The sequence below is a fragment of the Coenobita brevimanus genome, chromosome 21, assembly GCF_032717465.1.
Source record: "Coenobita brevimanus isolate Jiangsu-jjx chromosome 21, ASM3271746v2, whole genome shotgun sequence".
In the NCBI taxonomy this organism is placed as follows: Eukaryota; Metazoa; Arthropoda; class Malacostraca; order Decapoda; family Coenobitidae; genus Coenobita; species Coenobita brevimanus.
The window spans coordinates 30,459,469-30,531,557 of record NC_136974.1 but is presented as its reverse complement, the minus strand read 5'-3'; the positions used below and the strand labels follow the sequence as shown (position 1 = coordinate 30,531,557).

At 42.1% G+C, this 72,089-nt stretch overlaps 2 protein-coding genes across 2 annotated transcripts in view; both read right to left on the bottom strand.

Annotated features, from left to right (window-relative positions):
- LOC145392249 (CD63 antigen-like) overlaps nucleotides 1–9,412 on the bottom strand; it is a 21,048-nt gene extending 11,636 nt beyond the window's left edge. The window contains exons 1-3 of the mRNA XM_080266713.1: nucleotides 9,255–9,412; nucleotides 5,449–5,637; nucleotides 4,064–4,243 (exon numbers count right to left, since the gene is read on the bottom strand). Coding sequence (XP_080122839.1) covers nucleotides 4,064–4,243; nucleotides 5,449–5,637; nucleotides 9,255–9,329 — 444 coding nt within the window. The 5' untranslated portion in view covers nucleotides 9,330–9,412. The remainder of the gene's footprint in view (nucleotides 1–4,063; nucleotides 4,244–5,448; nucleotides 5,638–9,254) is intronic.
- A 30,470-nt stretch (nucleotides 9,413–39,882) lies between these two features.
- On the bottom strand, nucleotides 39,883–65,997 carry LOC145392250 (oxaloacetate tautomerase FAHD1, mitochondrial-like). Its single transcript, XM_080266714.1, has 5 exons — nucleotides 65,918–65,997; nucleotides 52,384–52,483; nucleotides 51,029–51,130; nucleotides 47,908–48,081; nucleotides 39,883–42,565 (listed from the first exon to the last, which is right to left on the bottom strand). The coding sequence occupies exons 1-5, from the start codon at nucleotides 65,995–65,997 to the stop codon at nucleotides 42,347–42,349; spliced, it is 675 nt and encodes a 224-aa protein (XP_080122840.1). The 3' UTR covers nucleotides 39,883–42,346.
- Nucleotides 65,998–72,089: the final 6,092 nt, after the last annotated feature.

The following is a 72,089-nucleotide window of genomic DNA, read 5'->3' as shown; positions in this document are numbered from 1 at the left end:
AGAGAAAAGGGAAATGTGAATAGAAAAGCCGGGAGTCGGAAGTAGACAAAAGGGGAGACAGCTGAGAGAAAATGGGAATAGTGCAAACATAGAAATAGGGATAACGAAAGAAGACAGTGGGAAAGACAGCTACGGAACGGAATACTGAGAACGATAATGAGAATAATTAGAAAAGGAGGCAAGGTAACAGGAAGGAGGAAGAAAGTGTGTTATTCTGGCAAGGACGCAGGGAAAGAAGTAAGCAGGATAAGACGAAAGCATTGAGGCTGAGTAGAACGAATGACATTCAGGTAAAAAGGGAGGGAGAGAAACAGAGAAATTGGAGAAATCTGCGGAGAGTAAGTAGAGATTAAGGGTGGGAAGAAAATAGGTTAATTTTTAGGGCAAGAAAGAGGAGGGGAACCTTAAGAAGGGAAGGGGAGGGAGAGGGAGGGAGGGAAAGACAGTGGGAAGAGCGGAAGGAAAAAAGAGATTTCGGGTGACAGGGAGAGACGGAGAGAGAAAAAGAGCATGCTGTTATTACTGGGGGAAGAAAGCAGCGAAGGAAATGGATTTAGTACAAGTAAAGAAATAAGGAGAGAGTAATGGAGAAAAAAAGGTAACACATGTGACAGATGAAAAAAGTAAGACAAAGTTGTGACACAGGGAGGGAGAAGGAAGAGTGAGGTAATGTGGGAGTGACAGATGGGGAGAGAGACGAAGGAAAGGAAAGAGAGAGGGCGGAAGGTAGGGACTGAGAAGATAGCTATAAAGAAAGGGGAAGGAGGGAAAAGGAAACTGGGGATGAGACAAAGGATCCAGAGAGAGAGAAGGGGGGGGGGGAAGTGCACAGACAGGCACAGACAGATAGGTCGACAAATATTCAGGTGTGTGTGTGTGTGTGTGTGTGTGTGTGTGTGTGTGTGTGTGTGTGTGTGTGTGTGTGTGTGTGTGTGTGTGTGTGTGTGTGTGTGTGTGTGTGTGTGTGCGTGCGTGCGTGCGTGTGTGTGTAATTCACCGGGTCGGTCAGGATCACTTGATGGTCGTGATCGTCAGCTTTTACCCTCCCGGAAGGGAGCTGAGAGCTCATATAGTCCGATCTAAGGGCAAGGCTGTGACCTTCACACACGCACACACCCGTCCCCTTGCTCAAGGGGGACAGTAACCGCCCACTTCATCAGTGAAACTTTTCGCAACCTGAGCGAGGCGCGAACTCCCGTCTGCCAGATGGCAAGCAAGAACGCTACCACTGAGCCAGCGAGCGGTGTGTGTGTGTGTGTGTGTGTGTGTGTGTGTGTGTGTGTGTGTGTGTGTGTGTGTGTGTGTGCGTGCGTGCTTCTGTCCCTGTGTCACCCCTATAACATTATTCCATTTTTTCACCTGCGTGTTTACCTCTTCTCTGCTTCACTCTCTCCTCCCACTCACTTTTTTTTTCAGTATTTCTCCTGATTGTTCTTACCATTACAAGTCTCTCTCTCTCTCTCTTTCTCTGGGAATAAAGAAACTGTTCTCACAGTCTATATCTCCTTAATACTGCCACTTCCTGAGTTGCCGTGGAATTTTGGTAGCTTGAAAAAGACATACGTCGACTTAAAAAGAGTTCAGGAGACTAAGATATCAGGTTCGCCTGAGGGCCGTGGGACTTTTTTAGTAGAAACTCGTAGACTACGAGGTCAGCTCATTAAAGTGTTTAAAATCTGAATGGGTTTCACAATCATTACATAGAAAGTTGCTTACTCTTAACACGGACTCGGCACACAACCATGGCTGGAAGCTGTAAATGAAAAAAATTACCAGCTTAATTAAGTGACAACCTTTTCACGTGCAAGATCTGCTTCACATGCAACCGACTCAACATTGACGTTGTTAACACTACAGTAAAGAAGTTAAAGGGATTTATCGACTAGATCTTACACTAGAATAAATGTGAATTGGATATGCATTCCCAGGCAAACAAGAAGTATCTCCACGGTATGGACTGCATAGTCATTAAGATCCTAACTTTTCCTTGTAACTCCTCTGTGTGTGTGTGTGTGTGTGTGTGTGTGTGTGTGTGTGTGTGTGTGTGTGCATGTAAAAGAGGAGTCTACCACCGCAACATTTAATCACAGCAGATTTATTCTGTGTGTGTGTGTGTGTGTGTAAAAGAGGTGTCTACTACCGCAGCATTTAATCACAACAGATTTATTGTGTGTGTGTGTGTGTGTGTGTGTGCGTAAAAGAGGTGTCTGCTACCGCAACATTTAATCACAACAGATTTATTCTCTCTCTCTCTCTCCTGCTGCTCAGCTCTGGTGGGTTGGAGGCGGAGGGAAGGGGAAGGGCACACTCTCCCCACGCGGTTAAAGACCGAGCCATGCATGCCTGCACTGCACCGAGGGGCGGAGCTCGCGTGCCACCGGACCGACCTCGTGATGCCTGTCTCTGCTACAAGGCCTCCTCCTTCGCTTCTGCTCAGCTCTGAATGGTTGGAGGCAGAGGGAAGGGCTTGGGCACACACTGTTCTCTCTCTCTCTCTCTCTCTCACACACACACACACACACACACACACACACACACACACACACACACACACACACACAGTGTAGTAAACCTTTTCCTAACTTGGTTTATGATATATACTGCACTATCCCTTTATTAGCTGTTCTGACTACAGTTAGAGAGGTGCTTGAAGAACAGAAACCTTTAGCTGGCTGTGAACAAGAGTATGAAGGGTACCGGGTGGGGTTATGGGGTCGGAGAGAAAAGTGGGGGGGTTTGGGTGGGAGTGTGGGACTATGAGGAAGGGAGAGGGAGGGGATACCTCTCTATCGAGCAGTGTTACAAACACGGAAAAGGAAACGAACTTATTCCGACGTCTGTACATCACTTTCCTCCTTGACATATTACAGTACATCAAAGACAGTCATCTAGGGGCAAAGAGTCAGCAAACCACCAGACGGAAGTAAAATGTAGTCAATCTAAATATTAGGTGAAATTTTGTACCTGGGTGTCTTTTTTTTTTTTTTAATATATACTTACTGCTACCTCCAGATATATTGAAACTTTTATTAAAATACACCTGTCAATATGATGGTAGAAAACAATACAGACACACAGTTCCTGCTCACCCTATACCCCACCCCAAATGAACAACCAGTCATGGCCAAACGTTCCTTAGTCTGGTAATACTTTGAACTACCACATTTCCACTGGACAACAGGTATTCATTAAGCACGAAACTCTTTCTATGACTTTGCTCCACCCAAGGGTAGGGGTACAGGGTGGGTAAAAACCACTACTGTACTTTATACTGTTTCCCCAACCATAATATTCAGCTTGGGGGGAAAGAGAGGAAAACATTAGAAACATTATGCAACAACCCCTTCAGCATCATCATATAATTTTTCCTGCTACTGTCATTAACCCTGCTCAGCAGGAGACTTCACGTACCATAATAAATTTTACGTTAAGTACAGTAATACAGCAAAACACATAGGCTGCTATTGTAAATTCTCTGTACAAGTCACCTATTTTACCATGGTTTCTAGATATTAAGTTCAAAGTTAGTTAAAGAAAATTCTCTATTAACCCCTAAACCCCCAACATAATTTCTGTTTTTTGCTCATCTTTAACTAGTTTTCTTTCAGGGATGGTACTGTATTTTTTTTTTAGCTAGTTTTCTAAGATGGAAGGGAATTTAAAAAAAAAAAAAAAAAAAAAAAAAAAATCTTTGCAAGCAAATGCAACCTGTGTCTCATGTCATGGCAGCTACTTTCTGCCTGTCTGGGTGCTAGTTTGTCAAACATTCTCTAATGGACCAATAACAAGTCTTTAACTCATCCCTATGCATGAAGAATTTTTTTTTAATAATGTACCTGTATATATATGCTGTATTAAGTATTTCTATGAAAGTTCCTGAAGTGAAATAGGTTACCATGTCTCAAATTTATCACACCATGGATGTCCCATCTGACAGGCATGCTACCGTTAACGGGTTCATCATATCATCCACGCTTCACTGCTGGGTAGTGTACGGGCAGCAACAGCTCACCTACAGTTAACCTACCAATTAGTCAATCAAGCAATCTCTCTCATATCTTACCCTTTTCTGCATATCATCCCAGGTCTTTGTGACAAGGTTGTCATTCGGTTGTTGGCCATAGTTAGTCATGCTCTCATTCATGTTATGCTCAATCAACTTCTTCAGCTGTGGCTTCATGACAGCAACTGTGATGGCAGCGGCAAATTCCAGTAGTAGAATCACAATCATCAAGAAGGAGAACTATTGGGAAAAAATGAAAAAACATTACAGCCCATATTATCATCCAAAAATGGTATTAGATAGGTTCCAAAAAAAAAAAAAAAACAGGAACAGAAAGAATATATAGTATGTGGATGAATTATAAATGCCATGTCCTGTTAAATGCACTGCCTGATCATTCAAGCATCTGGGATCCTGACCCCAACTAAGCATAATCTGCATTTTTTTCTTTTATACATACTATCTGGTTACATATGTAGGGTGGTGACATTCCACCCTCAACATTACCAAGTACAGTACTGTACTGTACAGTGGGAAGCTGCCCAACTGTCACCTGATGGGCCAGGTTTGATCCCCCAGCACAGTGCAACAAAACCTAGATTATTTTTGTTGGAACTATAGGTTTTGCTGGTAGGTGGTGGTGACCATCATTCACTCACCACGTAGTGCTGCCTACTCCTTCCTTTACCTTTATCATTCTTTTTTTTGTGTCTGCCCTGCTCTCTTCCTATTTCTCCCATATTTCCTGTCACTTTTTATTACTCTTCTTTCCTTTTCAGGTGGCTTTACATTAAATGACAATCCTAATGGTCTCCTTTAAGTCAGGAAACCATTTACAATGCTGGGTGGTAACCATACTGCCAACCCATACGTGTCATGCAAGTGGGTTGACGAAGAGTTAGTGCCCCTCCCCTTAAAACAACTAACTCAAAATCTAATGGCTGCCCCTTATGGGAAAAAGGCATCTGGCTATAGATAGGTAGATAGACAGGCTAAAGGTTTCTTAAATCACAATGGCTCTACCTGACATATTTAGAGGTTAACTGCTATATGGCCAAGTCTTGGGGGATGCCTAAACCTTTATGGCCAACAGTGGGGGCAGGTTATTGCCTAGTTGTCATCTGGATAATACAGGGTTCAACCCCTGGTACTGTACAAGTAGAGAAGATAAAACATATTTTTCCTGTGGCACTAAAATTTCTTGAAATACTTACAAAACTTACTTTAACCACTAAGTTATTTGGAAGAAAAATATTGCAATCATCCTAGAACTTTATTTAATATGAACTATAAGCAATACAATTACAGCTAACCTGAAAGTAAAACAGCCATGGTATATATATTACAGTACAACCAAATGAAAATCAGAATCTGGACCACAGACAATATTCAAGGATAATCAAGATGAAAGGGAGCATCATAACCGAAACTGAAGCCATACTCACAATCCTGAGCATAAAGACATTCTCTCGCTTGGCACCACAGCAGCCGAAAAATGAAATGAATACGATGATGGAGCCAAGAATGATGATGCCAATGGCTGGGGTCTCATACTTGTCACTGAAGAACTGTAGGTAGGAACGGAAGAAGCCCTGGGCAACACCTCCAACAGCTATCAACACGAGGCCAGACAGCTGAGAACAAATAATTACTGTAACATTGTTGACAGTTCTGGCAATTAAGTTTTCTTTATACTGTATCTCCTTCTCTGACATTCTTTCTGACTCCTATGACTCACTCACAGCTGAATAAAATTTGATATTATATATCTGAAACTTAATACTGTAAAAGAATTGTTTTGACCACAAGAGTTAATTGTACCGTACTAGTGCCAGCATTTCTTGCTCCTATAACTCACTCTCAGCAGAATACAATCATCCAGGTGTAGATGGAAGAGATTACTAAAGCTCTACCAAACATGAGCAGGCTAAGTACCAGGTAATTACAGATAAAATTACTACGGTATTCAAGGTTCCACTGTTACTTGTAAATCTGAAATACCAATGTGCCCAAAGTTACAGTACCATTTGCATGGAAAAAGTTTTGATATTACTTTGCTTATTCCTGACTGATGACAAGAAATGAGTACACAGTAATGTACTGTACTGGTTATAATACTGTGGTATGAACTAAAAGCATTGTTAGTTGCATACTATAGATTTATAGAAGTCAGTAATGCCTAGTACCATATATATCTTACTGTACTTTACCCTGAAACGATGCTAACTTACTACTGTTAACTGACAGATGATAAGTACATTAGTAGCAACAGGAGAAGCACCAATATGATAAAGTATTTCTTGCTGTTCTTGCCCTAGGTTCATCTAGACATTAACCCAGTGACCTGCAGGAAACCAGCTGCCTCAGCTGAGTACGGTATTCTTCACTTTGTTATTTTTAAAGAGTCTATGTCACGAAAGTGAGATGTATTAGGTGGGTATGTGTGCTTTGGTGCGAGGGGTTGCTGAGGTGAGTAAATCTGTTTTGGTGTGCGGGGTTGCATTTTGGTAAGAGGATAGTGGACTATTCCTGAGTTGCTTTTCACACAGGTAATGAAGCAGGAAAGGGTGACTGGGACTTAAATTGTAGTCTGACTAGGCTGACTGCTGCATTGTAATATAAGGTCTACTCAGAAAGTATCCAACATTAGCTAACCTCTTGAGATAGGACACTAATCTCCCACACGTATTGCAGCTCAGGGGTGAGTGAGGCTGGTCACTCTCATCTTAAATGTCATGACCAACTTCCCAAGCCCTGGGCTCGTACACTCCTCATAGGGCAACACAGGAATAGATGATGAATGGATGAATGAGTGAAATAAAGGGAATAAACTACAGTATGTTATGTTTTTCAAAACCACCCCTTTCAAAAATCATGCACATGGCCCTGATATGTATAGGCTACTGTAGCTATATGTATACAGTACCTAAAAGTGCCAAAGGCAGACAGACACCATCTTGTGTGTGAAGACAGAGGACACCATCTTAGAATGCCATTTTTGAACAAAATTACCCTTAACAGTGCCAATTTATCCATATCTAACAAATCTGCATTGCTTAACCTAACCTTATTTATCCTAATCTGTTTTATGCTATATTAACCAAACTTAGCCCAACCTAAACTATCCCTTATGTAATCATACTTGTTTATTAATGGTGGTAGGTGCTGGCAATCATCATCCACTCATCTCATGTACCGTACAGTACTGTGGTGCTGCCTACCTCTTTCTTCATCTTTGTCAGTCTTTTTCTATGTCTGCTATCCTCTCTTCATGTTTCTTCCACCTTTCCTGTCACTTTTTATTACCCTCCTTTCCTTTTCAGGAGGCTTTACATTGAGTGACAAGCCTAATGGTTTCCTGCAAGCCAGGAAACCATTTACAATGCTGGGAGATAACCATATAACCAATCCATATGTGTTCCCTACGTGTCAACAAGTTGGAAGGGCACACACCAAGAGAGAGAGCAGTGGAAATGAATTATCTGAGAGAAGCATGTGGAGTTACATGGAGACACAGACTGACAAATGAGGAGGTCGAGAGTTGTGCTGTGGATATGGATGTGATAGAAAGTGGTAGGAGAAATACTCTGAGGTGGTTTGGCCATGTGGAGAGGATGGAGAGTGAGAGATTAATGAGGAGAGTGTACTGTACATGAGTGAGGTGGAGGGGGGGGGGTGAGGGAAGGGGAGGCCAAGGGTGAGATGGAGTGGAGAGGTATATGAGAGACGGGAGCGTGAGCTGGGGAGGAGGGCAGTAAAATGGCGGGGGACTGGGCAATATGGAGGCAATTTGTTTGTGGCCGTCCCTTACAGGATTAAGGCATCTGGCAATAGGTGGAAAGATACAGATAACAAATGAAGCTGGTGAATCTTCCCATCCTTACTATGTACTATACAGTACATTTGCAGCAGCTAAGTCATAGAAGCTTAATCCCAGTTTAAGAACAACTTTAAAAGAAACATATTTTAAAATCACACCTGAATTTGTGCTAAAACTGCACTAAAACTGATGCCATTATATTAAAATGCAACTTTTAAAAACTATAGATAAATAAGGTGTACTGGTAATTGGTAAATGTATGGTTTACTTGAGGCAGTAGAAGGACCTTACCAATTCGTTTTCTGTATTTTCTGGCTATTTTTGGGGTGGTAAACTACCTTTTCCTGCTGTAAAACTTCCCACTTTTTATCATTATGTTCCTTAAGCCATACCTACAGTTGTTTGTTTCTGGCATAAATGGAAGAATCCTACTCAACATACTCAAAGGTGAAGTTTGTTTCCCAACTGGATGCTAGGTTATGTTAGGTTAGATTAAATTATTAGGTAGTTAATCTATGTTAGGTTAAGTTTAGTTGAACACTTAGGACAGTCCCTTCTGCCACTATGCTGATGAATCAAAGGAGATGACACTGCAGAACATAGCGAAAAACAAAGGGAAAACAGAGTTTGCATGAAATGTTTATATACTACCGTACCCCAGATATAATCAGAAAAATATAACAGACTATTTGGACGAACTGATTTGGTACGGTGCTCCTACTGCCTCAAATAAAGCATCTGGTAATCCATTTTATCCATACTTCCAATTTTTTTTTTTTTTTTTTCGATATCAGTCCACCAATATGCACAGTCTAATAAATCCAAATTATTGTGATTTTTCCTGGATAATTCGCCTACATTCATTTAGTCCATTCGGTTCCATCAGTGTAATCTCCAAGATTATACATGATACATGCACATATACCCAAGTATCTGCAATTATGGTGCAAGCTTCAGTACGTGTCACCGGAGCATACACCTTTCAATTACGGTACGGTACATCAAAAGGAATTATCCAAACATAAACCGGCAAATAACAATTATAGAAGCCATAACAAGGGTATTTAGGCATTATGGTGGTGAATAAGGGTTTGGAACACTCTCTTCAACCCTGATATCTTGCCTTTGTTGTTAACAATACCCATAAACAGTGACACCAGCATAAAATTATGTAAATGGATCATGCATTACGGTAGGAAACTACTGCGACCCCGGATCACGTGATAATCAATACACTTCCAATCCATGCACTGTTTCTTTATTCCGTATGGCAGATTAGCCTATACCAAGTCCATATCATCACTAAATTTATAAAATGATGATTCGGACTAAAACCCTCTGAAGAACTGGGCGACTTAATGCACAGTACATATGACGTCACAGGTTGTCGCTAAGGTGGCACGTCAAAGGTTTCAGCACTTGCATACTTACGAAGAATACGAAATTGGAGATAAACACGAGGTATTTAACCGTAAGAGGCCCACATCCTAGATTACTATTCGCCATTTTGTATTATATTATAATCTGTCCAGCAACAACCCACACTCGAAGATCGCAGATGACTGGGGCGCCACGCCACAGGCAAATGCAAGATCGTCCGCATTTATCCTCTTACACTGTTGTACATACAGTATAGAAAGCCGCCTGTTTATACTTTCAATCAACGACTAAAATCTTTAATTAATACATATTAGCTGGTCAGAGGAAGGGTTCAGGAATGATTATACAAAAGTACAGTGTTGGTTTGAGAACACTGTTCGTACGTCTGGCAAGGGATTCTCACCAGGATACTCATAGTCACATGATCGTCACATTGCGTGACGAGACAAAACCTAAATGTGGTATTTCTGTCCCCAGTGCTTGCAGCAAACACGGATATATTTGTATATGTTGTGATTGTGAGTATATTAAGTACCCTACTAATAGTATCACAAATAATCATAAACAAGAGGCAACCTACTGGCAAGTACAGGGTTGTTGGTTCATTTTATGGCATTAGAACCCCGCTGACCCTAATGCAATGTCGAAAAAAAGACAAATTCAATCTAATACGCCAATGGTGGGGGGAGGGATGCATCTGGAGTGGAAGGAAGTAATAATGAAGAACTAGCACCAAGCGATAATATGGCTATATATCACCAAGGCAGAAAGAAGTGGGGGAAATAACATTACTAAATGTATAATGTGAAGAGCAGTAACTCTATCTGTCTATTGCCAGACGCCTTAATCCCGTAAGGGGTGGCCACAAACAAATCGCCTCCATGTCGCCCTGTCCCCCGCCATTTCACTGCCCTGCTCCCAGCTCACCCCCCCCCCCCCTCATACTCGTATACCTCCTCACTCCATCCCTCCAGCTCATCCTCTGCCCCCCCTCCACCTTACTCATATACACTCTTCTCATCAGTCTCACACTCTCCATCCTCTCCACATGGCTAAACCACCTCAGTGTGTTTCTCCTAACGTTTCCTAGCACATCCACATCCACACCACAACGCTCCTTCGCTTCCTCCTTTTTCAGTCTGTCTCTCCATGTGACTCCACATGCTCCCCTCTATTTCCACTGCTCTCTTGACTTCTGTCCCTCCAGCAAGGTCCAAGCTCCATTTTCATATGTTAGAGCTGGTATCACAATACTGTCATGTAGTAACTTTTTCACTTCCATGCTCACTTCCCTGTTTCTTATCACTGCTTTCAAGGAACAAGCAACTTTTCTTCCCAGTTGTCCCCTTTCAAGCACTTCACCATCTAAACTTCCATCCTTACTCATCACATTACCCAAGTACTTAAACACACTCACATTTTCCATTTCCTCCTCATCCAGCCTCACTGTACATTCACTGACTTCCCTTCTCTTGAACACCATAACTTTACTCTTCCCTACATTCACCTTTAGATTCCGTCTCTTACACACTCTCCCAAACTCTTCCATCAAGCCTCGCAGCTCCCCTTCGTCTTCACTTAACAACACAGTATCATCTGCAAACAGCAGTACAAGGAGTTTCCAAACACTGCCCTCTCTCATTAGGTCCACTCCCACATCCACTGCCCTACCTTGTATCTCTTTTATAGCCCCATCCATGTACAGATTGAACAACCATGGAGACATGACACATCCCTGGTTCAATCCAACATTCAAGTAGAAAAATTCACTCAGTTCGCTATCCATACGCACTGCAGCCTTAGCACGCTCATACACACTCTTCACAGCATTCAACAACTTCCCATCTACTCCATAATTTTCTTAATACTTTTCACAATCCTTGTCTATCCGTCCTGTCATATGCTTTCTCCAAATTCATGAAGGCAGCATACAACTTCTTTCCCTTCTTTAGAAACTTTTCCATTAAAGATCTAAGAATGAATATCTGATCTACACAGCCTCTTCCCTTCCTAAAACCTCCCTGTTCTTCTCCAACTAATTCCTCTGTTATTTCCCTAACTCTGTCATTAAGTATCCTACCATATACTTTTCCTATTACATTAAGAGGATAAATGCCCCTATGACTACCACACACTTCTTTTTCCCCTTTTCCTTTGTACAGGGGAACAATTATACATGACTTCCAATCCTCCGGGACTCTTCCTTCCTCCTAGGCCAATCTGCACATCATCCACATCCATTCTACTACTATCTCTCCTCCGTGCTTCAGCATTTCACCACACACTCCATCAATTCTTGGGGCTTTCCCCATTTTGACTTTCTTGATTGCTTCCACAACTTCCATCCTACTGATTTCTTCCTCTCTTCTTACATCCCTCTTTCTCCCAGCCGTTCCACAGCCATTTATACTCGCATTACTTTCATTTTGTATGTTCAACAATTTCTTACAGTGTTCTCTCCATCTGCTCACTTTTTCTCCCTTCTCCACTAGTAAGCTACCATTTTTATCTTTTACTTCCCGACTAACTTCTTTGACACCCTGTCTAACTCTCTTTACCTCTTTCTAGAACATTTTCTTACATTCTCCGTACTTTATACTCAAACTTTTTCCCAATTCCTCATCCACTCTCTTCTTACTTTCTCTTACTAATATTTTCACCTCTCTCTTCCTCTCTACCTATAACACTTCTGTTTCTCAACTTCTTCCACGCCCCTGTTTCTCATCCACTCAATATATGCTCTCTTTTGTGCCACAACCTGTCTCACCTCTTCATTCCACCATGCTGTTCCTTGCACCCCCTTTCGTCTTCTCTTCACCCCACACACCACCTCACATGCTGCACAGATTTCTTTTATGAATATCTTGCACACACCTTCCACGTTCCGCATCTGCTCCAATCCATATTTACCCAATCGCTCCTCCACTTCTCTCTTATATTCTGCCTTTTTCTCATCCTCTTGTAACATTTCCACTCTTCTTGCATGTACTACTTCCTCCCGTCCTTCCCTTCTTCTATTTCTCCATTTCACTTGGACCTTGATTCTCACCACCACCAAGTGGTGGTCAGGAAGTCCACTCCCCCAACCTCTATATGCTCTTGGATCCATTACACACCTTCGCATCCTTTCATCCACACACAGTTCAATCAATCATTGCCTTCCATTCATTCAGTTCACGACCCACCCTTCTAAACACTCGCCATGTATACCTATGGATCGTTTTTGCGCCTGAAGTGGGTATTGGCTGTCACAACCCCCTCCCGGCACAAATGTTCATTAAAGCACTGCCATTCTCATCCATCTCAGCAGGCACACCCCAGTCACCAACTACTCCGTCCACCTTCACATTCTCTACCTTACCATTCATATAGCCAATCAAAAACACTCTCATTCCTTTCAAACTTTTCCATGCACACTTCCACATTTGTCCAGATCTCTTCTCTCACTCTGCTTGCACGATCTCGTGTTGGCGCATACACGCACACAGTCGCCCACATTTGTAGTCCAACTTTCAATCTTACCCACACAATCCTTGAGCCAACTGATCCATACTCTCTTATATTCTCCTTCCATCTGTTACTCGCCACAATACACACTCCTTCTTTTGTCCTCTCATTCTCACCTACTCCCGCACATATACCCCATCCATACGTCTATTCTCTCACACTCTCACCTCTCCATTTAGTTTTGGTAGATCTACATATACATCCACTTTCGCACCCTCAAGCATCTGGACAATCTCTCTTTCACCTCATCATTTGCACCCCTTACATTCCACGTCGCCGTCCGTATCTTGTCCTTTGTTCGGCCCTTAGTCGCCACCTTTTGGTCAGTCCTGATCCGAGGCTTCTTTTTCATATTTTTAGTTAGTTGTTTTGCTGGGAGGGGCACTAACTCTCCGCCAACCCACTTGTTGTCACGCAGGTAACACGGTTGGTTATATCACCCAGCGCTGTAAACGCTTTACAGGAAATCATTTGGCTTGCCACTCAGTGTAGAGCTACCCTAAAAACCGAGTACCGCTACACTAAGTGGGTGGATGATGGGCGCACCCACCTACCATAACTAACTGAAGTTATAATATTGGACACAGAAACAGTGGAAAAGTCACCTAGGAATTTAATAAGCTGTGGGGGCTGACGTATTGGCTGAACAACAGATTTGGGGTGGAAAGAGGGCTGAATAGGTTATAAAGCTTTGATAAATACTCTGGAGCAACTGTATGTGTTGAATCCCCATACCCCGCAAAACATACAGTACCCACACACACACTGGTACTTCACACAGGCGATTATAAGGGTCGACAGAAGAGCCATTAATTGAGATTATGGTTTAAAAAGAAGAGAGCTTGAAAAGAGATAAGTTAATTTTCCAAAAAATAATTACATCATGTTTTCAAGAGAGCAAGAAAGAGCGAGACAGGTTAATGACGTGATAAATGTCGAAGTCGTATATGCTAGTGAAGCAGGAAGGGTGTCATATGGAAAACTGTACTGTATAGGCTGCCAAGCAGAAAGATGCAGAAATTTGTTTCCCATGGCATTAGACACCAAGTTGCTTATGACCCAGACAGAATTTTAATAGGCAAATCAAGAGCTAAATGTACACAGTTAAGTATTGAAGTTCGCATACTAATATTCTCCGACCACTTCACATTGAAGGCATGTCCGTCATTTTCGTCACTTTCATGCATCATAGTTATATCGTGAGAAAATCATGTCTATGGACTGAAATATACCAAGCCTCTCTAAGCTTAAGATATTATTAATACGAGGGAGGTGAGTAGATGTGGTGAAATGTATTGAGTGAGCTTTTGTTCCTAACTGTACACCACATGAATGCTTACTAGACTACTAGAAAAAGTAGGTGAAGAGTGGAATCATTAGACGGGAGTACACTTACAGCTTAGTGAGAAGAACCGGAAAGAAAACTTATATGAAAGCTCATCGACTGATCGAGTCCGTAAGAAGGCAGGAGAGAGAGAGAGAGAGAGAGAGAGAGAGAGAGCGATTTATGTCGGACGCATCGAAGACTTCGGATGTGGGCCATAGCACAATTTGCGGAAGTACCATACGTCAAAAGGAGGATGTACAGGACGAACGTCAGAACTCGTGCTGCCAGTCGGATTGGAAAAAAATAAAGTTGCGAAATCACAAGTGCTTCAAAATCTTGACCGTGGATAGAACTTAAGACTGGAAACATAAGAACTCACTCCATTAGCTGGGTATGATTCCGTGCGACTTTTTACTCCCCAAGTTAATCATCCTTCTTAGTCAATATTACTTACAGGTAAGTCAGGTAACACTCTCAGAGCCTTTAAGTCAATGAGAAGGACTCAGTTTTACATAATAGGACTTGGGAATATATCTAGATTGATCAAACTTCTCATACGCATTGAGAGTAGACCGTGGCACCAGTCAAGCAGGGCGGTACTCCCAAGGTGGATGGAAAGCTGATGACAGGGAGAGCTGGAGCTCCCGTTTCATCCGGCCACGGGACTAGTTCCTGATCGTCTACCTTTGCTGAACTTTTTCAGTGTTTAAGTAACACAGACAGTAGGCCAGCATACTCTGCAGTACGAGTTTCTCTAACTGTCAACACCAAGCTACATGCACATTACACACTACTCTTCCTATTCAAAATTCAACCAAAATGACGTCTCATAATCAAGCCTCTCAGTCCCCAGGGGGAGGGGGGACCACAAATGCCCCCACCATCCGTCACACTCCAGCGAGATGCCTGGAACCACTATCTGACTACTGTAATATCTTCATTTCTGCAACATTCGCGGCCTCTCCTCTAACTTTCTCTCTGTTGATCACCACCTCTCCTCCTCAGTGTCTCCTAATTCATTCGACTAATCATTCTCATCAGTCCAGTGATGTATTCTCAGTAGCCTATTATCCTCGCTAGCTTCTGATGATTGTATTAAGAATGGGATACATTTCGGATTGCAGAGGTTATAGAAATAGCCGTCATTAACTCCCTCACTTCGAGTTCTCCCCTTAATTGTATAAAATCATCAAAAATAAGTAAATCATCGTACTGAGGGTGACAAAAACAGGACAGGTACACAAAAATGTCAACTCAGAAGGCGTATGTGGCTTCACCGCTCTGCAAGGGAATCCGTATAGCTATACTTGCTCGCATTTCCGTATTGTGAGTGGTATAGAAGGTTTCGTAGCACCTCTTCCTTAGCGCTTTGTTTTGCATTACTCCTTAAATTATATTGCATGCTATTTGTGGCGTTTTAATTTCGACAGTCTGAATTAATAACACATAGTGTGGCTACTAAAGTGTCATGTGGAGAGTAATTCGGCAAGGGAGAGGTGTTACGAAATCTCCAGTGCCTGAAATAAGACAAATACCCTCTGCCTGTCGCCGCTATAGTTAACCCCTTCACGCGTTTTACGTTTTATATGATCAAGTTACCACCAGACGATTTTATTCAAGTTGGGGAGGACCTATGGCTGTGAAGAGATTAATGAAGGCTGTATCTAACCTTTCTATTAATACGTCTGCTTTGAAATAACCTCGTCTGGAGATTGCATTATTCAAATATAAAGAGTTCTTTAGTCAGCTTAAGTATATCCTCAAAATAAAAGTGGATCACTAACCCATCATCATAAAGGTGTAACAGGAATAAAACTTTATCATATTAATTTCCTCGACCTGTGTGTAATAAAGACTGCTGCAGGTCGTGTTGTAAGTGAAGATTGGACTTGGCAAAATTTGTCTACCTTAAGTACCCAGGATCATATCAGCTTTCGAGATGGAGGAGTAGCAATTTTAAGCCAAGTTAAAATTGACAGAATACACTTATAGGAGAGGCATCTGATAGTCGTGAGTGACTAGGAACCGTAGAATGTAAAGGAAGAACGGTAACCCGATCGAACAACAGGCAACACACTGAATGACCTTGGCTGCGGACAGGGGCGGTGTTGGCAAGGGCAGAAGCAAGAGAGGACTAGCTGCAAAACTAATGCAGAAGAATACCAGAAGAAACTAATGATAATATAAGAACTGTATAAGCTTGTAAAATCTGAAAGGTGTGCTTGTTACCCTACTTTATTGTTACCCTACTGTATTGTCGCAAAGTTCGTGTATATGCAACTTGGATAGTGAATAAGACCAGAAGGAAAATAATCGTCAACTGAAACTGTAAGATCAGGTTCACAGAAGCCTAGAAATGTAGACGCTCGTGAAATTTGGAAGTTAGTGCTTGTGACCCCATTACCGAGCTCACAACGGACTTAACGTAGTACAAAGTTTACCACAATTGCAGTCTCCGGCGTAAATTTATAGCACTTTCTCTTAAATACTGGACCTCGATTACTGTAATAATCCTCCCATCCCTCAACCACATGTATTCTCATTGGCTTGAGAGATTTCGCAACACTTCTTCCCCAGCGATTTATTTTGCAGCTTTATATTGTTATGTATATAGCTGATGCATACTCTCTTGATATTAAAAAGTATATAAATAACATGCAGGGGGATATAAAAATGTGCTATGCAAAATAAATCAATAAGCAAGAGAAGCTACGAACTTTTCATGTCAAGGAGACCATGGGACGTATTCTTGTCAGCTTAGGAGGTTTTCTTGCACCTCTATCCTAGCGATTTATTTTACATATTACACCTTGCGAATGAATGTGTTTGAATGGCTGAGTAAATGGGGAGTGTGTCGTCCTGTCTCGGCTACCTACCTTTCCTTGAGGGAAGCAGCCTAGGTATATAGATAGACACCTTACTGTTCTCTAATCTAGAATGTTATGTATAAATCTTCCATACTGACAGATGTTGCATAAATAATATCTATCCCCCCCTCCGCTGCAAAATCCCTTACTTCTGTAAGGGATGGCCACAAACAAGTCCCCTCCACTTCGCCATGTCCTTTGCCATTTGGCTGTCCTCCCTCCAACACTCTTCTCTCTCACATCTCTCTCCAACTCCATCCCTCCATCTCATTCTTGGTTTCCCCCTCTTCCTCTCTCTCTCTCTGTCAATCTCATTCACACTCTTCGCATACACTCTTCTTCCTCCCCACATGGCCAAACCAACTCAAATTATTTTTCTAAACACTTTCAGTCATATACAGGATAATAATCAGAACGTGCCATGTGCGAAAATAAATCGGCCAAGAATAGGTAACAGGGAACCTCCTTAATTTTTCACTATTTTAATTTCATCTCTATTTCTGCATTAAAAAAAAAAAAAAAAATCCGTTGAACTTAGGAGGGATTTTTCGAATTGAAAGAGTTAGATTTATCCTTCAGTAACACTTTCATTACAAAGTAGCTCTCTTAAACTTTATAAAATCGTCTGGGAAAAGGAAAAATAAAACGGGGACGTGCAACAGATTGAAGGAATTAACCAAAGAAATTTCGGTCCTATGCTTCACTGTCCCCCCTCGCTGGCAGGGTAACCAAACACTGACTGATCGATTTACAGCTATACTCCATTTACCTTAACCTGGTCCATGTTTATGTTCTTTTGCAGTTTATTTCATACAATTCAATGAAATAATTAGACAATACTCTGGCACTGCATCCTTTCCATAGCTCTCATTCGTGACAGTTTTCATGTTCTAACTATAGCTCTACACTTTCCATAGCACTTCTTCGTAAATAGCTTCATATTCTAACTATGGCTCTACGCTTTTTCCATAGCACTTTCTCATGGTTAGATTCATATTCTAACGTTAACCTTATGTTACGATTCAGCAGTCAAGATGGAGGGATTGCAATTTTAGGCCAGGTTAAGGTTAAAAAAGGTTTAACATTATAATTATGCAGTGTACATTTTTGTGACTGTAGGAGTAGTCGTAGTAGTAGTAGTAATAGCAGTAGCAGTAGTAGTAGTAGTGGCAGCAGCAGCAGCAGCAGCAGCAGCAGCAGCAGCAGCAGCAGCAGTAGGAGTTGTGGTAATAGTCGATGTAGTAGTAGTAGATGTAGTAGTAGTAGTTGTAGTAGAAGCAGAAGTAGAAGTAGTAGTAGTAGTAATAGTAGTAGTAGTGGTGGTGGTGTTGGTGATGGTACAGTAGATGTAGTTGCAACTCAAGGCTATTCTGAATGAGAACCCTGTGCACTGCAGGATTAAGTTCCTTTTGTGCTGCAATTCACCATCCTAGTTTCAGAGGATAGGGAAGTAATTGAGGCGTTTGTATAACCAGGTAATTCGGTTCCCGGATTACTTAAATGCCACCACATGAAGGCATCCCTGTCCAACACCTTGCTAGAGTAAAAGTATGATTATCAGAGTATTGATGGAGATGTTGAAGGGGGTAAAACTACCCTCATTTTACACTAACTTGGCCTAAACTGACATCTTTCTATCTTAACTGTTGAGTTGTGGATTCAGCACTTAAATAAGGTAACTGTCACGAAGAAGTGTTATAGAAACGATGTACAGCTGTAGGATTGTCTTATTGCGCCACTGAGCCACGTGACATAACCTGCAAAAAAAGTCGAATATCTGGGCCAAGTTAAGGTGAAAAGTATAGAAGAGGGAAGCATAGTGTGGACAGCTGTACATACAGAGCTTAAAACTAAAAATATAGAGTTGAAAATTGTACTTCTAAAGCTTAGAGTTGTATATAAAGAGTTGAGTTCAAAGTTGTACTATACAGTTGAAAGTTAGAAATATAAAGTTGAAAACTGTACGTGTAAAGATGAAAGCTAGGCATGCAGATTTGAAATCTGTACATATAGTTGAAAACTATAGAGTTGAAAAATGTAAATATACAGTAGAGTCGAAGGCGGTCCATATCGAGCTAAAAGCTGTACGTATAGAGATGAAAACAACATACAGAGTTGAAAGATGTACATATAGAGTTGAAAGCCGTACAGTACATATACTGTAGAGATGAAAGCTGTATATATGGACTCTCGTACCGAGCAAAAGACGTCACCCTTTACATAGAACACCTGTATTCATATCACACACACACACACACACACACACACACACACACACACACACACACACACACACACACACACACACACACACACACACACACACACAGAAACTCCCCCCTCCTCTCTCTCTCTCTCTCTCTCTCTCTCACACACACACACACACACACACACACACACACACACACACACACACACACACACACAAACACACACACACGCACACACACAGAAAGTCTCTCTCTCTCTCTCTCTCTCACACACACACACACACACACACACACACACACAGAAAGTCTCTCTCTCTCTCTCTCTCTCTCTCTCTCTCTCTCTCTCTCTCACACACACACACACACACACACACACACACACACACACACACACACACACACACACACACACACACACACACACACACACACACACACATTACTCATAACCCTCACACATATTTATCGTTATGCAACTACCATATATATTTACACACACACACACACACACACACACACACACACACACATTACTCATAACCCTCACACATATTTATCGTTATGCAACTACCATATATATTTACACACACACACACACACACACACACACATTGTACTCTGTCCACTCTATCTTGGCCAGAATTTGCCATCTCTCCGTCTTGATTGCTGATACATAATTCGAGATCAACACTTGAATAAGATGCTGGTCACGAATTATGAAACGGATGCGGAGTCGTAGTATTGCCTTATTCTTCCATTGAGCCGTGGCAAGAGATTAACACTAGAATTAAGGTGCTAGTCATGAAGAAGTGCTATGAAAGGGATGTAAAACAGTTGTCTTGTTTTTTTTCTACTTCTAAGATACGTTAAATAAGCTGCAAGTTAAAATAGGCGAACTGCAGCTCACTGATTTACACTCACCCCGCTTGTGTGCTGAGTGTTTTGGGAGATTTCGGAGCAACTCTTCCTTGGCTATTTATCTTGCGTATCACACCTTTACATTCTCTTGTACGATGTTTATATCATATTTTGGCTCGTATATGGCTCGTATTCTGAGTGGTTTGAGAGATTTCGTAATCACACTTTCTCGACGATTTATCTCGCGTATTACATCATTACATCCTCTGATATGATGTTTATATCGTATTTTTGGATAGGTTCTCCTTCTGTGATCTCTCTCTCTCTCTCTCTCTCTCCCTCTAAACCCTATCTCACCCCATCCTAGGACGAAAAAAGGGGTCTAGATGATGATGATGATGATGATATGATGATGATTAATGTTGACATAATATGCATCAATAGCAAGCATGATACTGAGTCGCGCTGTGTAGAATAAATCTATAAGGCATAGGTGTTAAGAAAGCTGCAGAGTTGTTGAGAACACGACCGTATCATTTCGTACTCACTTTATCACACTTGTTTATTAACTCACAGTTTATCGTTGACGCACACACACACACACACACACACACACACACACACACACACACACACACACAAATAGGTAAATACAAAAATAGGTAAATACACACACACACACACACACACACACACACACAGTCTAGGATTCAGGAGGGCAGATGAACGAAGCTGAGTGCTGTGATAAATATGGTTATGATGTGTATTGTTTATTGTTTTTGCATCTCAGAAAACAGCCATACACCAAAATGCATCTCAGAAAGTACTTATGCGATATTTTTGACGAAGTTGGTCTCGATTAACAAGAAATCTATACGCTTTTACCGTAGCTTGACCTAAAATTGCCATCTCTCCATCCTGAATGCTTATTTGTAACATAAGATTAACACTGCAGTTGAAGATGGTGCTAATAACAAAGAACTGCTATGGAAATGAGGTAGAGCCATAGCACTGTATCTTTTTTCAGCCACTGAGATAAATGAAATAAGCTTTAAAAAGACGAAAGTCTAGGCCATGTTAAGGCGAAAATACTATGATCACGAATAGTCAGAACAGTACCATGCCATTTTTTTTTTCTTTTTCCAAAGTCCTTATATTTGTACGCCCATGCGTCCCACACATACACATGTAAACGTTCTCTCTCTCTCTCTCTCTCTCTCACACACACACACACACACACACACACACACACACCTGCTAAGTAATGCCAACACACTCAGCTGCACTCTCTACCTACCGAATATTCTACTTGTTTGGTACTGTTTCACACAAAAATTCACAAGAAAATATCTGAATAAGTTACATTTCAATTTTTACGCTACCATATTTCTTCCTAACTCCCTGAATATGAAGTACTTTTTAAAGTATATTCTTGCTACTTTCAGAAGATTTTGTTCAAATTTGCAGACTTTTGTTACTGAATAGGTTTAAAGAGTGATATATCTAATTTATCCATTTCGAAAAGTATCCCTAAGTCGTATAAATCGTCTAAAGGTTAGGTAGATATGGGGGTGAAATAGTGAGCTGTTTGGCTTCGTATACAGACTATCTTATCACAGTCAGGCGATGCCCTTCTTTACCACGCTTAGTTTTTTTTTTGTTTTTCCTTTTCTTTTTTCTTTTTCTTTTTGATAAACCAACAGTCGCAGAAGGGTTAAAAATAAGCCTCGACTAATTTTCTAGTCAAGAAATGAGTGAATATTTTTATTCCAGCTGACGCCAGGCTGCTTTTTTTTTTTTTTTTTTATATATATATATGAAGGTCACTGAAGTGGAAGTATTGGAGGAAGTTTATTCTTACCATTTCCAGACATTTTCATTCAGAGAGAGTTTTTGAATGGGTAGTGTTAGATATTGCCTTCATAAACCCCTTCATAGCCATGGCTCATTCCAAAGTTGAATAACATAGTCTGGTGGCAGCATAAATTAAATGGGAAATATTCGTTATCGACTCATCGCACTCAGGGGTGATAAGGGTATATGCACTGGATTTCCGTTCTCGCGATATCATGCCAAGGTTTATCGTTTTCGTGCTCGAGTGTAATCTGCTTATCCTGTGTATGAGGTGAAGGTTCATATATAGCGATGAGATAACTGGATTTGTATATTACGCTTCTGCTTGTTTACGTAAATATTATGCTGCTGCTACTTTGCGCCGTGTTTGGAGACTTCGTAACGCCCCTTCTTTGGCGATTTATTCCCTCAAATTAGGCCTACATGTTAATATCCCCTTTGTAAGCTATTAACTCAAACTGTTTCGATATTAAAGCTATAAGATCAAAGTTAAAGGAATTTTCGAGGTGTAATATGCAAAGTAAATCGCTTAATATTTACACACACACACACACACACACACACACACACACACACACACACACACACACACACACACACACACACACACACACACACACACACACACACACACACACACACACACACTCGAAATACAATACAACCATTTTCTGATTTGGTGCTAGTTCTTTATTACTTCTTTCATCCTTACACACTATGCAGCCTTTGCTTAACATCTTTTTACGAAAACTGGGGACGGATATCACACAGAAATACCTACAGCCCTTCTCGAAATAGAAAACACACACACACACACACACACACACACACACGCTCAATATATATATATATATATATATATATATATATATATATATATATATATATATATATATATATATATATATATATATATATATATATATATATATTGCCAGACGCCTTAATCCCCTACATGGGGTGGCCACAAACAAATCGCCTCCACGTCACCCTTTCCCCCTCCATTTCACTACCTTGCTCCCAGTTCACACCCCCCTCTCTCATATACCTCTCCACTCCATCCCTCCATCTCATCCTTGGACTTCCCCTCCCTCTCTCCCCCTCCATCTCACATTCAGTCTCCTCGTCAGTCTCTCACTCTCCATCTTCTCCACATGGCCAAACCACCTCAGTGTGTTTCTCCTAACGCTTTCTATTACATCCACATCCAAACCACAACGCTCTTTCACATCCTCATTTGTCAGTCTGTCTCTCCATGTGACTCCACAGGCTCCTCTCAAATAACTCATTTCCACTGCTCTCAGTCTTGACTTGTGTCCCTCCAACAACGTCCAAGCTTCACTTCCATACGTTAGAGTTGGTATCACAATACTGTCATGTAATAACTTTTTCACTTCCATGCTCACTTCTCTGTTTCTTATCGCTGCCTTCAAGGAAACGGCAACCTTTCATCCTTGTTGAACCCTTTCAAGCAATTCACCCTCCAACCTTCCATCCTTACTCATCACACTACCCAAGTACTTAAACATACTCACATTTTCCATTTCCTCATCATCCAACCTCACTATACAGTCACTGACTTCACCTATCTCGAAGACCATAACTTTACTCTTCCCTGCATTCGTCTTTAGATTTCGATTTTTACACACTCTCCCATACTCATCCACCAAGCCTTGCAACTTCCCTTCGTCTTCACTTAACAACACAGTATCATCTGCAAACAACAGTACAGGGAGGTTCCAAACATTGCCCTCTCCCACTAGGGCCACTCCAAAATCCACTGCCCTACCTTGTATCTCTTTTATAATCCCATCCATATACAGATTGAATAACCATGGGGACATGATACATCCCTGTTTCGGTCCAATCTTCAACTAGAAAAACTCACTCAGTTCACTATCCACACTCACTGCAGCCTTAGCACCCTCATACATACTCTTCACAGCATTCAGCAACTTCCCATCTACTCCATTTATTCTTAATGTTTTCCACAATCCTTGTCTATCCACCCTGTCATATGCTTTCTCCAAATCCATGAAGGCAACATACAACTTCTTTCCCTTCTCTAGAAACTTTTCCACTAAAGATCTAAGAATGAATATCTGATCTAAACAACCTCTTCCCTTCCTAAAACCTCCCTGTTCTTCTCCAACTAATTCCTTTGTTATTTCCCTAACTCTGTCAATAAGTATCTTACCGTATACTTTTCCTGTTACACTAAGAAGACAAATGTCCCTCTGATTACCACACACTTCTTTTTCCCCTTTCCCTTTGTACAAGCGAATTATATATATATATATATATATATATATATATATATATATATATATATATATATATATATATATATATATATATATATATATATATATATATATATATTGTGTGTGTGTGTGTGTGTGTGTGTGTGTGTGTGTGTTATTTTTTTTCTATTTCGAGAAGAGCTGTAGGTCTTTGTGTGTGATATCCGTCCTCAACTTTCCTCTAACTTTCGCAAAAAGATGTTAAACGAAGGCTGCATAAGTGGAAGGGTGAAAGAAATGATAAAGAACTAGCACCAAACCAGCAGATGCATGTATTGTATTAAGAGTAAGTCGGCATTGGCAGATACGGCGTGGCAGAGTCGGCATCGATAGAGTCAACATTGTCAGTCAGTGTTGACGGAGACTGCATTGACAGATTCGGCGTTGATCAAGTCGGCATTAACCAAGTCGGCATCGATATAGTCGATGTTGGCAGAGTCAACGTTGGTAGAGTCAGCAGGCTTGACCCTTCCAGGAAGGGAGGAAGGGTCGACGACAATGCTAGGAGTAAAAACTATATTCGTGCCATGAAACATATTGTCCAAATTGGCAGAAATTGAGAGAAACTAAAGGCCGGAAAATATGTAAAGAGAGCAAGAAGAGAGTTTGGACACAAGATATTTTGAGGACAGTAGGGAGAGAAAGACTGGAGACAAATTGTCCTCTTTAGTCGCCTTTTACGACAGGCAGGGATACTCGGGAAGTATTCTTCCCCCCCTGCCCTGGGTGATGCTTAGCCTATATGTGAGTGATAGCTTTTTTTTTTTTTTTTTTTTTTTTTTAACATGATCACATAACCACAGTGGTATAACGTTGTGAATATGTCTACTGATTTCATTATTGGAGTTTTTATACATTTTCTTGAAGGTGGAGAGACTGTGAATGTAGGAATAGAGTCGTTGCACTTTTGGCCTATGGCTAATTTCTCTTTGAGATAATTTTCTATTATTGTTCATTCCCAATATAATCAATTATTTCAGCACGTAAATGAATGTTGCAAAGCACCACGCCAAGCACAACTGTCTCGAGATGGGCTCATATCAGCATCACCTGAGATGAGGAGTCGGGCAGGGCTGTATTATATAAGAAGGTTTGCACTGACGTCAACTTGGATGCACCATCATGATGAAGACATCAACGTAAACACTGAAATGAAATTACCAAAGCATGTAAAAGTCGATCCAGAGCTCCTGTTGTGGACAATGATGACTGAACGAGAAGGAGCGTTATGCTGAAAAAATGTGAATACTTGGTGAAGATTCGTTATGACAACTTGTTTGGGGATGTGCTTCCTGGGATAAGTTATGCAGTCATCGTTAAGTGTATGATATTTTCACCATGTCCATAAACAACCGATGATCTTAGAAGTTATGAAAATTTTGAAGGTTACAGTCAGATGGCTTGTATCCCCGGGGAAGGTCCGGACACTATGCTATTTAAGTATGGTATGTTAACTTCGTCCAAAATTTTAAATGGGAGGGGACCCAGTGAAGAGGCCAAGGTTCTGACTGGGGATTCGGGCTCTCTCAGGTTTCTCAATTGCTAATTTAGACCACTGTTGGTCCTGTCATGGACACCCCATTTGTGGGGACCTGGCTAAGTAACGCACTGGTGTCTAAAGGGTGCTACCATTAAAATGACCGAGGAGCACTTTCCCATTATAATTCTTTTTTCTGCGCATTTTGTCTGCGTATTTACCTATTTGAGAAAAAGTAGATACGTTGATAAAGCACACAGTATGCAAAGACAGATCCCACGAATTATAAAAGTTTCTCTTCATCCCAGGGGCCTTATTATAAAAACTTTTGAGAGTACCAGACCCAGATACTGTGGTTACACTCAAAACACAAGGATGTAGCCAGGGTTAATGTATGCGTACTGTACCTGTTTCACAGGTAGTGCATGTCCGTCACTTTCGCTGACACACCTAATCAAAGAGAATCGTACCAGAGAGAAACATACCAAACCTTTCTCGGCTTAAGAATTCTAACCAACAGAAGACGTGAGAAAAGATGAAATATTAAGTGAACTCTTGTTCTCGAGTGTACACATGCACAACGACACTCTGTAGCTGCCTGTCCATGAAAAGGATAATGCACATAAGTTTCCAGGACATGAACACTCCTATGGAGGTACAGTATTACAGTAGCTACTTCTTTCTACCTGGAACCAACACTGTAGCATTCGTTAATGTACAAAATGATAGGAATTATATACTTTTCTGTATATAGTATTAATGCCACAATTTTTATCTGCCCAACAGCAAAAGTGGAGGCAGAGGGTGAGGGGAGAGGGAAGATAAGGATGGGAAAAAGGAGATATCTTATCACTTCTTGCTATCTTGAGAAAAGTGTCACATGATGTATACCTCACAACCCTCAGCAGATGTGACAAGACAGTGATAACGTTTGTTGTTACTTTATGGTACAGATGGGGACAAACGTTCGCCAGATATTTCACTTCTTATCACTTTCTTTTGAGATCAAATAATCTTTAGCTGTGATGGGCTTACTATAGTTCATTAACCATGGAGGATTATCTTTGATATGATGAGTCAGGATGGAAAGCGACGAACACGTCTTAAGTGTTAGGTAGATGTTGGGGAACTGTATGTCAGCTTTTGTATCTGACTGCTTGATTACTTCTGAAGCATCCTAGCGTATAGCGACTATTACCCCATTTTTTGGGTTGGAAGATTTTCTTGGATAATATCGAGTGGCTAATAGCAGTGAAAGAGAAAGATCTTTGCAGTTACAGTTTATTGTGAGAAAGTTGTTGAGGCACTGATCAGGCATCCCATTAAAGGAGGTGTACAGTACAAACCAACTCTTGCTCCTAACATCGACCTTCTATGAGATCAGGAAACACTACGATTTGATAACGGCACGACGATGTGCTGGCGGCCGAATCAATACGCCATTTAGGGTAAGAGACAGCCTTGACTCAAGCATCGCCAGTCAAACAGTGTCTCCCCTGTATTTATGAAACTTTGGGAATTTGGGGACACCTTCAACGATGTTTAACTTGTAGAGTTTCACTACCACACTCCCTACTACGCTGTCGACACTGGATTATATTCTCGTGAGTTTAGGAGACTTTTTAGCGTCTCGTCCTTAGCGATCTATTTATTATAAAATATTCACGGCCCAGTTTTTTTTTTTTTTTTTTTTTAATGCGAGGAAGAAGGAACCAAAGGCCATGAGCCCGCAGTAACAGTTCCCTCCAAGAGAAAAACAAAATACAATAGAGAGCCAAATTCAAGATCCGATCATTTTGAGATGGCTGGACACACTGCATTTGAAAGACTGGAGATCATAGGCAGCAGGAAATACAGACAGAGGGAGACAGTTCCAGAGCTGACCTGTTGCATAAATGAAAGACTGGGAGTAACGGTTAACTCTTGCATTTGAGAGTTGGACAGAAAAGGGATGAGAGTTTGCTGCCAGACGGGTGCTACGCGCCCGTCGTAGAGGTGGAGGAATGCAAGCAGACAGTTCAGAGGAGCAGTGACCATTAAAGTAGCGATAGAAAAGAGATAAAGATGCATCAGTGTGGCGAAGAGACAGAGGTTGAAGGGAGCTAGTAAGAGGAGGAGAGTTAATGAGACGAAAAACCTTTGACTCCACCCTATTGAGAAGAGCTGTACGTGGGGAGCCTCCCCACACATGAGAGTTGTACTCCACACAGGGGCTGATAAAACCCCTGTATAGAGTCAACAATTGTGCAGGGGTAAAGAAAGAGCGGAGTCGGCTTAGCACACCCAATCTCTTGGAAGCAGATTTTACAAGAGATGTAATATGATCTTTCCAAGATAAGTCCCGAGTAAATGAAACCCCAAGCATGTTCAAGGATGATGCAGGGTTAAGCTGAATATTATTAAACATTAGTGGGTATACCTGTGGAAGATTTTGTCGGGTTGATAGGTGTAAGAACTGTCTTAGATGCATTAAAAACAACCATATTATTTTTACCCCAGTCAGAGATACTAGCCAAGTCAGACATTAGGTGTGCCATAGCCTCATCCCTTGTTTGTTGAAGTAACTGTTGAGATGGATGTTGCGGGAACCGAATGGAAAGGTGAAGGGTGGAGTCATCAGCGTATGAGTGGATAGGGTTAGATGTACAGCTTAGAAGATCATTGATGAATAAAAGGAAGAGAGCTGGTGATAGGACAGAGCCCTGAGGAACACCACCGGGCCGTGTGATAATATTTCACCTTAATAAGCTCGTTTGTTATCCATAGTTTTTTGTATACTCATAATGTTCATAAATGCCATATAAGAGAACAATAAAACGACTTATACAAGAATATATTGGTAACACAGAAGAGTTATAAAGCGTATCCCTATCCTACTAGACATAAACACAGTGACTGATGTGGCCGTTTTGCCGAATTGCTGCACCTGTCTGTCGTTTGATTCCTCATAAAATGAATAATACTATTTAGTTTTAACCAAAGCACAATACAAAGTTCAGTGGTTTCCCAGCTATTTCAGCACTGCTGATCTCAAATCTACTATTCAGTGGTGGATCCAGAGTGGAACAGGGGGGGGTGGAGGGAGTCTTTGGGTCTATTCTATACAGTTCTCACATGATTGGAAAAAAATAAAATGTTGTTACGGGCGATTGTCCCATAATGTGCAATTAACATACACTATTACTGACAGGAATAAGGAAAGTAAGCCTTCCAGTAAATTACTTCTTGAATGAGTTTGGCGTTACGGATAAGTTTTGTCATCAGTAAGGAAATACTGAAAGCCCTCTTTTGCCAGAGGCTGGATCCGCCTTTGTCATTAACCCCATTTTTGTCCTGTAGCCATTTTTGCAGTTTAATCATTTCATTCCAATGACGACCAAGTTTTTGTTTTATTCTTGCTGTGACCAGACGAGTGTTATTCAGGTTGAGAGAGCACCCGGGTAGCAAAGGACGCATTATCTATAACACCTCTTGTTTGAAAAGTCTCTCCTGTACTAAGTACAATCATCTGAAGATAGCTAGAATGAACTGAAACACATCATTTGACTTAAGGGATTAAAGTTTACTCGTATTCAGTGGTAGAAGACATCACAGAGCATTTTACTTTAAGCCATGACCTTGAGAGAGAGAGAGAGAGAGAGAGAGAGAGAGAGAGAGAGAGAGAGAGAGAGAGAGAGGTCGCAAGCGCCGGGAGTGACGGTGGTGTTCCGAGACTGGAGGTATGGGGTTAATGCACCTCATCCTACACCTCACAGTTTCTCCTCCCTCTTCCTTCACTTCCTTAATACACTAGGATTGATTGTGTTGTCATTAATGTCAGATAAGTAAGTATCCTGCGAGATACCCATGTCCTAGGTAAGGTTTTATATTGCTATGTATTATGCTGTAATATCTGCTGATTTGTCCTGTGTCTGATTGTGGTAATATACGTGTAAAGGTTGTTGCCTAGAGTTTTTGTATCATGCCTCTCTTTATTGCACTAAGCTCCGGTCTCGAAAGAGGACCCCGCTCCACGTTAGGTGTAGTAGGAACGAGAAGTCGAGCCTATTTATACCTAGCATTACATCCTTCTCCTCCTTCCTTCACTTCCTTACCCGTCTTCCTCTTCCTTCATTTCCTTACCCTTCCTCCTCTTCCTTTATTTCCTTACCCTTCTTCCTCTTCCCTCATTTTCTTGCCTTTCTCTTTTCCCTTGCCTTACATCTTCCCCTTTCTCATTTCCTTTCCTCCATTTCCTTAATCTCATCTTTCCTTTCCTCTACTACCTTCCCCTTCCTTCACTCTCTTAATCTTGTCCTTCCTCTTCCTTCACTCTCTTAACCTTCTCTCATTTTCTTCTCCTTTACTTTCCTTCCCTTCACTTCCTTACCCATCTTCATTTTCCTTCACTTTCTTACCCTTCTTCCTTTTCCTTCACTTCCTTACCCTTCTATTTCCCCTTCTTTCACTTCCTTATCCTTCCTCCTCTTCCTTCAGTTTCTTATCCTTCCTCCTCTTCCTTCACTTCCTTACCCTTCTGCCTCTTCCTTCATTTTCTTAACTCTTTCCTCATTTCTTCATTTCCTTACCTTCCTCATCCAAATTCCTCCTCCTCCCCCCCCCTCCCGCTCTACTTCCTTACCTCCCCCCCTTCTTCACTTTCTTAGCCTCCTCCTCCCCCTTCCTTAACCCTGTCCTCCTCCTTCCATATCACTCTCCTCCGTCTTCCCCCACTTCCTTGCCCTTCTTACACTCTCTTCATTTCCTGACCTTCTTCCTCGTTCCCCACGTCATCACCCTTCTTCCCTCTCTTCTCCTCCCCTCAGGTCCCTAAAAGAGTAGTCACAAAAAGGTGGGGGGGGGGAGGGCAAGACAGATACAAAGCACAGATGATAAAATACAAGACAGTAGAAATAAACAGTGGTATGGCGTATATATGATTAACAGAGGGTAGGACAGATACAAGGCACGGATGGTATGGTATGGGATCGGCATTTCCTCCTCTGTTATCCTCACCTTCTCCTTTATTCTTTTTCTCTCCCCCATCACTCCTCTTTTCCTGTCTGCCCCTCCTTCCCTCTCTTCCCATTCTCCCCTCTCTGCTTCGAATTTTTCTCCCCCTCCTTTTTTTACGCTCTTCCCCCTTCCCCTCCTCTTCCTTTCCTCTGATCTCTTCCCTTCCTCGTCTGCTCCTCCCCTTCCTATGATTGTTTCCATTCTTTATTTGACTAATTGATCTTGGAGAATACAGTAACAATGCACTGTTATGAAATTAATGCCACTTCTCTCTTACAAAGTAAGATTGTGTAGAATATAATTTCTTCTTTCACTATTTCATTTAAGGTATAATTATTCCTTTGTACAAAGGAAAGGGGAAAAAGAAGTGTGTGGTAATCATAGGGGCATTTGCCTTCTTAGTATAATAGGAAAAGTGTATGGTAGGATACGTATTGACAGAGTTAGAGAAAGAACAGAGGAATTAGTTGGAGAAGAACAGGGAGGCTTTAGGAAGAAGAGAAGAGGTTGTGTTGATCAGATATTCATTCTTAGATCTTTAGTGGAAAAGTTTCTAGAGAAAGGAAAGAAGTTGTATGCGGCTTTCATGGATTTGGAGAAAGCATATGACAGGGTGGATAGACAAGGATTGTGGAAAGTATTAAGAATATACGGAGTAGATGGGAAGTTGTTGAATGCTCTGAAGAGTATGTATGATGGTGCTAAGGCTGCAGTGCGTGTGGATGAGGAACTAAATGAATTGTTCTCTTTGAAAGTTGGGTTGAAACAGGGATGTGTCATGTCTCCATTGCTGTTCAATCTGTACATGGATGGGGTAATAAAAGAGGTACAAGGTAGGGTAGTGGATGTTGGAGTGGCCCTGGTGAGAGAGGATAGTGTTTGGAAACTCCCTGTACTGTTGTTTGCAGATGATACTGTGTTGTTGAGTGAAGACGAAGGGGAGCTGCAAGGCTTGGTGGATGAGTCTGGGAGAGTGTGTAAGAAACGGAATCTAAAGGTGAATGTAGGGAAGAGTAAAGAGATGGTCTTTGAGAGAAGTAAAGTCAGTGAATGTACAGCGAGGTTGGATGGTGAGGAATTGGAAAATGTACGTTGAAGAGTGTGATGAGAAAGGATGGAGGTTTGGAGGGTGAAGTGCTTGAAAGGGTACAGCAGGGAAGAAAGGTTGCTGGTTCTTTGAAAGCAGTGATAAGAAACAGGGAAGTGTGCATGGAAGTGAAAAAGTTACTACATGACAGTATTGTGATACCAACTCTAACGTACGGAAGTGAAGCTTGGACGTTGTTGGAAGGACACAAGTCAAGAGTGAGAGCAGTGGAAATGAGTTATTTAAGAGGAGCCTATGGAGTAACATGGAGAGACAGGCTGACGAATGAGGATATAAAGGAGCGTTGTGGTGTGGACGTGGATGTGATAGGAAGTGTCATGAGGAACACACTGAGGTGGTTTGGCCATGTGGAGAGGATGGAGGGTGAGAAACTGACGAAGAGAGTGTATGTGAGTGAGGTGGAGGGGGGAAGAGGGAGAGGGAGGCCGAGGATGAGATGGAAGGATGGGATGGAGAGGTATATGAGAGAGGAGGGTGTGAGTTGGGAGCAGGGTAGTGAAATGGCGGGGGACAGGGTGACGTGGAGGCGATTTGTTTGTGGCCACCCCAAACGGGATTGAGGCGTCAGGCAATAGATAGATAGATACACTATTTCATAAGAAATTCCATGACACATTTTAAATGCTGCACGATGGTCCTTCCAACTTACTCTTGTTGGCTTCTGCTGGAGGTTTTGGTGGGCTCGGGTAGGGCAGAGCCTTCTTACGTTCTTGTCTTTATCTACAGTTCAAAGAATCAGATGTTATAGTCCTCTATGTAACAAACAGCTCTGAAAGGACCATTAGGTTTGTTGCTGTTTAGTGGTAGGTTTTTAGTGGGGTCTATAGCACGCGTTGCTTTGAGGCAAAGCGTGGATCCTCTCTTTGGCTCAAGGGTAACTGCGCGTATCAAGCACGAGGGCCTGATATCGATTCTCGGTCAGACCGGAATGATTAATTTGTTAAGTTTCAGTTCGGTTGTTACATTTGTTGGCAGCAATGTGGGATGTGAGGCGAGCCTTGGAGGGCAATGGCGTTGTTGGTTAGCTGGCAGCGTCCTAGTTCTTACATCCTGGAGATGGGCTGTTCAGTGTTGTCCACAGCGTCCCCCACTGGTGGCCTCCGATGCTATGTTACCGTGTGTTCGAAACTGACCAAATTAATCACCAAGGGGAGAAAAGAGTGATGTAATGGGGTCTATAAAAGCCTACATTGCTTTGAGGCAAAGCGGGGATCTTTTCTTGGGCTCAGTGGTAACGTGCGTGCATATCAAGCACGAGGGCCTGAAAGCGAATCTCGGTCAGACTGGAGTGATTAATTTGTTAAGTTTCAGTTCGGTTATTACAGGTTGGGGCGCTCACAGCCCACTCACTCGATATAGTGCCGCTCTTGAGTGACTGCCCTTTCGTCTCTTCCCCCCTCCTTCTTTCCTTCCTTCCTCTTCTTTCCTTCATTCATTCCGCTTCCTTCTGTCTACTCATGACTCACACGTGACAAGGCAATTGGTTTCCTGTACACCAGGAAACCATTTACAATGCTGGGTGATAACCATATAGCCATATAATAGCATCTGGTGGTTTAGTGGGTAATTAAGGTGCTCCAATCGGATTAAGCAGGTGCAGGTTTATATCAAAGGGCTGTCTGAGGTTATTGTTCATGTAATGCCACTAAGGGATGTGTTATGCTGGGTGTTTTTAGTCCGACCTCTCGTCCTAAAAACGCCAGCGACTGAGCGGGATCCTCTTTCCGGACCGGAAGTAAAGCATCCACAAAGGAACAGGACATAAAAACCAGGCAGTACACCTTAACACATCTATTGTCTTAATTGCTACACCGTTACAATATAAAACAGAGAGATACTGGATATGCTTTGGACAGGGACACAGAGTTAGCCTTCAATATAAATGTTCACAGTTACACTCAGGACATAGTATTCTTCACTTACATATGGATAATGAATTATAATGTCGCGATACCCGTATTCTGTTTATAGGCAGAATTGATATTTTATATATTAAGTCTGATGCACTAGGGGTGGACAGGGCCAAGGGTCAGGGGAGAGAATATTACTAAAAGTGTGCAGAGTGAGGGCCGCGACACTCGAGAAAGTCACAGTCGCAGTAACACTGATTCACAGGTCTTTGATTTTCCCGCGCACCACTGGTCTTGACCCACGATTTCTATAAGTTCCTCTGTCCATATTTATTGGTATTTTCTATTCTGCCGGGTATCGGGCCTTAGTGTGTCATTGGTAACTTAGTCACTTATGTTATTCTGGCCCTCACTTTGTGTTTGTCACTTGTCACTATACACTACCGTCTCGACAGTTCACGACACAAGAAGCGTTGATGTCACTGTATACCCGTGTTTCCTGGGTATAATCTGATGCGGTGCCCGGGCGTGAGGGGAGGCCCTATGGGGAGCCTTCCTGCAGGGGGCAACGCACTGCCCGCAGGGGCGTCATTGCCCGGGTCTTAGCCGTCGGCGGTGTACAGGGAGGCCCTCCTGTCTGGGGGCCTCGACCTGAGAGGAGGCCCTCGTACTGGAGCCTCGTCGGTGGGGTGCAGGGAGGCCGTCTGGTCTGGGGGCCTCTACCTGAGTGGTGGCCCTCGGGACTAAGGCCGAACAGCTGCAGGAGGTGGGCCTGTCGCCTCTGGCTCCGGGGGGAGAGAGAGCCTGAGTTGCCAGGGTCTGGAGGCTGCTGGTCAGGCCTGGGGGTCTGGGGGCTGCGGCTGCCTGCAGGGTGGAACGCTGTCAGGGGTGAACTGCGGCGCCTTCTCCGTCGGGCATCCGGCAGGGGCAGGGACCTCCCAGGGGTAGGTGGTAGGACCTGGATCGGGCCACGCCACCACTCCGGCAGCACCTCCTGGGAACCACTCCTGTTAGGAGACAAAGGGCGTCCCACACAGCCGAGAGGAAAAGGGTCGGCCGCGCAAGGGACCTCCTGCTTCAGGAGGACCTTCGGAACCACGAATGAAGGGCGTACAGTGGCTGCTCCTTCCCTGTCACGTACAGCGGCCGTGAGCGCGGTTTCGTGACTCCTAGGGCCTGCAGCTGAAGGGCGTACGGTGGCCGCTCCTTCCCCCGCACATACAGTGGCTATGCTGGCGGTGCTGCTCTGAAGGAGGAAAAGGCACGAGAGGGGTGCACGGTGGCTGCGCTCTCTCCGGTACGTACAGAGGCCTTAGCCGTGGGTCTGTCTACCCTGGTACGTACAGTGGCCGTAGCCGTGGGCCTGCCTGCCCTTCGGGAAGTAACTGAAGGGCGTACAGTGACCGCTCCTTCCCCGTCACGTACAGTGGCCGTGAACGCGGTGTTACTCCCGTAGGAGGAAAAGGCAGGAGAGGGGTGCACGGTGGCTGCGCCCTCTCCGGTACGTACAGAGGCCGTAGCCGAGGGTCTGTCTACCCTGGTACGTACAGTGGCTGTAGCCGTGGGCCCGCCTGCCCTTCGGGAAGTAACTGAAGGGCGTACGGTGGCTGCTCCTTCCCTGTCAAGTACGGTGGCCGTGAGCGCGGTATTACTCCCATAGAAGGAGGAGGTAGTGGATGAGGGGCGTACAGTGGCCGCTCCCTCCCCATCACGTACAGTGGCCGTGAGCGTGGCTTCACTACTGTCTCTGCCAGTCGGGGCGCGTTCAATAACTAACGCCCCGAGGCCGTCCCCAGAGGTGGCTGTGACCGAAGGGCGTACAGTGGCCGCTCCTTCCCCCTCACATACAGTGGCCGTGATGGCGGAGTCACAGGGGGCAAACAACTAAAGGGCGTACAGTGGCCATACCGCGGTGTTGCTTGGGACTGACTCTGGATCAGTCCCACCCCAAACCTGGTGAAGGCTGCCCCGCTCACAGGGTCGTTGTCTCTTCCTGCTTACTTGGTGTTGGGACAGTTACGGGGAAGAGGGACTCAGGACAGGAGTGTCCCAGTGACCCTCTTGTTCCAGGTCAATAGCCCTGCCGTGGTGTCCTCTTGGGGTGGTGGTGTGGTAGTGGCTTGGTGGTGGGGTGGGGGGTGGCGGGGTGGGTGATCCGGCGGCGGCGCGTATTTTAGGATGAGTGAGGCTGGTCACTGTCATCTTAAATGTCAGGACCAACTTGCCTAGCCCTGGGCTTTTACACTTCTCATGGGATTAGATGATGAATGAATGAATGAATGCTTTCCTTGGTATTCCTATGTAGGCTACGTTGTACGGTACTCTCCTCTCCATCTCTTCAGTGGCAAAGAACTGCAGTGTCACAATCACGTGGGGAGACAGAGGAGATACTACTAGAAGCGGGAATGTAAAGAAGGGTGAGGAAGAGGAGAAGAGAAAGGAAGAAAAGGGAAAGATGTAAAGGACGGGAAGGAAAAAAATATAGTGAGGGAGGGAAAGAAGGGCAGAAGGAAGGAAGGTGGAGACAAGGAAGTACTACCGTAATACTGTGGGAACTACTGTATGTCTGTGATGTTGGATGACAGAGATGAATATATTGCATAACTGCTGTGGGGTGAACTTAGAAAGACAGTTTGATGCGAATTAATACACTTGACAGTTATCTTTTCAGAGTGGGGGAACTCTGTAACCTGGATGTTATAATCTGGCTGGGGGGAAGTTGAAACTAGTTCTAATGCTAGGGTTAAAAATGAGGTACATATATACAGTATTTGGAAGAAGTTTTGGGAATATTATCTCTCTTGGCACTGAGGGGCTTCTTTAACACTGAAGAAAAATTGCAATCTTGAATGTGTGTGAACATAATGCTTTTGGTTGGTTAAAGTTAGGCAGTAAAGAACAACATCCATAGGTTTGAGAGAAGAGAGAAGATGACAACACAAATGTACCTTGCTCCTCTGAATGACAGGGCTGCAAATGAGCAGCTGAGAGGCTGTCTGTAAATTAAATGCATTGGTGATGTATGCATAGAAGTAGACAGAGGCAGTCTGGATATGTGGAGAGAATGGAGGGTGTAAACTGGCAAGAGCACCAAGAGAAGGAAGACCTGACATGAGGTCTTACAATATGACATGGTAAAGAGCCTGAATTGATATTCTGCCTTAGAGCATGCGGCATGGACCATTATAAGAACATGACTGAAACATTCAATTAGGTTCAAGGCTTTTCAAAATGAAGAAACAAATGCATTGACTGGTTGATCATGCATTTATGCCATCCACTCCGTTCTTAGTTAAGAAAGCTTCTATATTCCTGTTGGCATGGAGGACTTATTAGTACTTCTTCCTTAGCAATTCATTTTGAATATTACACCTTAGTGTCATGTTGTATACTGTTTACAGTACAGTACCGTACTTGGTGGTAGGTGGTGGCAACTATCATCCACTCACTTGACATAGTGCTGCCTACATCTTCCTTCCCCTTTTGCATTTTTTGTGTGTCTACCTTCCCCTCTTCCTGCTTCTCCCTTTCCTTCCAGTCACTTTTATTACTCTTCTTTCCACTTCAGGTGGCTTTACACTGAGTGACAAGCTCATGACTTCCTGTAGTCCACTAAACCATTTACTATGCTGGGTGGTAACCATATAACCAAATTATGGGGTAAATTGGAACCTGTTATGGTGTCCTTGTTAAGTGGATGGAGAGACACCAATGCATCATCCATCTAGGAACCAAATCTCCATATAATTTCCTGCACCTCGCTGTGCTGTGGTGCTGTCAGCCGCAAGGGATCATAGGTTTGTGATGGCCTTGCAGAGGTGGTTGCTTGCCTGCAGTTAATGGGTCTGCTCAGCCAGAATGACTGAGGTTGATCAACATAAATAACAACGATAGCACAGGACAGTATATCTTTCCAATACTGACATACTGCAGTTTATATCAGTAACACACAAGAGAGGGTAAATCCCCTGAGCTAGGACCAATGGACCATATAACTCTGCAGGGCAAGGAGATACTCGGAGAGACCACTACATCTCTCACCAGAAATACACGACCCTCATGTGGGCTCAAACTGCCAACCCTGTGGTTGTGAAGCACGAGTGTTAAACATATAATATAAAAGTGTAAAAGGCATAAATAAATGCTTAGCAAAAGTCATTACAAAAGTCCTAGGCAAACAAGTACAGTATATGACCCTAAGGTTTGACTGTAAGACTGGATGCTCAGCCTGACATCAATCAATGGTCTTTAAGTACTGTAGGCTCAAACACTCAGCCTTTCAACTGACACTTCAAGTTCTTACCTTCTACAGAATACTGTAAAGAATACTGCAACACATGAATATTATCCAAGGATCCAGGCATAGCATATCACACTAGGGAACAGCACAATGAGAAAGGTAGGCTGCTGGCAATGCCTGAGTATCAGCAGTAATCTGAATTATCATAATCCAGTGGTATGAAGAACCTGCCTTATATGTTAAGGTGAATATTTTTCATGGTGGCTGGAGGCTCTTTAATCATTCACTGTCACAAGGGGTACAGACAAGTCACTTTCCAGTGAATGCCATAGACTACAGTTGCTGAACCTTAGGTTCCTACATACAAGAGGCCATAGGAAACTAGCTGTTCATTTATTTTTTTATGTTTCTTCACTATCAGCTTTAAAATACAGCTCATGAACAACAAACTGTGCCCTCATTGTAATGTAGCCCCTTAAACCACAACCTCATGTAACTCACTTTCACAACACAGACAGTTCTTCAACATTACCTAATAAAAGCTCTATGGAAATGTCCAGCTGAAATGGCTTGTTCCTGAAGTCCACCAGGTTCATGTTCGAATGGGCCCTTAGTCGCCATAAGAACAAGAACAATGCCCTATTATTATTCTTGTTTTACACCCTCCTTTTGCATCTTGTCGATTTACTTTTGTCTCCTTCAATCTTATTCTATTCCAGTGTGGTGAAGATGGATGCTTTCATGTGGTGGCATGGATGTAAGTGGTCCCATTTTCACAGACAACCATCATCTCCCTCCCTATCCCCTGGACTGGAGGAGAGGGGCAACTTCAGTCTACAGTACACTGAATTTCATTTTCATCTTGTTTCATTCATAGAGGCTCCAACATGCTTGCATATGTCAACCTTGGTCACCTAATGGTGGGTTTCCATGCTGCTTGATCTCTGGCAGCCTCTCCTTCATCATTCTTCCCACACAGATCACCTATGACCCTGTTTTCCCTCTTCCTTTGATCTGCCACCTTAAATATCATATTCTTCCTTTCAATGCTGTTTAGGTTATCCAGTAAAAGTCCCTGAGGCCCAGATTTTGCCTTGTATACCTCATTTCTAGTACAGGCTTGGCAGCCTAGGAATCCTCTTTGTTACCACGTTCATTTCTCCTTAACTGTGGCTTCATGTTCAAATGAAAGTGCAACCACAATAAAAGCAAGCTTCTCTCATAGAGACTGTATTCCACTTTGTTACAACCTGTAAACCTATCTGTTAGAGGAAATAAGGATTTAAAGTCTCAAAAATAGAAAATCGGTCATGTCACATATCTTTGATTTTTTCAAAATTTAAAAAAGATGGGCATCAACCTCCTATAGGTCCCTACAATCATACAAAATATGAAAGAGTTCCAACAAATGGTTTCTGAGATACAGCATGGAACTGATGATCAGAAATACGGACATAACCTAACCTAAGATTTCAATTCGAGAGATATGTAGTGGAATAACAATACAGTAATACCAAAAACAACAAAACAACTAATCCATCCCTTCAGTCTGTTGTTCTTACTTTCTCCTCTTTTGTGTTTGCTACACAGAAGTGAGTTGCCAGGGTATATTTCTGGGATAAAGATGTGGGCTATGGTATATTTTGGTGTACTGCTGGTGTTCTAATGTACATGTTTCTGCTGGTTGTGTCTCTACGGTTTTTGTGTGTGTTTCTCAGGTGCTGGAATGTTTCACGGGGTATCTGAGGAGCCTGTATTTCTGGGGTTCAGCTTTGTTGCAAGGAGCATGGAAATCATATCATTCAAGCCAGAAAGCAGATATGAAATTTAACTCATACTCTCCTGTAAGTCATGAAATGATACTGATCTCTAAGCTGAACATCATCATGTGGCATCAGCCAGAATAAATGAAAATACATCACTGTCATGAAAATGCAAATGAAAACTGTTTATGATCCTTTACTATGAAAGGTTTCCCTGTCAGCAGAAAGAACAAAACTGAAACATTATCATAGAGAAAGGGTTAACAATTTGGTTGGAGAAGAAACACATCAAAATAATTTTTATTTTATCTTTACCTGTGCTGTGAAATAACCACAAATATGTTTAAAAAGAATACCATCACCAACTGTTACCACATATAAAATATTACCAGTTACAACAAACTGAAAACATTGCAGTATGACTACAAAAAATTTCACAATTAGAAGAGCTACTTTAACTACAACCCACATATCTAGTACTGCACAACAAACCACATTCTTAAATACAGTAGTAAACTTTATTAAGCTGAAACTTTTTAATGCTTCATACTGGAATAAATGAACTGGTACACAAGTAATAAAATGAACCCACCACAAAAACTGTCTTATCAATGCTATGCCTGCAATACAAAAACCTTAGCATGTCAGTGGCTACCACATTGTCACAGTTATATACCTGTGTACCTACCATCAATGTGGATGATGGAAAGTTGGAACTGTACAATTCATTATTCCAGAGCAGAATTAAGTTAACACTCTGCACATTATTAATCACAGTTCAAGTATAATTTGAAGCAACAAAGATATGAGTAAACTAATGAATTATATCAACAATACATTTACTATCACTGTATAATACTTAGTAATGTTAAGATGTCTTCCTTGTAAATAAAATTATCTGTCCTGTATTTTGTACACAGATCTTGTACACTGAATATTGCATAGAACAGTTTCTATCATATGAATTCCCAAGTAAAGGCACATTTAACTGGCAGTGATGCTAACCATCCCTTGTTGCAGTTGGATACTTTGCCCTATATGGGACAGTTCTCCAACGCATGCAGGGAGAAAAATGCTGGGTCTTCGTGCTGTGTACTAATCACGTTAGCCCTGTTGTCCTCATACAATTCTTTACGACACCTAGTGGTCTAGTGAGTTAAGGCATTCCAACAGGATGTGGTCCACATGGGTCTACTTTTGAAGTGCATGGCTGAGGTTTGTTGCTCATGTAATGCCATTTTGGAGCAAGTGACTGATCATTTTTGCCTTCCATGTCTGGAAAGAGTAGCCTAGCCCCCAGGCCCCTGCCCTCCGGATGGACTGCTGGATGGATGCTACACTGTTAATCACCATGTACACAGTAAGGGAAACAATAATTTTCACAACATTAGGGTAAAATTCACAACATTTGGCAGGGAGGTAACAGTCATTTTTGCTCAGCTAGTGGATTAGGCCTATTATCAGCATGCAACTCCCCCCCCCCCCTTCTTGCCCAGGTGACTTTGACCATTCGGTAGAGAGGCAGACAGCCATTTTTGTTCTGCTGGTGGATTAGGGCTGCGTGGGTTAGACTGAGGCATAGTGCGGGGAAGCAATAGTGATGCCACCAGCCCACCACCAACCGATGCACAAAGACACAAACCATGCGGACAGTACTTTGATACACCATAATTTTTCTATTCAAAAAAGAAGAATTCCAATGTCACCAGTCCAGACTGAAGTCATATTATGCAGAATTTTTCTGAAAAATGAGTGACGCCAAAGGCTCTCCGGGCTGAGGTCTGGCTGTCCGGACCCCTGCTGGCTTTTTCGGAATTTTTGTGACATATTGAAATTTAGTCCAGTTCTCAATTCCAATAAATGCGAATTCCGGTATATTGAAGTCCATTATATCGAGGTTTTACTGTATTACAATTCAATGCATGACCCTCACTCATTAAAAACTGGATACAAGCTATGTTATACATCCAAAACACAACTGCTTCTTTTTCTTATATACTGTACCACCAAGTACTTTCCACCTACTCTGATTTTCTTCATCATTCTGACCTAAAATCTTACTTTTTAAAATGGAATAAGTAGACTCATGAGGACCCATGGAAAGAAAAAGGAAAGCATAAAAGCAAAAGCTAATGTTCAGCAGAGTGCCCAGTGAAAGGAGGCCACGTACAAACAACTGCAAACAAAAATACTAATTCACTTTTCAGCTGAAGTTATGAAATTCTTACAAAATATTCTCTCTCTCTCTCTCTCTCTGCTGCTGCTAGGATTAGTAATATTAATAGTTCAACTCTGATTTTCTCCCCTTCAGATTCCTACTTCCTGTGACAGGCCAAATATCATTCAAAGAAAATAACCAAGGGCTGAAAACTTTCCTTCAAATACTTTCCCACACTCTTCTTATCTCCATCCCTTTCTGCTAATATAAAACGCCCTAACTCAGTATCTTTTCAGTGTCTTTTCACTCATGGCCTCACCACATCAAGGATGGAACTACTGTACTGTACACATACTGTACAGTACTTTAATGCAAACTGTCTGATCATGTTGGTCTAGGTAAAGCTGGAACAGAAACACCCTATTTCACCAGGCCACATTCTGGGCATTCCATCTCAATACCTAACATGAAGCAGGTGAAAGTGAGAAACCTTATGCCTAAAGTATGACCCTAAGGATTGGGATGTTCTTATTCCAACTTTTATTCCAACCAACACAATTTGACAAACTGCATCAAAATAAATATGATTCTGACCTCAGTGTGGCAAGAGCCTAACTATGATCCTCTTACTCCCTCTGTGCCACTGAAAACTCCATCGTCAACAAATCACCCAAGCCTGCTGAAATGACATCACCTGGTTTCACTGGGCCAACCCCTGCAGGCGTCCCTGTCAACACAAGGTCTCCAGGTTCCAATGTGATCACCTGAGAGATATGAGCTAGCAAGTATGGGATGGAGAAAACCATGTCAGCTGTTGTACCATCCTGCCGCATTTTTCCATTGACCTGGAAAAATTGAAAGCAATATTTTAGTTAATTTTATCTGTTAACATTAGTTAATTTGTACTTATCAATCTTTTTTTTTTTTTTTTTTTTTTTTTTTTTTTAAAGTCCTGGTGGTAAGTGGTGGCAACCATCATCCACTCACTTGATGTAGTGTTGCCTACATCTTCCTTCACCTTTATCATTCTTTTTCTGTTTCTGCCCTCCACTCTTCCTATTTCTATCATCTTTCCTGTCACTTTTTATGACTATTCTTTCCTTTTCAGGCAGCTTTATATTGTGTAACATGCCTAATGGTTTCCATTTACAATGCTGGGTGGCAACCATATAACAAACCCAAATGAGTTCCCTACGTGTCAACAAATGGGTTGGCGGCGGGTTAGTGCCCCTCCCTGTAAAACCACTAACTCAGAGTCAAATGGCCACTCCTTACAGGATTATGGAGTCAGGATATAAATGGATAGATAGATTTCCACTTCAGATGGCTCTACACTGAGTGACAGGTCTAATGGTTTCCTGCAACCTAGGAAATAATTTACAATACTGGGTGGTAGCCAAATAACCAGATCTTGTGGTGAAGTGGACCCTACTATGGTGTCCCTGTTGACTGGGAGGAGAGATACAAATGTGGCATCCACCCGGCAACCAAACCTCAACACATTTCCCCATGGCTCACTGTGGAGAGGCACTGACAACCACAAGGGAACATCAGTTTACTGCACAGGATGACCCTGTAGGGGAGGTTGCTTGCCTGCTGTTGGTAGGTCTGCTCTGCCGGAAAAACTGAGGTTGACCAACAACAACAACAATGCCCTATCAGTCCTTACTGTAATTTGCTTTTCTTTCCAGTACCGTATTTTTTGCTACTAAATCCTCAGTAAAGTATACAATAATTTCCTTTTAAAGTCCCATTCCTGCTAATGAAGTTGATTAGTCAGGTGCCCTAATTTGCATGGAAAAAGCTGTGATAACTTGCAATACATCCCTGCCTTACAGCAAGGATTGGCTTGATACACTTTCAATCTGAAATATTTCAGTGAGTATTGTACAGTACTGTAATGTGACTGCTCTTGTGCTGTGCACAGTACAATATTTGTAAATTTTTTCTACATACCTGAAGCACATAAACATCTGTCATCATCAGTGTAACCCTATTCCCACTATTGTTAATGGGATGGGAGGAGTCCAGAAAAAGGAAAATGGCATATATAAAGGAAGAATTGTCATCACAGTTCAGTGAAAATGGGCCAGACCTTCCATTTACTAACATCATCATTTTAATCAAATTTCTGGTGCTGTTTACTGGTTGGGCAGGACTGACAAGCAGCAAAAAGGTACTGGTAAATACAAAACCAGAAGTATCATCTGGATGTTCTGTAAAATGAACCACACACCCCACTGATCATCATTGAAGCCTTCAAAATATTCAGCTCCATCCCAATAGTGATATCATACATCCTATCATGTTTCACTGAACTACATCACTCTTGCAAGAAATGTCAGGTAAACATTCTGCAGACTGCCTGGTTAAAAAGAGGATGCAACATACACATTTCATTCAGCCACTTATGTCATGTCAATTCTTTTGCTTTCTCATCTTCCACAACTTGCAATATCACACACTCATTCCAACACTTCAAGTCATCTTGATATTCCACATCTCCTCCTACCTTCAATTCATCCATACATACTCTTTATACAACCCATGTTATATCCATTCTTTCTATGTAACCATACCATTATTATTAATTACAAACACTTTTATCCTTGATCCCTAAGCAATAGAACACCATCTACACACAGGAGAGTACTGAATTTATATCCTTGTCTTCTGAATTCAATTTAAAGCCAACTCTCCAGCTCGATATCCTCACCTTGACCTCCCCACTTAATCTTACACATCTGTGCAAGCTAGCTCACAGACTGAGCTGCCAGTTCCTAAGATGCGTGGACAAAAACTTACACAGTATCCCAGCTATTTCCCAATTTTCAATCCACACTTCTTAATGACTTTCTTGACGAAACAAGCCTCTTCTTTTATGGCTCCTAATACTGTATCTTTTATCCAACCAGCCATCCATCATCTAAACCACTGTTGCCCCATGAGAAGCATAGGTGCCTGGGGTTAGGCAAGTTGGTTCTGACATTTAAGATGATAGTGACCAGCCTCACTCATCCCTGAGTGGCATTACGTGTGCAATAAATATGGTAAATTACATATAAGTCTGGGGGAAATAGCAGTCAGATAGATTATTTTCTGGTTAGGAGGGCCGATAGGAGATTAGTGAGGGATGTTAAAGTTATAGGAAGTGAGGCGTGTGTGCAGCAGCACAAACTATTGCTTTGTGATATGGTGCTTAAAGAAAAAGTGATGAAAAAGAGGACTTATGTACCTAGGAGGAAAATATGGAAGCTGAAAAACCAAGTAGTAAGGGATGCCTTCTATAGTGAGTTGAGGAGAGTGGTGGCTGAACAGGGAGTTGTAGACAGAGGCGTTAATGAACAGTACAGAGCCCTCAAGAACAATTTCTTGAAAGTTACTGATGTAACATGTGGCTGGACAAGAGGACCACCAAGACATAAAGTAACTTGGTGGTGGGATGTGAGTGTAGAAGCTGCAATTAAGGAGAAAAGAAGGCTTTTCTGGGAATGGAAGAAGGGTGGTAGCAATGAGGAATATTTGGCTGCTAAGCGTAGGGCTAGAAGAGAGGTATACAGGGCAAAGTCTGAGTCACAGAGACAATTACTTGATAACCTAAATCATGGGGAAAGGAAAAATATATTTAGGGTGGCAGGTCAGGTGAAGAGGGATAATCAGGATATCATAGGTGAGCAGTGTGTGAAGAATGATGAAGGAAGGGTAGTGGTGAACAGTGAGGATATTAAAGATGCATGGAGAGAGCATTATAACCGGTTGTTGAATGACGAGTTTGACTGGAACAGGGAAGGTTTGGAGCCAGCAGATCCAGTGTCTAGCCCTTGGCCTTTGATTGATACTGCTACTGTGAGTGAGGCAATAGGCAGGATGAGGGTGGGGAAGGCAGCAGGTGTGTCTGGGTTGACTGCCGAAATGTTGAAGGCCTCAGGCGATATAGGGGTGAGTTTAGTCACTGACCTGATAAATAGGATTATTTATGAGTGTGTTGTCCCAGATGATTGGCTGAAGAGTGTAACTGTAAATGTGTATAAAGGGAAGGGTGATGCCCTGGAAAGAGGAAATTATAGAGGTATAAAGCTTTTAGATCAGATAATGAAGGTAATGGAGAGAGTTTTAGAAGGTATGATTAGAGAAAGAGTGAATATTGATGAGATGCAGGTTGGGTTTATGCCAGGTAGGGGGACTACTGATGCCATATTCATTGTTCGACAGCTTCAGGAAAAATTTATTGGTAGGAGAAGGGATCTTTATTTTGTTTTTGTTGATTTGGAAAAGGCCTTTGACAGAGTCCCTAGAGAGGTGGTGAAGTGGGCAATGAGAAAGCTTGGCTTGGAGGAGTGGCTGGTTAGGGTGGTTATGGCCATGTATGAGGGTGCTCACACTCAGGTGAGAGTGAATGGAGATTTGAGTGATGAGTTTTCCGTGAATGTTTGTGTGCATCAGGGGTCAGTCTTGAGTCCCATGTTGTTTATCATGGTACTTGAAGCCCTTTCACGTGACTTTAGAAACGGACTCCCGTGAGAGTTGTTGTATGCTGATGATTAGGTGCTGATTGCAGAGAATGAAAGGGAGGAGGAGGAAAGGTTTAGGAAGTGGAGAGATGGTATGGGGCAAAAGGGTTTAAGGGTAAATGCAGATAAAACAAAAGTGATGATATCTAGGGTTGGTGGCGGTACTGTCAAAGACGAGGGAGAGTGGCCATGTGCAGTTTGCCACAAGGGCGTGGGAAGTAATTCCATCTTGTGCGGTGTGTGTGATAAATGGGTGCATAAGAGATGTAGTGGTATCAGAGGTAGACTGCGAGATAATGCTGATTTTATGTGTACGGCGTGCCGGGGTGAGCAGGTGGAGATTGTCAGGCGTGAAAGGAATGAACTTGCTGGTGAATCTCTTGAGTGTGTGGAAGGGTTTTGTTATTTGGGAGACATGTTGTGTGCTGGAGGTGGGGCTGGAGCTAGCTCTGTGGCTAGGGTGAGAAGTGGTTGGAAGAAGTTCAAGGAGCTCTTGCCTCTCCTGACAATGAGAGGGCTCTCCCTACGTGCTAAGGGGTCTTTGTATGCAGCATGTGTTAGGAGTGTAATGCTGTATGGCAGTGAGACCTGGGCAGTGAAGGAGGAAGACATTCGCCGGCTCAGACATACAGAAATGACAATGATTAGGTGGATGTGTAGTGCGTCCCTGCGTCCAAGGCCTGGAGGGGCTGGGTTTACAATGGAAGAGTTGAGAGGTAGGATGGGACTGGAGTGTATTGGTGTTGTGAGGAGGAGAGGTAGATTGAGGTGGTTTGGACATGTGGAGAGGATGGGGGATGATAAATGGGTGAGGAAGGTGAGAAGTGTTAATACTGGGGGTGGGGTTATGAGGGGTAGACCAAGAAAGACATGGGACGAGGTCATTAAGTGTGACCTTAGGGTTAAGGGACTGAACAGGGAGGCTGCAATGGATCGTGCAGCGTGGAGAGCCGCCATTAGGTGACCAAGGCCGACACATGCAAGCATGTTGGAGCCTTTAAAAACGAACGAAAACGAACGAATAAACCCCAACCACCCGCTGAATATGAGCCGACACAAGCTCATTCCGGTTGGAGCGTCGTAATTACCCACTAAACCACCAGGCGCCATAGTTTGGTAATTGGTTACCACTCAGCGTAGTAAATGGTTTCCTGGTGTACAGGAAACCATTTGGCTTGTCACTCAGTGTCAAGTCACCTGTAGACAGACAGAAGGAAGAGGAAAGAATGAAGGAAAGAACGGCATAAGAGGAAAGGTGGAAGAAAGAGAGGAAAGGGCAGCCACCCGGGAGCAGCACTACATCGAGTGAGTAGATGGTGAGCATCTCCACCTACCTAATATTTTTTACACTTTACTAAAAACTTCAGTTCATCAGACCTCCATCTTTACCTCATTCTTTCTATACTTCTCAGCACTCGCTCTCCTGTACAGTCATGCAATAGATCAATCATTCAGAGCTTTTCTGGGGTTAAATGGAACTGAACACCTTAAAGAGAAGTGCCTAAACACTTTCCAGCCTTCATTTCTGTCTCATTCCTCTTACAACTAATGATTCACATCTTACCTTTCTCTTTCTTCCAGACATTACTGGAACTTATCTCTCATTTATCCTCATAATCCTGCAGCCCTTGTCCTTACTCTAAATCAACTTGCCTTTCCCCCTTCACGCCACCTACCTTGCACCACAACCTAACTGCAGATGGATCCTTCAGTTCTTCTTTGGGTACGAAGCGAGAAACTGGAAGGGCTGTGTCAAAGCCCTTAGCTAATATCCAGGGGTTGCCCTTGCTCTTTGCCTCTTCCTGGAAGTCTCGTGCAGTCATATCAAGGGCAAGGCAGTAACCAGCCACCTGAAAAAAGCATAACTTTTTATTTAAAAAAAAAAAAAAAAAAAAAAAAAAAAGAGAGAGAAAGATGTCTGACTGGGTAACAAACAAAAGACTTGTGGATACTGAGAACTAATCCATTCATCCATCATATAATCCAGTGTTGCCCCATGAGAAGCACAGGAGGCTTGGGCTAGGCAAGTTGGTCCTGCCATTTAAGATGAGAGTGACCAGCCTCACTCATCCCCGAGTGGCATTACGTGTGCAATAAACCCCAACCATCCCTTGGATAAAAAACCTGAGCCGGCTCAATCTGACTGAAGCACTTTAATTACAGCTGAAGGAGTGAAAAGAAAATGGTTCATATGGATGGAGAAATATTTGGCTAGAAGAGAAATCCATCTATCCATCCATCCATCATCTAAACCTGTGTTGCCCCATGAGAAGCATAACAGCCAGGGGCTAGGCAAGTTGGTCCTGACATTTATGATGACAGTGACTAGCCTCACTCATCCCTGGGTAGCATTATGTAAACAATAAACCACAACCACCCCTTGCATATGAACCGAGACAGGCTCAATCTGGTTGGAGCGCCTTAATTACCCACTAAACCACCAGGCGCCATAGTTTGGTTATATGGTTACCACCCAGCATAGTAAATGGCTTCCTGGTGTACTGGAAACCATTTGGCCTGTTACTCAGTGTAGTCACACATATGCAGAAGGACGAGGAAAGAATGAAGGAAAGAATGACATAAAAGGATGGAAGGAAAGAAAGAAGGAAGAGAGGAAAGGGCAGCCACCCGAGAGCAGCACTACATCAAGTGAGTGGATGGTGGGTGCCCCCTCCTACCACCTAGAAGAGAAATAGGATCAGTTTTAATGGATAAGTATTTAAAATGGAGAAGTGTGACCAGCAGAGTTCTTCAAGGTTCAGTGTTGGGACCTATGAATATGTTTGCAGATGATGCAAGTATTATGAAATATAGACAGTTATGAATAGCTGCAAGACAATATCGGAAAACCTATAACTGGTGCCTTGTGACAGATGGAGGGAGGGCACCATGCCATGTCTCAGAAATTGGAGTAACCAATAAAGGCCCAGTTACAAGTAAAAAGTTGGAAGAGAACATATTAGTGCCTGTAAAACAAAACTAGAGAAAGACTTAGGAGTGATAATAAAGGATGACCAATTGCCAGAAAAGCATATTAACAAGATTACTGATGGGATATACACTCTGATGACCAGCTTAAGTGCCTTTTAATTTTGAGCATGGAGATAAGAGAGATAAGAGTCCATGATAAGACTGAGATCAGATTATGGAGCATTGGTAAGGTCACCATATGTAAAGATACACATGTTAATAAACTGGAAAAGGTGAAGAATCATAACAAGCTTGAGACAGTGTCTTATGAAGAGAGGATGAAGATGGTTACCAAAGAAAAAAAGATTTGATTATGATGTTTAAATGAGTTGGAGGATGGAAAAAAGTGGACAGAGGTTACTTTTTTGAAAGAAAATGGAAGGTGGAAGGACAAGAGGACATGAATATAAACTTGGAAAAAGCAAGTTTAAATCTATCTATCTCCATCTATTGCCAGATGCCTTAACCCCGTTAGGGGTGGCCATAAACAAATCGCTTTATTTTTTTAACATCATTTAAACTTTCAACTTTTCTAAGCAAAAGTTTAAATGATGTAAAATATATATAAATATATATATATATATATATATATATATATATATATATATATATATATATATATATATATATATATATATATATATATATATATAAATTATTGTTCCTCTAATAGCAGCAAAGACATCTGGGGCAATTTGGGAAGGGAAGTGGTGCAAGCAATGAACATCTGCACAAAAACAGATTGGATAAATGAGGATATGGAGACAGCAATATAAGCCTAGCTTGATCCAGTATACTACAACTACTGTACAGTCAACTTGCATAAATCGCATGTTTGTTAGTCACGTTTTCTAATTCATGGTACATTTCCAGCCAAATCATGTTTGCATCGTATGTCGTGGTAACTAATTTGATAGCCATAGTTGCTGTCTCAAGTGACTAATTTCCGAGGAGTTTTCCAGGTCAAGGTGTCATTTACGCTAGTCATGGTTGGAAACCAATCATATTCAAGCATGACAAGCCAAGCACCATGCTATCCCCCCCCCCCCAGCGGCAAGCAAATCCACTAGTCCACCCAGTTGTCCCCGCTACTGCCACACTCACCTTGTCCTGAAAGGACATAGTATGCCTCAAGTCTTGGAACCCCTCCCCCTTCCCTGTACACTTAAGGACTGTCATCAGTCAGAGTTAGGTAAGAACATTACAATATTGTTCTTTCCCATTAAATACATGCATTACAAACTGATTTGAAAGGGTGTCAGTGTTCACTTGTGACTAGAAGGTGTTAGCATGGTGGCAGGGGGCATCTCTGCAGAAAGGTTAGACTCATAAGTAATTTTCACCATACGTTATGATATTTATAATTAGTGGAATTTATAAGCCACGATAGGTATTAAGGCTAAAACAGCTGTGAATTATCCGTGTTGACTGTACATAAATACATTAGCTAAACACACACACACACACACACACACACACACACACACACACACACCGCTCGCTGGTGCAGTGGTAACGTTCTCGCTTGCCAACTGGTGGACGGGAGTTCGCGCCTCGCTCAGGTTGCGAAAAGTTTCACTGATGAAGTGGGTGGTTACTGTCCCCCTTGAGCAAGGGGATGGGTGTGTGTGTGTGAAGGTCACAGCCTTGCCCTTAGATCGGACTATATGAGCTCTCAGCTCCCTTCCGGGAGGGTAAAAAGCTGACGATCACGACCATCAAGTGATAATGACCGACCCGGTGAATTACACACACACACACACACACACACACACACACACACACACACACACACACACACACACTATATGAGACTGCTGCACTAACCAGTGAAGAAAGTGGTGGGTCTGAAGGCAGATCTCTGCATCTTGCACCCACTACAACTCCAAGTTCTATCTCATGGTGACAGTTACTGCAACCACGGGGGATCTGCAATGATGATGGCCATTGGTTTAACACTGAACTAATGAAAAAACCACATAATAAAGCTGAAACAAAGACAATTAAAGAAGAAGAGCATCAGACTTGAAATATAATTAATGGGGATAAACTTTCTCTTCTCATTCCATAGGTTGGCCAGTTCATAAATGTTATTAATGTTAAATGCTGCATAGTCATACTTAGTTGATGCTAATGTCAAGAGCTAACATGGAGTGATGGGTAGAGCTCTTCTAATAACGTATAGTAATTTCCTGTTTAAGATGCATTCCTCCAAACATCATGGTAAGAAAAAAAAAAAAAAAAAATCCTATCATCCAGCAAGTAAATAATCTTCTCATACACAAAAAAAAATCATTCTCAAGGCAGCAAATCGGTAGCAAAATGTGTCTGATGAGATCGGGTGTAACTGTAGCCTATGTACTAAATGTTCATAAGCACTCTTGTCAAAAGCAGAAAGCAGCCTCTGTCAAATGCATGAGAAAGCAACCTCATTCATATCCTCAGTAGTAACACTTAATGATGGATACAGTACAGTATTACCATTTGAGAAGAACAGAGTTTAAAAGCCTGGTAACTAGTCAGTGAGACACTAACTACCAATGTAATTTTAATAGTCATATCTTACTCATCTTCTTTCCTTCTTCCTAATCTCTTTCTTTCTGTCTATGGGTGACTCTACACTGAGTGACAAGCCAAATGGTTTCCTGTGCACCAGGAAACCATTTACTATGCTGGGTGGTAACCATATAACCAAACTATGGCACCTAGTGATTTAGTGGGTAATTAAGGCACTGCAACTAGATTAAGTCTGTGCTGATTTATATCTAAGGGGCAGTTGGGGTTTATTGCTCACGTAAATGCCACTCAGGAATGAGTGAGGCTGGTAACTCTAATCTTAAACGTCGGGACCAACATGCCTAGCCCCAGGCTCCTACGCTTCTCATGGGGCAACACAGGATTAGATGATGATGATGATATCTCATTCATCTGTAACATATTTCCCTAGATAAAATGAAAAGAATACTTTTAATCCCTGCATATCACAAAGGTAATTCACCACAGCAGGGGCAGATGGCTCCAAACCCTCCTCTCTGTGTTGTGTAAGCTATCAAAAAAGAAAAGAGACAGTACCATGATGTAACTTATATGTTTGTTCCTTTCAGTACAAGAGGAGGTAAAACCTTTTGCTGTCTAGGAAAAAAAAAAAAATGAGAGGAAGGTTGCTTCCCACCTTCACTCACCAGTATGGGTCCCTCTCCTTCTACAAGATATGATGAAGGAGGCTTGGTGAACAAAAGAGGTTTGGTTGGCACAGGATTACCCAGCTCAGCACAGTGGTCTCTGAGGGTAAATATTCAAATATTCATATACCATTCACTCATATCAGCTACAGGATTAAGTGCTAAAATGTAACAACCTATCCTTTATTATGCCCTTTGAGAGCCCCAGAGTGCCCAGGGCACAGAAGGGGCTAAGGTCAGACTACCACAGCCCAGATCATCTATGCCATCCTTGCCAGTGTTTAGATGACAGAGAAAAACCCTGGCTTCCTGTTGGGCTAGTGCACTCATATGCTCTACTCTGAATCATCACCTTATCAATCTGCATCAAGTGAGTGTGTGAGAAAAAAAAATATATATATATATATATATATATATATATATATATATATATTTTATATGTTAAAATCTAAAAAGCAAACCAATCGATGAATAACAATGTACACACCCCATCACCTATAATTTCTAAAAGCAGTAAGGAAAACAGTGCAAGTCATTACTTTAGTTTATTTATTATTATTGGGTCTGGTTAGTACTTGGATGGGTGACGGCCTGGGAACACCAGATGCTGTTGGCATAACGTTCTCCCTACGTATCAAGTGGGGTTGGTGGAGGATTAGTGCCCTTCCCTGTAAAACAATTAACTCTAAGCCCTTGACCACCCCGTTTGGGATACATGGCGTCTGGCAATGAATGAATGAATGAATGTATGCATGATAAGTTACGTAAAACAGACTATACATAGCTGCATTCCAGGCATGCACACTTATTAATAATTTTCAGTCACTGCCCTTTCCTCTCTTCCATCCTTCCTCTTCTGTCTTTCTTTACTTCATTCTTTCCTCTTTCTTCCACCTACTGGTGACATTAGACTCCCTCTTCTGTCTTTTTTTCCTTCATTCTTTCCTTTTCCTTCTGCCTATGGGTCATTCTACACTGAGTGACACGCCAGATGGTTTCCTGTACACTAGGAAACCATTTACTATGCTGGGTGGTAACCACATAACCAAATTATGGCACCTGGTGGTTTAAAGGGTAATTAAGGTGCTCCAATCGGACTGAGCCTGTGTAGGTTTATATCCAAGGGTTGGATGGGGTTTATTGCTCAAGTAATGCCACTCAGGGATGAATGAGGCTGATCATTCTCATCTTCAATGTCAGGACCAACTTGCCTAGCCCCAGGTTCCTGCGCTCCGCTATGGGGTGACATAGGATTGGATGATGGATGGATGGATGAACAATTAATAAGATTACAATTGCTATTGCTGCATCCTCTATTGCCCCAACAGAAGCTTAAGAACCTGAGGCTAGGTTACTCATCTTCACACTTCCAACAAAAGTGACCAGTCACTGTTCCCTGAGTGGCATTATGAGCAATAAAACCCTACAACACCTTGGATTTAAATCCATATAAGTACTTGCAAATTAACTTACTGTGGTACAGTAAATCACTGCTCCACAATAACAGATTTCATTATTTCCAACTCTTCTTTAATCTGATTCTTTCAAACAACTGCAGTTTTCTCCCATTTACTGGTACAAAATTAAACTCATGTACAGTACTGTACCTGGAAAGAATTTCCAAGTGAAGAATGATGAATGCTTTTATGGCAACAGAAAGCCAGCTTAATGTATCATTTAATGAATAATTGAGTCCAGCATCTTTTGGTGTGTATAGTACCATTTTTTTTTTTTTGGGGGGGGGGGGGGGGATGAGTCGAACTACAGTCTGATACGTTTTGTTTTGTTTTGTTTTTGAAGGTTCCAACATGCTTGCATGCGTCAACCTTGGTCACCTAATGGCGACTCTCCATGCTGCATGATCCATGGCAGCCTCCCTGTTCAGTCCCTTAACCCTGAGGTCACAGTTAATGACCTTGTCCCACGTCTTTCTCGGTCTACCCCTCGCAACCCCACCCCCAATATTAACACTTCTCACCTTCTGCACCCAATTATCATCCTCCATCCTCTCCACATGCCCAAACCATCTCAATCTGCCTCTCCTCATACCAACACCAATACACTCCCGTCTCATCCTACCTCTCAACTCTTCCATCATAAACCCAGCCCCCCCAGGCCTTGCACGCAGGGATGCACTGCATATCCATCTTATCTCTGTCAATTCTGTACATTTGTGCCTGTGAATATCCTCTTCCTTTACTGCCCAGGTCTCACTACCATACAGCATCACACTCCTAACACATACATACATTTGTAAAAAGTTCAGTACTGTATGGTGAATGCTTGAATTATTATAGACTAGCACTTGTCAGCCTGGGTCCCTTCCCTAGATGAGTCCAGTATCATGAAGGTTGTTTATAATTTATCAGAAAACACTATCTTTTGCTTAGAGGATCATTATTAAACACTAATTAATTTGGCTCTTCTTACTTTTCTTAGCCCTTTTTATTTCCTCCACCAAACTGTATTTATCAAGAGTTTGCAGAGGATGGGGTTGAGAATACTGTAAGTAGGGTAAACATTCACCAGTAACTAACCTCACAGTACAAAAATGGTACAGCTAACAATTTAAAATGATCACCAAGATATATAACAAATAAACTACTGTAATGTAGATAATGCTGTGGAGAAAGTAACAAGGACCTGTCACATGCCGTGATAAACTCAAATGTGATGGCATGCCTAAAACTTCTGGTATTGGAAGAATAAAATTCAGCATCTGATCTAATTGGTAATACAAATGCATCAGACTATAAGACTTTAGATGAGTTTAAACTTTTTAATACAATGACAATTGTCATTTTAATCAGTAAACAACCTGATGATTTAATGCACCTCAGGACAGAACATTAGGAAGTAAATGGAGCAGTGAACACTGTATACAGTATAACCTTTCCATTTCAAAGTCTCATAATTTGCTCATTCATTTTGTTCATAAAATCTCCAACATGGTCACATGCATCGGTCTTGGTTCTCCATGCTGTTCTATCTCTGGCAACCTCCCTATTCAGTCCCTTATCCCAGAGGTCACACTCTATGACCTCATCCCAGGTCTTTTTTTGGTCAGCCTCTTGGCCGAATCAGCAGAGAGTTGGCCTGCAGTTCTAATGGACCCAGGTTCAAATCTCTGCTGGGGCAGGGAACAGTTAAGGATTTGAATTTCATTAAAAACAGACTTTACCGATCTACCAAAGGATCCTCTGACATGTTGTAAAAACACCCCCACTAATACCAATACACCAGTCCTGTATGGGACAGCCCTAACATGTATTCAATATGGATGGTGGGTGTTAGCACCGAAGTGGTGACATGTGGAGGTGTATGGACAAAGAAGGACTACTGGGCCATGGTAATGGGCTGTGAAGCCTATGCCCAAAGTCAGACAGACAGACAGACAGACAGACACGCACACACACACACACACACACACACACACACACACACACACACACACACACACAAACATTAAAAAAAAAAAAAAATCACACCTCTCACATGCCACACCCAGCTGTCATCTTTCATCCTCTCAACATGGCCAAACCATTTCAATCTACCCCTCCTCATCACACCAACAATATATTCAAGTGTCATCCTTCCTCTCAACTCTTCAGTTGCAATCCTAGCCCCCCAGGCCTCGCATTTAGGACACACTACACATCCATCTAATCACTGTCATTTCTGTACATTTGGGCCTATGATTATCCTCTTCCTTTACTTCCCGGGTTTCATGACCATAGAACATTATACTCCAAACATATGCTGCACACAAGGACCCCTTATCATGGAGGGAGAGCTCTCTCAATCTCATGAGAAGCAACAGCTCCCTGAGCTTCTTCCAACCATTCCTTACCCTAGCCACAGAGCTAGTTACAGCCCCACCTCCAGCACAAAACATGTCTCCAAATAACAAAACTCCTCCACACATTCAAGAGACTCTTCAGCAGGATGAATTCATTGCTGCCTCTCAATCTCTGCATGCTCTCCCCTACACATCGTACACATGAAATCAGCATTATTTTGCAGTCTACCTCAAATACGGTACCACCGCATCTCTTGTGTACCCACTTGTCACAAACACTGCACAAGACGGTTACTGCCCACACTCTCGTGACAAACTGCACATGGCCACATTCCCTCTGCTTTGAGAGTACAGTACTGTCATTAGCCCTAGATATCATCACTTTTGTTCTTTCCCTGTTAACTCTCAAACCCTTGTACTCCATTCCATCTCCCCACTTCCCAAATTCTTCCTCCGCTACCCCTTCATTCTCTGAGATCAAGACCAAGTCATAAGCATACAACATATCCCAAGGGTGTCCAGTTCCGAAGCTATATGAGAGAGCTTCAAACACCATGATGAGCAACAAGGGGTTTAAGACTGACCTCTGGTGCACCCCAACATTCACTGAAAACTCAGTACTCAAACCTCCGTTCACTCTTACCTGGGTGTGAGCACCTTCATGCACTGCCATAAGCACTCGAACCAGCTATTCTTCGATCCTAAGCTTGCTCACTGCCCATTCCACTACTTCCCTAGGGACTGTCAAAAGCCTTCTCCAAATCGGAATGAATATTACATCAGTGGTCCCTCTGCCTAGCATAAACCCAAGCTCCATCTCATCAATATTCACTCTTTCCTGTATCAAACCTTCCATAAACGTTCACTGTCTGTTCTAATGGTTTATGTCTCTATAAATTCCTTTTTTTGGGCATCACCCTTCCCCTTTTACACATTTACAATCAAGCTCTTCAGCTTGTCATCTGGGACAACACTCATAAACAATTCAATTTATCAAATCAGTAAATAAATCCATCCCTACACCTCCTGAGGCCTTCAACATCTTAGTAGTCAACCCACACACTCCCACTGCCTTACCCAACTGCATCCTGCCGACTGCCTTGTTCAAGACAGCAGCATCAATGAAAGGCCAAGGGCCAAACACCAGATCCGCTGACTCCAAACCTTCCATGTTCCAGTCAAACTCCTCATTCAGAAACTGACTAGAATGCCCTCTCCAAGCATTTTTCGTGTCCTCTGCCTCACTGCCCACCACTACCTTCCCTTCATCATTCTTCACACACTACTCTCCTATGATATCCCTGTTTTCCCTCTTGCTCTGCTTTGTCACCTTAAGTACCATATTCATCTTTTTGGCACTATTAATACTATCCAGTAAAAGTCTCTGAGATGCAGATCCTGCCCTGTGTAGCTGCTTTCTGGCCTTGTGCTTGTCATTCAAATATTATTCTCTGTTGCCACCCCTTTTCCATTCCCGGAAAAGTCTTCTTTTCTCCTTAACTACATCGTAAGGATAATCTGAGCCTGGTTCACCCTGTGTGGTTCCTTTGGGAAGCCCAGTGCAAACTGAAACAAGATCTGGAAGGCTTGTACACAAGCCTGTAAGACAAGACTTGTAATATACTGGAGAAAGGCCTTGAGAGAGGAGAGAGAGAGGAAAAAAAAAGCATTGAAAGCAAAATGATCTATTTGGTGGTAGGATGGCAGTTGCTATACTAAGCATATGCATTTTAAGTTAGCAAGGTTCATAAGCTATGTTTTACAAAGAAAATGTTCTTGACTGTATAAACTGTAATTTGAGGTCATTGGTTAAGAATGTGCATTTAAGTTGGTAAAGGTCATTTTATTTTTTATAAAGAAAACCACTCTTGTGTTTATATAGTATTTTGAGGTCAGCTGCTTATACTATGCATATCACTAATGAAAACTAGATATCTTCTGGCAAGAATAAAATTAGAGGTGGAGATGTGATAACTTGGTTAGAAATGACTGTCTCCTACAGCACTGGCCGGAGAGGGTTTGTTGACAGCTCTAGAGAGCAACTGACACGAGATGGAGGCTGGAAAATAAAAGGACTTATATTAAATGCCAATGTGTGTCTCATTTGCACTTGTCAGACATGTGGCACACCAGAGATATCCTACAGAAGTACCTAAGGTCTATATGTGGGGTAAGAAATGAAATGGTAAAAAAGAGGTGTGCAAGCTGATGCATAATGGAGAGAGGTGTATTAAATTGGTAGGGCCATATGGATAAAATGGGGCAATGGGAAATTGATCAAGAAGGTGTGCAGATCTTCAGTGCAGGGAGTGAGAGGAAGAAGAAGGCCTAAAAAGTGGAAGGACAGTGTGAAAGAGAATTTTAATCATAAAGATCTCAGCATCTAAGAGGGTAAGTAATACAGTGAACTGAAATAAACAGGCAAGATGTGCAGGGACAAAGGTAAACTGTACAACAAGAAGGCCTTGAGGATGGTTTACAACTACTGTGCAGACCATGTATAAGCAGCCAAGAGGCTGAATGCATGTGAATGAATTTGTTTTCTTCTGTTTTCTGGCACTACTCCATTGGAGTGGGTAACAGTGAGCGTTTATTAAAAAAAATATATATGTTTTTAAAAAATAACACAATCCCTTGTCAATATGCTACTGTACTGTATTCCACAAACATTAGCAACAGATCAAACATTAACATGGACTCATGACTGACCTTCAACTCACACAGCCTGGGGATGTTTTTTTTTTTTTTTATTCTTGCACTCTCTTAATGATTTTATTCAGCTCAGGATAGGCTTTTTGTATTGGAGGGGTTAATATATTCTCAATAAAACCCTTCCATATTAGAGGCCTTTCAAAAGATATTGTATGTTAAATAAAATGGTAGGGAAGCTGCAAGAATAAACCAAATAGGTTGCTACTAAGATTCAAGGGTTTAAATAACATTTTCTAAATAAAATGCTAGGGAAGCTGCAAGAATAAACCAAATAGGTTGCTACTGAGATTCAAGGGTTTAAACAACTTTTTCTTAAGTAATTATTTCATGCTGTCTACTACCAGAGCTGGGCACCTCCGCAATCGCTTCCCCAATTCGCAATTTCTGCAATAGCGGACAGCATGATTTCAGTTGCAGAATTGCAACTGTGGCAAACTTGTCCAAAACTTGCGGTATTGCGTTGCAGAAGTACTTCCGCAATTGCAATCCTGTCTGCAATCTCCCAAGTGGTGGTCAGTGTTGGTTAGTACAAGCTACAGCATGACTCATGAATATCAAGCCTGAACAGTATTCCTGGCCAGCAGTGGTGGCGGGCGAGGTGTCGCTGCGTCAGTTAGCAGTATGGATGGGTGATACCAGGAGAAATGATTTGATACGATACAATACGATATACTATAAGCCAGCATGGCAGTAAATTTTTTGGCACACATAGATAATCATGTACAGTTGTTCCACAATTTGACAGATGACGATCTTAAGGGCTAATGTAATGGTTTCATTCATTCATTCATTGCCAGATGCCATGTATCCCAAATGGGGTGGCCAAGGGCTTAGAGTTAATTGTTTTACAGGGAGGGGCACTAATCCTCCACCAACCCCACTTGGCACGTATGGTGATCACTGAAAATACATTTTTTTATGGTCTTACTGAGTTATTATCTGCAGGAGTAAGCACATTGCTATGAATTACCTATTTAAACTCTATGAACTGCATTCTTCTGCTGGTCAGACTGATTTTCCCACATGGCACAAAGGCTATTTCTTTTCCTTGCAATATTATTTTTGTAAAAAGGGATATGATTATATTATTATAATTATTAGTATTGTGAGATTTTCATGGTGTGCCCTAACTATGATTCAAAATAAAAAGGGATATGATTATATTATTATAATTATTAGTATTGTGAGATTTTCATGGTGTGCCCTAACTATGATTCAAAATAAAAAGTGATAGATATACACTTGAGTATATGTCGGCACCTTACAAAATTACGGTTGTGAGGAAGATAATTGTAATGGGTAAGTTTTCATGAGCTAGTTGGGGAAAAACATGGGGGATTTAGGAAGGGAAAAGGGTGTGTAGATCAGATATTTGTTCTATGATGTTTAGTGGAGAAGCATCTAGAGAAGTGAAAGAAAGTGTACCGGTATGCTGCCCTCATGGACTTGGAGAAAGCATATGACAGAGTAGATAGGCAAGGTATGTGGAAGGTATTAAGAATATATGGAGTGGATGGGAAATTGCTGAATGCTGTGAAGAGTATGTACAAGGGAGCTAGGGCTATGGTGCGAGTGGATGGTGAGCTGAGTTCTTTGATCTAAATGTGGGACTGAAACGGGGATGTGTGATGTCTCCATGGCTGTTATTCATGGATGGGGTTGTAAAGGAGGTGCAAGGCAGGGCAGTGGATGTGGGGGTGGCTCTAATGAATGAGGGTGAGGTGTGGAAGATTCCGGTGCTGCTGTTTGCTGATGATACAGTATTGTTGAGTGAAGATAAATGGGAGTTGCAAGGTTTGGTTTATGAATTTGGGACTGTGTAAGAAGAGGAATCTGAAAGTTAATGTAAACAAGAGTAAAGTTATGGTGTCTAAGAGGAATGAAGTCACAGAATGCACAGTAAGGTTGGATGGTGAGTATATGGAGAATGTGAGGGCATTCAAGTACCTGGGTGGTGCGATGAGTAAGGAAGGAAGTTTTAGGGATCAAGTGCTTGAAAGGGTACAGCACCGAAGGAAGGCTATTGGTTCACTGAAAGCGATGATGAGAAATAGGGAGGTGAGTATGGAAGTTATGAAGTCACTGCATGATGGTACTGTGATCCCTACCCTGATGTATGGTAGCGAGGCGTGGACCTTGCTAGAGGGGAACAAGTCAAGAGTGAGAGCAGTGGAAATGAGTTACCTGAGAGGAGCCTGCGGAGTGACATGGAGGGACAGGTTGACGAATGATGTGAAAGAACATTATGGGATGGATGTGGATGTGATTGAGAAAATTATGAGAAATACACTGAGGTGGTCTGGACATGTGGAGAGATTGGAGAATGAAAGACTGACTAAGAGGGTGTTTGTAGGTGAAGCTGAGGGAGGGAGAGACTGAGGATGAGGTGGAAGGATGATGTTGAGTGGTATATGAGGGAGGGGTGAGTGAGTTGATGGGAGGGCAGTCAAATGGTGGGTGACAGAGCAACTTGGAGGCGTTTTGTCTGCAGCCACCCTCTGTGGGATTAAGGCGTCAGGCTATAGATAGATAGACAGACAGACAGAAGTTTTCAGTAAATACACCAAGGTATCGGCGACAATTTTAAAATACATCATAAATGTCATAAATAGATTATAGCTACAATAATTCACTACATCACCTATCGATTTACTCCGTTTGTGCACTTTGTATTTAGAATTGTGAAACTGGATTGCAGCTGCGATATTGAGGTAGCGGAACTGCACATTCCAAGTTTATTGCGGAATTGCGGTAACAGAAGGTAAGGGTCAGAGGTTGCAGAATTGCGATTGCGGAGTTGAATTTTAGACTGCAGAGCCCAGCTCTGTCTACTACACATTCCATTCAGCCTATGGAGAAATGACATTTTAGATACAGCATATGTATTACTTTCCATTCTGACAGTCCTGTCTTTACCAAAGGTTTAAAAGGAGTGGGAAACTGTGGGATCAACCCTTTCTGTTTTTGGACATTTTTAATCCAGTTAACATCTGGTGATTTTAGCTGGCTTAGGAAAGATGTTTTCAGTTTGGAGGAGTTAGACTGTTGCTATAAGTTGTTTTGGCAGGGGGGGACAGACGGATATGGAGGTGTTGGTGTGATGGTTGCGGAGAAATGGGTGGAATATGTTATGAATGTTTTGAGAGTAAGCGATAGGATATTGGTAGTGAAAATTCTGTTGGGAAGAAAGATAGCTGTGATTATATCGGCATATGCTCCACAGGCAGGATTGGATGAATCAGAGAAAGATAGATTTTGGAATGATTTAATACGTGTAGTGGGTGGTATGCAGGATGATGAGATAGTGATTTTGGGAGGGGACTTAAATGGTCACGTAGGTGAAGCAGCACAAGGTTATGAAGGAGTGCATGGGGGATGTGCATATGGTCTAAAGAATGCAGAAGGGGAAAGGATACTTGAGTTTGGGGAGGCAACGGACATGATTGTGTGCAACACATATTTTAGGAAAAGAGACAGTAGGTTAATTACGTATGAATCTGGGGGAAATAGCAGTCAGATAGATTATTTTCTGGTTAGGAGGGCTGATAGGAGGTTAGTGAGGGATGTTAAAGTTATAGGAAGTGAGGAGTGTGTGCAGCAGCACAAACTATTGATTTGTGATATGGTGCTTAAAGAACAAGTGATGAAAAAGAGGACTTATGTACCTAGGTGGAAAATATGGAAGCTGAAAAACCAAGTAGTAAGGGATGCCTTCTATAGCGAGTTGAGGAGAGTGGTGGCTGAACAGGGAGCTGTAGACAGAGGCATTAATGAACAGTACAGAGCCCTCAAGAACAATTTCTTGAGAGTTACTGATGTAACATGCGGCTGGACAAGAGGACCACCAAGACATAAAGTAACTTGGTGGTGGGATAAGGGTGTAGAAGCTGCAATTAAGGAGAAAAGAAGGCTTTTCCGGGAATGGAAGAAGGGTGGTAGCAAAGAGGAATATTTGGCTGCCAAGCATAGGGCTAGGAGAGAGGTATACAGGGCAAAGTCTGAGTCACAGAGACAATTACTTGATAACCTAAATCATGGGGAAAGGAAAAATATATTTAGGGTGGCAGGTCAGGTGAAGAGGGATAATCGGGATATCATAGGTGAGCAGTGTGTGAAGAATGATGAAGGAAGGGTAGTGGTGAACAGTGAGGATATTAAAGATGCATGGAGACAGCATTATAACCGGTTGTTGAATGATGAGTTTGACTGGGACAGTGAAGGTTTGGAGCCAGCAGATCCAGTGTCTGGCCCTTGGCCTTTGATTGATACTGCTACTGTGAGTGAGGCAATAGGCAGGATGAGGGTGGGGAAGGCAGCAGGTGTGTCTGGGTTGACTGCCGAAATGTTGAAGGCCTCAGGCGATATAGGGGTGAGTTTAGTCACTGACCTGATAAATAGGATTATTTATGAGTGTGTTGTCCCAGATGATTGGCTGAAGAGTGTAACTGTAAATGTGTATAAAGGGAAGGGTGATGCCCTGGAAAGAGGAAATTATAGAGGTATAAAGCTTTTAGATCGGATAATGAAGGTAATGGAGAGAGTTTTAGAAGGTATGATTAGAGAAAGAGTGAATATTGATGAGATGCAGTTTGGGTTTATGCCAGGTAGGGGGACCACTGATGCCATATTCATTGTTCGACAGCTTCAGGAAAAATATATTGGTAGGAGAAGGGATCTTTATTTTGTTTTGGTTGATTTGGAAAAGGCCTTTGACAGAGTCCCTAGAGAGGTGGTGAAGTGGACAATGAGAAAACTTGGCTTGGAGGAGTGGCTGGTTAGGGTGGTTATGATGGCGCCATATATGTGGGTGCTCACACTCAGGTGAGAGTGAATGGAGATTTGAGTGATGAGTTTTCCATGAATGTTGGTGTGCATCAGGGGTCAGTCTTGAGTCCCATGTTGTTTATCATGGTACTTGAAGCCCTTTCACGTGACTTTAGAAACAGACTCCCGTGGGAGTTGTTGTATGCTGATGATTTGGTGTTGATTGCAGAGAATGAAAGGGAGGCGGAGGAAAGGTTTAAGAAGTGGAGAGATGGTATGGGGCAAAAGGGTTTAAGGGTAAATGCAGATAAAACAAAAGTGATGATATCTAGGGTTGGTGGCGGTACTGTCAAAGACGAGGGAGAGTGGCCATGTGCAGTTTGCCACAAGGGCGTGGGAAGTAATTTCATCTTGTGCGGTGTGTGTGATAAATGGGTGCATAAGAGATGTAGTGGTATCAGAGGTAGACTGCGAGATAATGCTGATTTTATGTGTACGGCGTGCCGGGGTGAGCAGGTGGAGATTGTCAGACGTGAAAGTATTGAACTTGCTGGTGAATCTCTTGAGTGTGTGGAAGAGTTTGGTATTTGGGAGACATGTTGTGTGCTGGAGGTGGGGCTGGAGCTAGCTCTGTGGCTAGAGTGAGAAGTGGTTGGAAGAAGTTCAGGGAGCTCTTGCCTCTCCTGACATTGAGAGGGCTCTCCCTACGTGCTAAGGGGTCTTTGTATGCAGCATGTGTTAGGAGTGTAATGCTGTATGGCAGTGAGACCTGGGCAGTGAAGGAGGAAGACATTCGCCGGCTCAGACGTACAGAAATGACAATGATTAGGTGGATGTGCAGTGCGTCCCTGCGTCCAAGGCCTGGAGGGGCTGGGTTTACAATGGAAGAGTTGAGAGGTAGGATGGGACTGGAGTGTATTGATGTTGTGAGAAGGAGAGGTAGATTGAGGTGGTTTGGACATGTGGAGAGGATGGGGGATGATAATTGGGTGAGGAAGGAGAGAAGTGTTAATATTGGGGGTGGGGTTATGAGGGGTAGACCGAGAAAGACATGGGACGAGGTCATTAAGTGTGACCTTAGGGTTAAGGGACTGAACAGGGAGGCTGCAATGGATCGTGCAGCGTGGAGAGCCGCCATTAGGTGACCAAGGCCGACACATGCAAGCATGTTGGAGCCTTTAAAAACGAAAACGAAACGAAAACGAAAGTGATGTGGTAGGTGGGGGTGCTTACCATCCACTCACTCAATGTAGTGCTGCTGTCGGGTGTCTGCCCTTTCTTCTCCTTCATCCTTCTCTCCTTCTATCCTCTTCTGTCTTTCTTTCCTTGTCCTTCTGCATACGGGTGACAATACACTCCCTCTTCTGTCTTTCTTTCCTTCATTCTTTCCTCTTCCTTCTGCCTGTGGGTGACTCTATACTGAGTGACAAGCCAAATGGTTTCCTGTACACCAGGAAACTATTTGATACACTGGGGGGTAACCATATAACCAAATTTTGGCACCTGGTGGTTTAGTGGGTAATTATTGCACTCCAATCGGATTGAGCCAGTGAAGGTTTATATCCAAGGGATGGTTGGGGTATATTGCTCATGCAGTGCCACTCAGGGATGAGTGAGGCTGGTCACTCTCATCTTAAATGTCGGGACCAACTACCTAGCCCTGGGCTCCTACGCTCCTCATGGGGCGATGTAGGACTGGATGATAGATAGATTGATAGAAGTTTTTTGCTACATTTAAAGAAAGGAGTGAATACTTAATGTGTGTCACTCACAAGAGGCTAAACAGGTCCTAAATGAACTGTCAAAACCATATCCATCAGCCCTTACCATACTTTGGTAACCTTTGACCCTAACCGTAACATTACAAAGTTCTTATCCTGGCACCCTTCTCACTCAACCTTGGCATTCTTTGACTCTAAGCTTTGCATTCTTCTGGCCTACTGTGGAATCTGGAGCAAAGGGGAGGGAAAAGAATGTCATTTCCACTATATAGTATTTGTGGATATTTGAAGGTACTGCCTATGTTACTGGTTAATGTTCTCAGCAATAAAAAATGTTTTAGAAAACACTACTGTATCTACGGGCCCAGAATATTACTCCAGTGCCATTAAGCCTCCCGTTTCGTTTCTGTAAGTCATGATGATGCCCAACTGCATGTGCATAACTACCGGCGCCGGTCCAGTTGAACACTTTTTCCACCAAAATTTACTAACCTAATGAACTTCTTTCGTATCACAGCCTACTGAATACACAGCTTACCTATAATTTCGTCCTACTGCCACAATATTTCTTCCCCAATGGGCGAACTTGCTGAAATTGCAACCAGTCTGCCCTGCCATCGCCAGGTATGAGCTAGCTATGTTTAATGATAAAGATAGAAGTTGTGCTTCACATATTCTGCAGAAAGATATGACGGCTACCTTCCTTTGTAAGAATCAGTTGAGCTTAGATGATGACAGATTTATTCCTCATATAGAAACTCATGTGACACAAAAAACATAGGACACAATATAAACAAACTATATAGTGTGATATTATTAGGTTAGCCCTCAAATACTCATTTTCTCTCATTTACATTACTATTAGAAAACAACCACTGTAAATGAGTAACTTGTCTAATTATCGCCCACTCTACAGTACTGTCGACCATCAGGTTTATTTATTTATTTATTTTTTTATTTATTTATTTATTTTTTTTTTTAGGGGACATTCTTACCCTCTTTCCCGATGTTCTTAGCCAGGATACCTATTACACTCATTAGCAAACCAGCACCTCCTTGTATAGGTATGTGCCGTATGAATTCAGTTTTGGTAGGTGTGGTACAGTACACTGCCACTATAAAAAGGTGTGAACCCGTTTGGCCATGTGTCATTGTTATACTGTCAGTGACAGTTGCTTCACCTGTGTTCTTCAGTTAATGTTTACTTGTCATATTTTACCTATTCCTGCTTGCAGGCCTTCGTCTCCCAGACTGTTGGTGCTTTTAGTTACTGAATGGTGAAGAATCTCAGTATGCAAAAGTAATAATAAAAAACCTACGTGAAAATACCATTCTTGCAGTGCTGTTGCTTTTTCTTTATGAAACATAACCTAATTATAAAACTTGTGGGTAAAAACAGAAATGCACAATTTTAATGTTACTAAGCCGAACGGAACCCAACATTACTGTTAAAACTTTTTCAGTCTCAGTCTTGCAACTCATATTAGTTTCCGCAGAATCTGGGTGTCACACACACCACAAAGCCAGCCAGGAGACAGGATGTGTGTGCTGGGCAATCCCCAGGTCCTGTCCTCCCCCCTTACTATTTTTTGTCCAGACGATACCCCACTGACTGGGCTAATGTATGGCCCGGCATGCACTATAGGTGCAGGAAATCTTTGAAAGAAAGAATCTGGGTGTCATAAATATTATAAACTTTTATACATCTATGATCGGGAACTCTCCTAGATTTTCTCCAAATGCTAGGCGCGGGAGGACTTAGATGTATCTTAAAACCTGGTGCTGGACGACGAGAACCGTCAGAGCATTTTTGTGACATGGTTACCGTGCGGTGGGGAAGTGGGTATTAGTGTAGTCCCAGTTACAGTATGTGGGGTTAAGGATCATTAAACTTTAGATTTTTTTTTTTCCTTGTATTATTCTTGAAAACTTGTCACACTTTCGCAGTATTTGGCTAACACTGGCCGACCTGCCCATGATGATGATCCATGATTATGATGATTACAACAACAACTACAACTACTACTGCCACTAGTTATAGCCAACATAAGTGTGGTTTCCTGCTTTCCTGAAAATCTTAACACAAACACGTGTACTGTATTCCATTTACATATTACTCCTTTAACAAAGATATAGAATATTTCCATGCATACACTTATTTAAGTAAACCATTATTTTTAATTTTCAAGAAATCCTTGAGTCAAGGGAAACTACCTGATATTTGGAAAAAAGCAAATATAGTCCCCTTATTCAAGAAAGGAAATAGACAAAATCCTCTCAACTACCGACCAGTATCACTGACCAGTGCTGTAAGCAAGGTATTAGAAAAACTTATAAGAAAAGCTTGGGTAAATCATCTAGAAGAACACAGTATGATAACAGAAAGACAGTTTGGTTTCAGAAAAGGAAAATCATGTGTTACTAATCTGTTGAGCTACTATGACAGAGTAACAAACACAATACAGGAAAGGGAAGGATGGGTGGACAGTATCTATTTAGATTTCAAGAAAGCTTTTGACACAGTACCACACCAAAGACTTTTATGGAAACTGTACCATCAAGGAGGAATTCGAGGCAAACTGTTTTGTTGGATGCAAGACTTTCTCATAAAAAGAGAAATGAGGACAGTACTAAGAGGAAACTACTCATCATGGAAAGAAGTGACTAGTGGAGTACCACAGGGTTCGGTGCTGGCACCAATCATGTTTCTAGTGTACATAAATGATATAAACAGTAACACTGGAAATGAGAGCTATCTGAATATGTTTGCAGATGATGCAAAAATACAAAGGAGAATTACTAGCACAGACTCTTGTAGGGAGCTACAAGAAGAATTAAATAGACTTCATGAATGGAGTAGTACATGGCAAATGGAATTCAATGTGGACAAGTGTCATGTAATCAAGTTTGGTAAAAGTGGAAAAAGACCTGATTGGGATTATAAGTTACGAAATAAAACCGTATACACATCAGAAAGAGAGAAAGACCTAGGTGTGATTATCAATAACAGACTATCTCCGGCTGACCACATCAGCGAGAAGGTACGGAACATGTATACACTGCTTGCAAATATGAGAATAGCATTCACATACATAAATGAAGACATGCGAAGAAGGATAATAACATCATTCATTAGACCAACCCTGGAATATGCATCAATAGTCTGAAGTCCTCATCTCAAAAAGCATATAGACAAGATTGAAAAAGTTCAAAGGGCCGCTACAAGATGGATACCAAGCTTAAGGGACCTAAGCTACGAAGAAAGACTAAATAAACTGAATCTACCAACACTACAGGAGAGAAGGAAAAGAGGTGACATGATAATGCTATATAAGTGCATATCAGGAAAGGAGAAAATAGACATAAATGATTACTTAACATATGGAGAAGCATCAGCAAGAGGACACTGCAAAAAACTGCATAAGAAGAGAGGTGATAAAGACGTAAGGAAATTCAGTTTCCCAAACAGAGCAATTGATCAATGGAATGCACTACCGAATGAAATAGTGTGTGCCAAAACAATTCACAAATTTAAGGATATGTACGATAAATATGGTCTAAGACACGGGACAATACGAGCTTGACTCATTCCTGTAAAGATACGATTAGGTAAGAACACACACACATGACTAGGGTCCGAGCAGGATGCATTTTACATCACAAGAAAAAAAAAAAAACTTTCCTTAGTAATAATAGTGGGGGTACGCCGTATTCTATCGTATTCCCTCCACTATACCACTGGTCCACATCTGTTGGTAACATCAAGGTCATCTTATCCTCACCAGTGGCTGTTCGTATTCTCATGTATTTCCACTCGCGGGGGCGAAGCCGCAGAGGCCCTGATTCATGAAATATGATCAGCTCACTGTCTTAACTATTTGTTTTCGTAGGAAGGACAAAGCTATATGCCTACAAAATGTTCCTCTATATCTTGTTCTTCCTGTCAAAATAAACATTATTTTTGAGAGAACATTTGTTGTAAGTTACTTGTTTTTGCAAGAGAGACAACGAAAGGGGGGTCACATATCTTATGCTTCTTCTGCAAAAACAGATCCTAATGGACCCAGGTTCGAATCCCCCCTTGGGCAGGGAACAGTATAAGGATTTGAATTTCATTAAAAGCAGATTTTACTGATCTACCAGACGACCCGCCGACACGTTAAAATACCCTCGCTAATACCAATACACACGTCCTGTATGAGACAGCCCTAGCATGTATTCAATAAGGACGGTGGGTGCTAGTGCCGATATGGTGACATTTGGAGGTGTATGGACGTAGGAGGACTGCTGGACCATGGTAACCAACTGTAAAGCCTATGCCCAGAATCAGACACATTAAAAAAAAAATAGTTTAGTGGTAAAAGAAGACATCATGTGCTACGCCTCTAGTCTTTCCATAGCACTTCTTTGTGACTAGCATTGTGTTCTAGTTTTAATGTACTGTTACAACTTATCATTCAAGATGGAAATGTGACAGCTTTAGGCCAAGTTAAACAGGGGATAGATACGACAGAGTATTGGCCGTAAGTTTGTGACTATCGACCCCGGTGGATGACACAACGACCCTGTCCTGCGTCCACCTCATACCCGCTTCTGTCCTTACCCGACCAGCTTAGTGGTGTTTTTCGCTCCCTTGGCATTTTATACGTAAATATTTAATACCCAGCAAGTTGCTTTGAGGAATTTCTCTTTCATGATTTTCGTAATACCCAGTCAGGTGTTTTAAGTAATTTCTCGTCTCTGAATTTCCTTCATGGGGTCATAAGTTCCTTGATATTTTTGCTTTCCGTATCCTATTTTCTGGCTATTGTACTTTTCCTAGGCACTCCTTATGTCCATTAAAAAAGTTGTACGGTTCTTGTGATTTATTATTTTATTATTTTAAGCATTGAGAGAGAGAGAGAGAGAGAGAGAGAGAGAGAGAGAGAGAGAGAGAGAGAGAGAGAGAGAGAGAGAGAGAGAGAGAGAGAGAGAGAGAGAGAAATGAGAGAAGAGGAAAAATGAAATGTAAGGAAAGCAGAGAGAGAGAGAGAGGGAGAGAGAAATGAGAGGAGAGGAAAAATGAAATGTAAGGAAAGCAGAGAGAGAGAGAGAGAGAGAGATGAGAGGAGAGGAAAAATGAAATGTAAGGAAAGCAGAGAGAGAGAGAGAGAGAGAGAGAGAGAGGTAAGGGAGAAGGGAGGAGGGTTAGGGGTGAGATGAGAGGGAGGAGGAGGAAGAATGATAGAGAGAGAAGAGGAGAGGAATAGAAGTAAACCCATACCTAAATGGCTTTCAGTGACAGTTCTCTAAAGTATCGAGGCATATAACTCAACATTCACATTACCCACAACCTCACTTACATTACCCACACCCTCACTCACACTACCTTTACTCGCACTATCACACTTTCACCACACTCTCACTCATACTTTCCCCGCTCGCACTCTCGTATTACCATCACTCGGTGGCAAGAACAAAACATAAAACATCATTGTACTGAAGCAATTAATCCTTTCAGTGCGACGTCATGGTTTATTTATTTTCAGTTGCTATCCTCATACGGTTTTGTTCAGCTTAGGGGAGACCTCTCGTAGTGAAGCGGTTCAACTCTTTCGCTGTTGGTGCATTTGGGTATTTCACTGAGAATAACATCAGACGATATTTGCTGAGCTGAGAGAAATCCTAGCAGTCAAAAGTTTAAAAAGAATCTCAAGTACCCTTTTCGCTGCTATTAATGTATGTAGGAATATGTCTAGGCCTTGGTTTAGGCTAAGAGGAGACGATTTTTGCTGATCTGAGAGAAGTCCTAACAGTCAAAAGCTTAAAAACTATCTCGGGCAATCCTTCCACTGCTCTTAGTGCACGCCGAAATATATCCAGGGCAAGCGTTCACCAGACAATTTTGCTGAGGTGAGACGGATCCTAGCCGACAAAAGGATGAAAGTTAAAACACTCCTTAAACTCCTTCAGTATGAAGACATTCTTTTTAGTGTTACCACCACTAGGCGAATTTATGCAGCTTAGGGATGACCTCTGGTAGTGCAGGTAGGAACACTCCATCAGAGCCTTCAGTGTAACGGTGTCTCTATACCTCTCTTGCCACCACCAGGCGAATTTTCTTCAGCTTAGGGAAGACGTCTTGTACTTAAGTGGTTAACCCCTTGAATCAGGTGAAGTTTTCTACCGGTTCCTTCTTGTTACCTTCAGATATTTTTAGTTGTCTTTGTAGTCAATGGACTAATGAAAGCTTTATCAAACCCGCATAGGCAGAAAGCTCACCGAGACTGAATAAGCTCGTCTGATTGTAGCAAGAATGAAATATAAGATACGTTATCAAACTGAAAGGATAAACTAGAGGAGTTAATTATAGCCTTCACTAAACCCTTTACTTCTGAGACAATAAATAAACAAGTAAATAAATAATCAAATGCGTCATTGGGGTGAAGAAGTTGGCGAAATCTTCCGCCGTACCGGACGCGGATGTTGCTTTTGTTGACACCTTCGATCCGCTGACGAGCTTGTTCATTTGTTCCTGCTACCTCCGGATGATTTTATTCAGCTTTGGGGACACCTCTTGTAGTGAAGAGGTAAATGAAGATTATATCTATCCCCTCCAGCTTGAAACGTTTCTCCAAAGCTGTATATAAAAAAAAAGTCTGAAGATAGCAAAAACAACGGAAAAATACGTCACTGGAATGAAATGGTTAAAAGGACGGAAGGGGATCCAA

What these genes read in the sequence shown, in the direction of transcription:
- LOC145392250 (XM_080266714.1), bottom strand. Translation starts at nt 65,997, where the DNA reads ATGGCAGGGCAGACTGGTTGCAATTTCAGCAAGTTCGCCCATTGGGGA. An exon ending in AAGGAGAGGGACCCATACTG is followed by an intron (nt 51,131 to 52,383) that starts GTGAGTGAAGGT and finishes TCATCATTGCAG; the next exon opens with ATCCCCCGTGGTTGCAGTAA. An exon ending in CAGTTAGGTTGTGGTGCAAG is followed by an intron (nt 42,566 to 47,907) that starts GTAGGTGGCGTG and finishes CAATTTTTCCAG; the next exon opens with GTCAATGGAAAAATGCGGCA.